The sequence below is a fragment of the Zootoca vivipara genome, chromosome 8 (genome assembly GCF_963506605.1).
Source record: "Zootoca vivipara chromosome 8, rZooViv1.1, whole genome shotgun sequence".
Lineage (NCBI taxonomy): Eukaryota > Metazoa > Chordata > Lepidosauria > Squamata > Lacertidae > Zootoca > Zootoca vivipara.
In genome coordinates this window covers 38,530,940-38,603,028 of record NC_083283.1, presented here as the reverse complement: position 1 = coordinate 38,603,028, position 72,089 = coordinate 38,530,940, and the positions used below count along the sequence as shown (strand labels likewise).

The window sequence follows — 72,089 nt, the reverse complement described above, 5'->3', positions numbered from 1 at the left end:
CTACACAATTGATTCCCTCCCTCATAAAACATACAGTACTAATTCAGGGTAAAGTGTGCATAAAAATGCATGTATTAGTGAAATCATCATACAGAAGTACATAATATGAGAGAAAAATGGTTTGCAAAAATGTATAGAATAGGCAAAATTGCATTAAAATGTGTATATATGGGGGGATGCATTAAGGTGCCAATGAATTTGCAAATTGATGTGAATATGTGGAGAACCAGACTTAAGAGTGGACCCTTGAGAAATTAAGAGAAACCAGAGTTGCCGTCTTCTCCCATCGCTACATGTAGATCAGGTCAGTTTACATCGAAATTTGCAATTGTCATTTCTCTAATTTCCACATCCCACTGTTTCCTAGAATTCCCTACCACCCCCACTGCTGCCTCATTACTACTTTTGCATAGTTCTCAGATGGACCTCTGCCTTTTATTAAGCCCTGTGCTAAATGATCATAAACCTTCAAGCAGTAGTTTCAACCCAGTAGTTCAAGGTTAATTCCCCAACAGCTACTTCAGCTTGCAGTGAATGAGTGTGCAATGCAATTTCATGGCAATTCAGACTTAGCCCATATGTATTCATTTACTTATATGAACATTCAGAGCCATAGCATTGAGGAGGGGGGCTGGAGGGGCCGTTGCCCTGGGTGCAGTTTAGGGGGGGTGCTAGGTGTCGTGAGCTGTTGCTTCCTTCTCTGCTGCCCTCCAGCTGGAGGGTGCCTGAGAAGGACGCGACAGCTCACGGTGCCCTGTGAGTCCAGCACTGTTTTTGCAAGTCTTGCAAAGTGATGCTGGTCTTGCAGGGAATTGTGAGTGCACCCCTCAAAGCTGTCTTGCCAGTGTGCAGGTGTTGCTCTGGTCTGGCAGTGCACCCCACCCCCATGGCAGGCTGAGTGCGCATGTCCCAGGGACTGGCAAGAAATGCTCCGCCACAGTGAGCATCTTCAATCCCACTCTCCTAGTGTCCATGGCACTCAGTGCAGCTCTTGCCAGAAGGGTGCAAATGAGGACAGGGCAGCACTTTTGCACCCTTCTGCCCTTTCCCCATTAAAAGAAAACAAAAACACTTTCCTCTCCTTTTTGAAACAACAGGAAGGAAATAAATGGGACTAATTTAGACCAGATCCTGGGCTGGCAAAAATTCCTCCTCAGGATTGCACAGGCATTGGCTCCTTCAGATCCAAGCCTTCTTGTGGTCCTTCTCTGAGCCCTGCCCCCTTTCATCCTGCCAGTGTCAGAGCTTTCTTTTCTGTAGCGTCGGGGCTGCAGAAATTGTCTCACGGAGGTGAAATCTGATATGAGCTTCCCCTCTCCGTGGTCAGAGCTTTCTTTCCAATCTTGGAGAGGAAGATCTGATGTGTCATGACACCCTCCCATAAAAGCATAGCTGAAAATACAATAAATACCATATATTCCAGCGTATAAGATGACTGGGCATATAAGATGACCCCCAACTTTTCCAGTTAAAATATAGAGTTTGGGATATACTCACCGTATAAGAAATACGACCTGGCGTATAAGACGACCCCCGACTTTTGAGAGGATTTTCCTGGGTTAAAAAGTAGTCTTATATGCATGAAAATACAGTGCAATAATAAATATGCATAAAGTACAAAGGGGGGAATTTTGTTTCCTGAGGGTGTGCCCCGCCAATCTCCAATCACCACTCGTCCTTTATATTGCCCTACCAAAGGTGGCAACCCTAGAGAAGGACGTCTGCTTCTGATCTTAGGAAATGGACAAGATTGTATGGGAGGAGAACTCTTGGGTCTAAGCCATTAAACACAGATTCCTCTCTTGGATCTTCATTCTACCTAGATCTCTTTCTTAGGGGTTTCTCTTGCATAGCTTTAAAACCTTATTTTGTACTGGTTTTAGCTGTTCTTATGGCGTTTCCTTGTGCTGCTCTGGTTCACCAGATGAGGCTTAGTCATGCTGGCCACATGACCTGGAAGCTGTACGCTGGTTCCCTCGGCCAATAATGCGAGATGAGTGCCGCAACCCCAGAGTCATCCGCAACTGGACCTAACGGTCAGGGGTCCCTTTACCTTTACCTTCATTGCATGTTTGTAAATAACCTTGTAAAAGAGAATTCATATATTACATAAAAAGGGAATTAAGGGCTAGAAGTTATTATATACAAAGCGCCTATTATTATATTACAGTGTAATATTATGCAAGCTGGCAGTGTTCAGTGGGCCTTGCACCCTAGTAAGTGTACATAGGAATGCAAACTTAGCCTCAGATTTTGAGTTGTAGGGGTTTCTTTTTATAACCACCTGATATGACAATGCTGCAGCTGAGCATATTTTGTATAAAAAGGCTCACTGGACCATGGGATTTGGGGTCAAATATGTGGCATCTTGATCTATTTATTTTATGAGTTGCAGTGATGTGATCAGCACTTTCATCCCATGCATTCAAGGCAAACAAATACTGTGTGCAAAATGGTTTGCATCATACAGATGGCTTGCTGAGTTATCTAACACTTGCAATTTCGAATTTGGCACTCAGAATAAAACACCAGAAAGCTTTCAGAAGCGTGTCGGGATTATGACATTTCTACCTTTGAAGGACAATTGGGTTCTCGCAGAGGAATCTATGGGGTAGCAGAAGAGTTGTTTCCAAGGAAATAATCTAATTTAGGTTATAACATGCATGTGGATCTTTTACAGCAGTTTGCCTTCTTGCTTCAACCCCAGGGGATTCCTTGGTTAGAAGGTTTCTTTCCCTCATTTCTCACTTTTGTTGTTTGTACAGTACTGGAAAGGAAAGAGGCAGCGGGAAGGGGAAACAACTTCTTTGTTTTGACCTGCACGAAGCGTGAAAAGAGTGCACTGTCCAGTGGGGTTACAGCGGGGGCACTTTGACAGGAGGGGGCTTCCATTGTTACAGCCCCACTTGCTCTGTGAATTAACACCATTCTTGTGGCAAAGTTAAACAGCGGCTTGGTATATACCAGCTGACAGTGCAGCAAATATTCAGAGGTTTCTGTATTGCTGTTTTACTGGTTCTAAGTTGAGGTTTTGGGTTTTTGTTTTTTTAAAAAATAATGCTTCAATAATATACAGTCATACCTTGGTTTTATGCTTTGATTTGAGTGCTTTCAGTTTAAGTACTCTGCAGACCACTTTCCATTACTTTCAATGGGAAAGTTCGCTTCAGGTTAAGTACGCTTCAGGTTAAGTACAGACTTCCAGAACCAATTGTGTACTTAAACCGAGGTACCACTGTAATGTGTTTTAAACTGTACACCACTTGCATAAATGTGCTTTAAAATAAATAAAATAATAAAATAAAATAAAATAAAATAGTAAAAATAAATCATCCATTAGCAGATCACAGATGACAGGGGTCAGGAGAAACCTCTGCCCTAAGACCTTGTGGAGCTGCTATTTGTAGGGGGGAAATTACTGGGTAAGGTGGACCTACTGCCTGCTTCAGTTAAGTAACCTCCTATGTTCACTGATAAAACAGATCCTGGTGAGGTCATACAAATCAAAGAGCTAGTAATAAAACAGAGCTCATACTAGCCACCTGCAACAAATCAAAGTCATCCTTCCAGCTGTCTCAAGATTATCTTTGGCTGTCTTAAACGAAACTTGGAATGATACATATTCACAAAAACAAACTCGTCTGTCATCAGCATCCTATGCAATGGTGACAGAACCTGTCCTTTTCTCTAATTATGCAAAAGCTAGACAAATTCTATGCAAATTCAAAAGTAAATCCACTGGGTTCAATAGGGTTTACTCTCAAGTAAACCTAAGTCTGCAGTCCTGGAGTAAACCACAATGAAGTCAATGGGACTCACTTATGGGTAGTCATTATTCAATTATGCTGTGGATTTTTACAGCTCCCTTTATAAATACAGTTACACATTTTGGATAGAGGTGGTGGTATATTTCTGTTTAGATCTGAGTTGTTGTTTTTTAAGATTCAGCCATACTTAAGGGGCAGGAAGAAGCATTTGTCATTCATACATGAAAGTTTATTCAGGAAGACATCCTTGGCATAAACTATCAATAGAAAAATGAAATACAAGAGATTCCTTTCTCCCCAGTGCATGCCACACATTAATGCCACAACACCTAAGGGCTGATTCCTACATTGTGTGAAATGGAACTCCATATAAAATACTATCTGCAGGAGATGCTCATCTGCAGAGTGCACAGTTAAGTTGGGTATATAAGGCAATGACAGAGCAAGAAGGTGGAAGATGAAAACATGGATACCAGAAACTGGGGAGTAATATTGCCAGGTCCAGACCCTGAAAAGGCTCCAGTAAAATGAAAGTCAGACTGAATTCTCACGTGTGACTTCCCTGGTAATTTCAGCACTTTGGAAAGAAAATTGTACACGGTCACAGTCTCCTTTATAGAATGTATAGAAGTCAAGGTCTTGGCCTAGCAACCAAGCAATGAAGGCACAGAGACATTGAGTAGGCTCCACATCTCATCACTGAAAACTAGTCTACTCCACCTCTGCAATTGGATACTGAACATAATTTTTCTCACCATTCATGTAGAAATATTTTGCAGAAGAGTAACTGATTATCAGGAATTGCATTGCATGTTAAGAACATAGGGAGCTGCATCTTGCCATATCAGACTATTTGTCAATCCAGATCAGCATTATCTTCTGTGACTGGAAACAGCTCTTTGAGGACATGGGGCAAAGGTATTTTACATCATTTTCTACCTGATACTTTTTACCTGGGATCTAACCTGGGATGTTATGAATGCTCCATCTCTGAATCCTCCCTGGTTCATTGTGCAGAAGATATGCAGCTCTGTAATTTAAGTGTCAGGGGTATTTAGCTTCACTTGACAGCCATATTAAGCGACAATCCTATTTAAGCTGTCAAATTAATGAAAACTAAGGCACACAATATCTTCTGTGGTTTTGCAGACTGCTGTTTCCAGATCTAGGTCTGCAGAAACTGGAAATTCCAGTGGCTCAGCTGTACAAGATTTAGATGGAAAACATACACTTGAGTACTAACTGAAAAGGTCAGAACTTTGAAACAATGTTCCCCCAAAGCCTAATTTCGATGCCATTGAATAATTGCAAGAGGAAAGCCCTTGCTACTTAGAAATATAAGCTACTATATGAACACAGGTCTAACCATATCTGATCATAGCACTACCAGTTGTGCTACTTATATCTAGCTTTTTACATTTGATTAATGTCACTACAAATAAATCTCTCCCAAAGAAGTGCCTTGCAAAATGAAATAGGAGTATGTCTTCTATTCAGAAAGAGCTCAGTGACACAGCATCTCTGCATTCTCTCTATTGTCTGTTTCTGTTCAAGTCTTTTCATTGCTCACTACCTCTGGGAAGCAAATAGCAAGTTAGTCTTCTTAATTCATTTTTGAGATGCTGCTGAATAGAGTTAGAGTGAAAAGAAGCCAGTCATTGTTAAGGAACCACTGCTAAAGGAAGGAGAAAGAGAAATGGGCAGTCATAGACTGGCAGCTAGGAAGAATGGGACAATTAAGTGGGGCTTATGCTGGGCTGGCACATGTGCAAATGACATATCTGGAAGCGGCTATATACGACAGAGCCTATTCACGTTGCGTATTCTTCATACAACAAAATGAACCCACTATGCCAGCCTTCCCCAATCTGGATCCTTCCAGAAGCTGCTGGACTACAGCTCCTATCAAATAACTTGGGTCCAAAGTACCTTAAGGAAAATCTGATCCCCTGCTCCATCTCAATCATTGAGATCCTCTGATGGGGAATTAGGGTAGTTCAACACACTCCTGGCCTTTGCAAGTGACCAGGTCTTTAGTACTAGGCAGGGAAACCTGGTTTGGATTCCCAGTGGATAAAGTCCTAGAAATTGCCGAGTGGTTGTTCTTGGTTAGAACACTGACAGCCATTCTAGGTGGGAAAAGCCTACCTCTGAGACTTGGTGTAATGAACTGGCAGGATGATGGGGAGAAGGAAGAGGGTTGGAGCCAGGACTGGGACACACTGGGGAAGCAGAGGATGGGGAACAAAGTACTCACAGGGTGATGGAGGTTGGGGAAGGAATGGAGGTCAGTGCACAGAAACCAGAACAGCAGGACACTTCACCAGAGGGGCCCCTGTCCCCACAAACACAGCAGACTCTGAGGCGTTGGGAGCAGCAGGCGGGGTGCTGAGCCAGGAGGCTCAGGCAGGTAAGGGCCCACAGCCCAGTTCCCTAGCTGGCCAGGTGGGGCTTGCTAGCTCTGGGAGATCATGCGTTCTTCTTCAGCTGGAGTAGGCTTGAAGCAGGTGAGGGTTACAAACCCAAATGCTGCAATCAGGATGGAAGGTATAAAAGCTAATGCAGAGCTGAGGGGCTGTGTCTGCTCAACTATCCATGTCCTGGCCCTTAGGGTACTGCTTTGGGTGTAACTCTGAACTGTACCACGACTGCTTCAGACTTGGTCTACAGTGGTACCTCGGTTTATGAACACAATTGGTTTCGGAAGTCTGTTCATAAACTGAAGCGAACTTTCCCATTGAAAGTAATGGAAAGTTGATTAATCCGTTCCAGACGTGTCCGCGGAGTATTCAGCCTGAAGCGTACTTAACCTGAAGCATGGGTGTAATTGGTTCCGGACGTCTGTTCATAAACTGAAGCGTTCATAAACTGAAGTGAACTTTCCCATTGAAAGTAATGGAAAATGAATTAATCCATTCCAGATGGGTCCGCGGCGTTCGTAAACCGAACATTCGTAAACTGAGGTGTTCATAAACCGAGGTTACACTGTACATGGATTGACCCTGGACTCTGTTTCTGGACTTTTGGACCTTGGATTTTAGACTAGGCATACTGACATGCTGCAAGGTAGGCCAGGGTTTCAGGACACTTGGTTTCAAACGAGTGCTGCTTAAAAGTTGCTCTGAAAAGAGTGTGTGTTTTAAACTAAGTTTTGTTAAAACATCAAAGAGCGCAATTAAATAAATGTACAGTACAGGGGGATGACCATTTTGCACAGACTTCCATTCTGGGTTCCTACACGCATTGGTGGAGCGTGCATAAGCCCGCCTCATTATGCCTGTCCCCGGTTTGCCCTTTTCCTGGTCCAAAAGGATGAGCATCAGTGGCCATGCGCCAATTGGATGCATGCACAATGGTTGCCCCCTGTAGTGCCTCCTCATACTTTGATCCTCTGGGTGGTCACTGGATAGTCTTCACAGAAATATACCTTTGTGACTGTTAAACATAAAAGGTAGCACAAACAATTCCTCATTGACCTCTGCTGTGTGAATATGATGGGGTGTGTGTGTTAATCTATTAATGCACCCATTATATTAGCAATGTCACCCAGCACCCATCTTCAGTGAGGCTGTCTGTAACAACTATATTGTGAAAGGCACTGTCCAGGTTTGATTTACAGTACATTAACCAAAGGGAAGCAATGATAGTTTTCATTCTCTGGTTGTATTTTGCTCCCATTGTAAATGCACACCACCCTGGAATATTCTTTGGTTGGAAATCATTGTTGCTCGGTAATACGTCAGCACATATCAATTTACCAAGACCATGATCAAGTGCAGCCAAACTCGCCCCACCCCCCACTGTGAAGCAATTTATTTAAGGCCTCCTTGAAGGCTCTTTCAGTGGACCTCACACAAAGGCTTTCCAGCACATTTATTCTTGAGAGGTTGAGTCAGTCACAAGGAAGTTTCACAATCCAATTTCTCCTTCCTTAAAGTAACCCATTGAAAAGGGCAAAAGTTCACACAACCCGCTACTGTGACCTAGCACTTGAAACAGGATGTGCAAACAGCCAATGCAATGGTGACAGACTTTCTGCCTATGCTGCCCAGTGTAGCAAAAAGCTTATTCACAGCATTACCTTATTTACCTGTCATTTCAGAAGCAATCGGTGAGACTACGTAGAGGGGAGAAGAGCTTCAGAACACAGTTTTATTTAGTATTGCCTCTCTGTTGGCAATGTTTAAAATTTTGAAAGTTGAATAAACATTTATACTTCCTCTTTAATGCAATATCCTGAAAGGACAAGTTGTCATCAGCTTTGACTTTATAAAACATAATTTTATAAAACATAATTTGTTCATGGTTTTTATATTATTAGGGACAGACCTGCGTGCTCAAGTCTGGACTTTCACAATAAGAGGAAAGTGAGATAATGAATTTAAAAGAATGCATTAGGACTCCATTACATGCCAGAAAGAATATGCTAATACACCCATTTCACCCTTTCCTTTAAATAAACAAAGGGATTCCTTTGTGATGTCATAAAATATTCCCTGTGGGGTTTGCACAATGTTTGAAGTTCCTGTGCTACTGAAATAGAAGCTCATTAACAAGCATTTGATTTATGTCATTCCTTTGGAAATTTAAAAATATTTTTTCCCTTGGAATGGACTTTTGGCATATTTTACGTTATGTTTAGTGTTATTAAACACATCCCACAGGAAAGCATTATTGGTTGTGAAAGCTTGCAATTCATCACAGATACTTTCTGCATGCAAGAGTGCCCTCTAGATATGACACAATATTGCCATATGCAAAAACATGTCTATAGCATGAGACTAAACTAAAAGGTATCAATTTCAAGAGTTACTGAAAACCGAGATACATAATGGGTTTCATCCATTGGCAGTGGATGGCCATTTAATCTGGTGAGTTGGAGGCAGGCCCCATAACACAATCTGTCTCTCTCTGTGTGTCTTTCTATCCTGACACACACTTTTTCTATCCTCCCTAATGCTAGCACACACTCATGCATGCGTACACACACACACACACACACACACACACACACACACACACACACACACACACGAGAAGTGACAGTGAGTTGGCAGTAAACCGCACTGTTCAAGTTGGAATTAACTCTTGATTAGCAAGAACACAATCAAGCAATAGGAGACCGTGCCTGCACAAAGCTGATCTTTTCATGCCTCTTCTGGTTCTGGGAGACAAGGGGAGGGGAACCTGTCACAGTAGGAGGGAGAGATACCCAGCCTTCCTCATCTCTGCCTCTTGGCCTTCCTCATCTCACTCTCCTGCTTCAGCTTCTGCCTCTGATTCTAGACTACTCTCTGCCACAGCCTCTTCCTGCTTACTAAACCCTGCTACCTCTACAGCTTCCAACACCTCCTCCTCCTCCTCCTCCTAGTCTTCCCCCTCTTCTTCCTCTGACAGCTCATCATCAGCCCACAACCAATCCCCTGCTTCCGAGCCTTCTTCCCTTGGTAGTTCCCTAGCTGGTTCCTCCCACCATCCCTCTGCATCCAACCGATCCATGACCCTGAAGCTAGAGTCTGCGAGGAGGAAAAGAATAAAGCTAGGGAAGGAGAGCATTTATATAGTTCCTAGTCACCAAATAGCACAGGAGCAAACCAGAGGAGCTGCTTGGGGAAGAAGAGGACAGCCTCCCCTTCTTCCCTGAGCAAATCACACCCTTTCTTCTGTGGCAACAAATACAACACCTCTCTTGTTTAGACCAGTTTTCAGAAGAAAAGCTTCCCTCAAGGCTTGTTCTCTGCCAGAGTGAGTTGCAGCTGACTTGGTCTCTTTTCACCTCATCAGTGCCATCTTTTATTTCAGTCAGATTCAGTCTTCCATTTCCTTTCCTTCTACCGCTGTCTGCATTTATATCTTTTCCTCCTAAAGTTGTGCTCTGGTTAATAAAAGTGAAGCTTGATTTACAGGAAAGAGTAGATGGATAGATGCTTAGTTGACGTGTTAAGGCCAAATATTGAAGTTCTTCTAGCTTTAAGAAAGACTGGGTGTATAAGAGTATGGCAGAGGGGAAAGTAGCATTGTGACATTAAAGGAACATAGGTGCAGTATAAATTTATGTAAGGCAACTCGCTTACACAAACTGGTAGATAATATAATGAATGAGGGTTAAAGGGTTGGCTGTGTGCTTTTAGCAGAGTCCTCTGAGAGATACAATGTACATGTGGTTTTCATTTGGCATCTGCCAAGAAAGAGCTAGGCTAGCACAGTTGCTAGAAGTGCCTATGTGCTTTGCATTTTCTGTTATGTCAGTTGTCATTAGAGACCTTTTTTTCTTTCTTGTAAAGTACAGTAGGATCAAAAAGGGCAGACATCTTTTAGTGGGCATTGCATTCAAACTCATTGGTCCTTAGTTGCTTTTTAATGACATGTCAGAGGGTAACTTTTGATTGGTTAAAGAAAATAACATAGCAGCAACTAAAGGAAATAATTGGTATTTCAACATAATTAGAGAAGGACTGTTTCCTTTGCTATATATAATTGACCCTATCCATGAGGACTCATGACAAATAATTGAAAGAGCAGAACTCTGGCTGTATTAAATGCCAGGCATGTGTCCATGGAATGCATACAAGGTGCCGCTGATGATGAAAAATTAAATACTCAATAAACCAGGCATGGAGTGGAAATAAAGCTTATTTTATTATAACACTCGGACAGCTGTTACAAACGAAATGCATTTTCCTGACATGTAAGTGGAACCTTGGTACAATCTAGTTGGGACATTCCTTTTAGTTATGTGCTGGCAAAAATCAGAAGTAATTCCTAGAAGCCGTTTTGCAAAAACAGTGTGTGCAGCTAACTAATGGAAACTATATAAATATCCAACAGCAGCTGGCATGGTGGGTCAGAGATACCCAGAGCTCCCTCCTGACACCAGCAATGGATGGAGATGGAGCACCTCTGCCCACTCCAGTCTCATCCAGGTAAGGTGAAGCAGCACCAGTCTTGGGATGGTGGTTCTGCCCCATCCCACTGGCTGCTACTGCAATATTAACAGATGTTGGCAATGGCCCATCTCAGAAACCAAGGGTCACTTTGAGACTGCACTCCTACACATAGAAGTCTCATTGTGCACAATGTGGCTTAACCCCAGGAAAACAAGTGCACACAGGATTGCAACCTATTCCCCCCCTCCAGTAGTACAGTATTCTGAGGAACTATGGGATTCCTCAGTTAAAAGCTCAATAGTGGAAGACAATCTGCCTTAAGGGCTTTCCCTAGGCATCTGATTAGCCACTGTGAACAGGATGCTGGACTAAATGGGCCTTTTGAATTGATCCAGCAGGGCTCTCCTTAGGTTCTGTGCTTCAGAGAAGCTTGTCCACCACAACTGATAGTGGAATGAGCTGTGTTTTCTTGAAGGACAACTTTCCCTCTGTCACTCATCTCTCCTTGCAGTGCACAGCTGCAGAGGATCGTTGGATATGTTCTGGAACATTCAGTTTCCACAACCCAATAGACCAAGCCAGTGAACCAAGAACACATCCTAAACCATCCTCAAGACTTTTCTGTGGTTATGTAGCAGATGTGTAAGAATTTCTCAGCAGATCAAAAATCTGGAAAAGTGGTTTTCTGTAGACAAAAAATGTGAAAACCACTTCTGTGCAGTATTATGTTCTCTTCTAACTATATAATCCCCTGTAGGAAATACATAAATGTTTTAAGTCTTTCTTTCTTTCTTTACACTGGACACAGCCAAGCCACAGTGAGGCCCTCGGAAGTTAACCCTCTCATGCATAAATGAATCTGATTTCGAAGCACTTTGCATTAGCTGAATTATGTCCATGGTTTATTGTATTTTACAGTCTTGTTTTGATGCTATTGGTAGGGAACTCTGTACATAATACCGTAGTCACTATTACTGCTACTCATTCAGATATATACAAAAGTTCATACCCATTACAAGTATATTTTTATAATACCCTGAAATAAATCTGCTACTTAATCAAAAAAAGAACAAAGGCATAAATAAGAAAAGAAAAAGAAGAGAATGTGACAAAAAAAATTAAAGAAAGATAAAGACAAAGACTTCCGGTTCTTTGTCCTGCAGCTAAATATACTATCCACTAATTAAGAGCCAACCATTATATCCTCTGTAAACCAGTATTTTTTCAATCTTCAAATCACTTTACTACAAGTTCATTTTCTCTTTCACTCAAGAAGTCCGTAAGAAGTTTCAAGTCCTGAATAAATGTCAACAATTATTTGCCATCTTAGCCAAGTTTAATAATTTTATCAGCCAGGGCTGTATTTTTTCATCTTTGTGCATATAATAATCTTGCCACTGTAATCATAGGTTGGAGTAATCTTCTATAATTATTTCCCAGTTCTGTATCTATTAACCCCAAAAGAAAGAGTTCCAGCTTCAATTGACTATTAACCTTTAAAATCTGCTGTATGTACTTGTAGCCAATATATTTTAGCCTTTATACATGTCCACCTTGGAAGTACTATTCCTTGATGGCAAACACATTTCTTGCCACTGGTTAGTGTCTGAAATTAAACTTGATTGGGCAGCACTGACTCTTGATGCACAACATTGATTTAGCTTGACTGCTTTCTTAGCGTTGACCTATAGGTTCCCTGATGAATTCAAAGTACCATTAGAAACAACTTTTCAGAGCATCAAATAAAAAGGGAGTTTCATTTACAGAAAGCAGCTGTTGCCATGCAGGTTTAGGTTAGGACCATGGTGCAGGAGCGAAATCCAATCATTTGCTCCCATACTAGTTCCAGAAGTAGGCCCGTAAGTCTTCTCTTCCATATGTTCCCCAAAATGATTCAGGGTCCAGTTTGGCATTTTTGGAGTGGCCTGGGGCGATCTAGGCTCCAAACTGGTTTGTGGGCCTTTTTTAGCCATGCAATCAGGGGACATGGGAGAGATATGCCTCCCCTCCCTCCTCTCTGGACCATGTATTTAATCAGGTTTTATAACTTTGTGGTCAAGGGTGGGATGGGGAAGGAGACACATACAGGCTGTCTGGATGTTTCCTTCTGACCCACACTGTTTCTTGCTGCCAGACCATCTCCCCCCTAGATCACTCTGGATGGATCTGGGACTGCTATAATCCGGGACTGCTGAGAGTTCTTGTCCCATGTTATTTAAGCCAAACATGCTGAGGATTAGTACATAAATAAGGATGTCCCTGCTTGAAAGGAGGAAAATAGCAGCATAGAGCAAAGCACCAGCAAGAAGAATGAAATCAACAATAATATAACTAATAAATAAATCAGAATTGATGTATTGTTTGTGAAACCAGTGGAATGTGTGTCACACATAATAGGTGTGGGCTCCAGCAACAATCCCCCCCATATTTGTGCATAAGTTATAGTAAACCATTCTTTTTGGGGGGGGGGATTTTGTAGGATTGCAATGACCAAGCTACCATGGGACAAGAGAGCTCACTAGCTTTGTTTTCTTTATAGGCTCTGAGTTCTCACATGTTCTTAGCTTTCTATCCTTTGTGACTATTTCTGGCAGGGTGAATTAAATGTTAAGGTGGTTGGAGTGTCAAAAGTGTCCCACAATGGACTGAGATCATGAGCACACCAGATGTTTCACTAACATTATTTGCAGTGGTGTGCTAGAGTTTTATCCATTCTATAACATGTCTCTTGTAGGCTTTGAGTGCCTCATTTTAGTAAGGAAGACAGGTCATGCTATACTTCCCTGCTACAGAATGTAAAGGTGACTACTCTTCAGCTGAAGTTAAGTTCTGTATATAAAAATATTACAAAGGAGAAGGATCGCAACACCTAATAGAAGATATGAGGATGGATTCTGAAGAGCTCTTATGACTAAACCTAATGTAATTTACAAGAAGGATTGCCTTCAGGGAATGGATTGTAGATGCTAGGGTATTAGAAGGGGGAGAGTAGCAACCGATATTTGGATTACTTGAACCTTCGTTTTACAAAATGTCAGGAGGAGTTTTAGAGAGCTCTCATGCTATGCCTCTTACTTAGTGCCCCAAGACAGATTGTACTCATGGAATGAAATAAATGAGAATTCCATGTGGACATAAGTGACATCCTGCACTAGGTTCAATACAAAAGAAACAAGATCCTCTTTGAAATGGTTAGGTGACCATCCAGAAATGACAGCTGAGTAATTTGCCTTGTGATTACCTACTCATGTGAGTCATAGAGCATGATGCACACAAAACATTACTCATGTTTGAAAATCAATGGGTACAAAAATAAAGAGATGAATTCTAAAGCCAGATAAGACCCAGCTTTTTTCAAGGCAAATCATACCACGTCCTCCATTCTCCAATCTGCAAAGACTAGTAGTATTATAAAGATGAACATGAAGTTGATAGAGTACTGTAAGTGTAATATTAAAGCGGTTGCTACTATTACTAATTATTTTTAATTAAGTAATAATTTTACACGGCAGTTCCACATTAACAAACCCTGGCTCACATTATCTCAAGTAAGCCTTTTAATGCATCTCAACCATTTGTGGGTTTGCAAATTACAACAGCAATTTGGACACAGGACAGAATCTTCAGCACTTCCTCCCATGCCCTCTTGGCCGGAGGAAACGGCCCTTCTGCCCTCAGTATCTGAAGATGAGCAGCATCTCCACCATTCCCATCTTATAAAAGGTTGTGATTACAGAACAAGCGATCCTGCCTCTTGTCCAGACAGTTCCCACAGAAGGGCAAGTCTTTCCAGATTTCACAAGGCTTCAAGCAGAATCTCTGCTATGGCAACATCCCTTTATTACCCACAATGAAGAGTGGAAGGGCAGCAGAACTCACTGGGAGCTATCCATGGTCCTGATAGGGCCTGCCTGAATCTGGACATACCCTGCCATGTCAAGCTATAAGTTTCATTTACACACAGCTTTGTAAATATGTCTTGTATGTTAAAAACTTTTGGTGGGGGTTTTTTAGTCAGTGTTTCAGTTCAAAGAAACACTGTGCCAAAAAAGTGCACACTTGTGCACTTAGAAATTGCATGCCTATTTGTTTGCAAAGGAAGGCCTCCACAAGTCAGCCCACCTTTTCTACGAGAGCCACCAAAACCGTTACCCAGTCTGCACCAAGTCCTATGCCTTCAAACCACTTCCCCAAAAGGATGGCATTGAAGACAGACTTCTGTTTGAGCTGCTCTCTTGACTTCTATCTGTGATAATAAGGGGAATACTAACTCACTTGTTAAAACTTGGCTATTTGTTACAAGCAGACGTCAGTAAGCACAAACTGGTTGTTCCTACACATGAGTGTGGAATAATGAGGTTAAACTAATGGCAACTTGAACCGGAGCATCTCTCTTAAGTTCCCACCCTTTTCAGGAAGCTGCTGTCTCCTGGATGAATTTAGAGCAGATTTCGTTGTGCATTGATTAGCATCTGAATAATAGCACAATCACATTCTCCCTCCCCTCCCCCATTGCTCCAGTTCTTGTGCTCTTGGTATGAGAGGCAGCAGACTCTTTCCTTGGAGTTTTATAAGCAGAGACTGGACGGCCATCTGTCATGTATGATCTGGTTGAGATTCTTGCATTGCTGGGGGTTAGTCTAGAGCAGGCACCCCCAAACTGCAGCCCTCCAGATGTTTTGGCCTACAACTCCCATGATCCCTAGCTAACAGGACCAGTGGTCAGGGATGATGGGAATTGTAGTCCAAAACATCTGGAGGGCCACAGTTTGGGGATACCTGGTCTAGACAGTAATTGGGATCCCCTCCAACTCTGCAATGGTATTACTGGCAAGTTATAGCCCTTCATATGTTACGAAAGAAATGGCACACATGCAGGCCAGCACTTCTGCTATCCCAAACATTTAAAATAGTTTGTAGTTTACTGTGAGGCTATTAGTGTGACATGAAAACAGCTATTGCACCCTCATGGGTATGAATTTTTATTTCAGAGCCGAGGCTTTAAAGGTAGCGTATGCAAGGGAATATATTCCTTGTGACACTTAACAATGCTATTTGCATTCTGTTGGTGAGAAAATTCTACTGTTTCAACAACATAAGTTAATGATTTTCATTTGCTTTTATGCAATACTTGGGCTGGATTTTCTTCATTGGTACTGCTAGTGTATTTTCTCCTGGAGCTGGAGACACCACATAGAACAGATTGTCTCCTTTTCAAAATGGCCTTGATTTTCTGTGGTGAGCCGTTACATGCCAAGTTTACCACGGAGACAAATGCTACGTAATGTGAAGCAGCCTTTGTCTTGCAGCTGTGATGTGCGCAGCAATCTTAACTTCAGTCATTTTGGCTCCTCACTTGACTTCATCAGCTCCTTTTCTTTGCCTTGACACTATAATGATATGACTCATGCCTTGGCTACTAGGCTTGCTCATGGAACTGCCAAAACATACTATATGGACTGGGAAGGAACAACACAATTTCTCACTACAGATGGCTTTCACATGTTACACTCTAAATATGTCTTATACAGACATTGGCCCAACTAGCTCGGTATTGTTCACAATGACAGCCAGTAGTTCTCCAAAATTTTAGACGGGATATTCCTAGCTCATCCTGGAGATGCCAGAGACTGAAGCAGAGACCTTTTGCTCTACCACTGAGCCAAGACCCTAAGTATACAAAATAATTTTCTACTACTGCTGTTCTGCAATAAAAAAGCATTAATGAAGGACAGCCGGTTAACTCCATTTTTTTCTATGACCAAGAGTGCATACTAGCACTTTCTCATCAGGGACTGATACAAGAAGCTAATGGAAATGAAAAATGTACAGTATATAAATGGCACATGAGAAATGGAAAGGAACCACTGAGTAATTTAGTACCACCTCCTCACTGTGCGTGTGCTGTTTATTCAAATTACAAAGATATAGATGACGTTTGTTGTTGTGGAGTTAGATGAAGCAAGGTGGCAGTGCATAGCACTCATACTTCCATAAGCTAGTCAGGCTGTGATATCCAACAAGTATGTAAACTGCATATTTTTCAGCTGACTGTTCAGAATCATTACTAAATATGTTAGGGTTTTGTTTGACAGAATTTCCATTTTAGACACACATAAAGATTATAAAATGAAACAGATGACAAATATTCCTGAATAGCCAAGGCCATCACTGGATGTTTATATTTTAGATCTATGACTTAATATTCTTATAGCTCTTCTGAGAGCCTGGTGTAAGCAAGGAACAACTTCTTCCCAGGATGAGCATTTACAGGAATGCACGTTCCATTCTGAGTAATTTAAAGAGGAGTGGCTTCAAATGTTATGAGAAGTGCTGATAGGTGGATGCACAAAGTGGCACCCACTTCTGCCTTCTCACTTTCAGTGTCCTGAATTAACAGGGTTTTGTGCAAGGAGGAAGTGCGACCTTAGCTACAGATTCCCTCTCCACACAAAATACCACCCCACCCCCCACTTTGAGACCTTACACAGAATATGCAAAAGAAAATATCTCCACAAACCAAGGTATGAAGATAGGATCTGACGCTGGCTTCATATCATAGCTTGGCAAGAGCTCTCAGGTCACAGTTACTTAGTTTGGATGTCACAGGAAACAGGGCTTAAGAAACAACAAAAATCTTCACTGAAACCAGGGATGCAAGGACCCACGGTTCATCAGGCTGGGATGGTAACATTTGAAATGGGCCACTGCCATATTTGCTTATTTTACTTCTGTGTGGTGAAAAGAAAAAGTACAGTAATGTGTATCTTTGCTATCAAGTGTCTATTTATAGTACCCCTATATTCTTGTAGATTCTACTATTACTCTTCTATACTATAGAATTACAAAGAAGCATTAGGAAGATAATGTGCATGAAGAAAAATTGTTAGAACAAACACTATTTTGCCTTGTCCCAAGCAATTTATTTGAACCATTTTACTTAGATGTTTTGCTGTGCAAACATGAACTCTCATTAGAATTATGAGCTTTGCCATACACTGAAAGTTTCAGAATGCTGTTTCTTTTGAAATAATACAGGCATTATATAATCATACAAATTATCTTATACATTTAAATTTACAAGAACAGTCTTGGATAGAACTGCCGTACCACAAGGGCATTTAAAAAGCATGCAGACCATTTAGACATTTACAGGTTCAAATCTTTATTGTTTTAAAATTCTACGTGTCTTTTACAATACAATAATTTGTTACTTCAATGACCTTTTCATAGTTAATGTACAATGGATTCTTTTTTCCTGAACCTCAGCCATGAAATATAATTTTATCAATATGATTTTTCTAAATAGATTAATACAAGACTTCTCTGTGGATTGGGAAGGTTCAGGTACTTCATTTAAATACAAGAGCACATCTGCTTCCCTTCAAAATTCTGTGATCAATCCTTCGAAAAAGCTTTTGAAGACTCCAGCTTTACCTATTGCTGTTTCGTATCAGTCTAACATTTTTCTTCTTTCTCTTTTCTATTAAAGGGCTTTGTAACGCAAGTTGCAGTAGTTACCTTTTCATCTACTGAGGCAAACTCATGTTGAAGAAACTTATGATTATCTGCATGCAATGAACACTCCTCTTTAAATAACTGATGAATTTATACATATTATAAAGAATCTGTTAAAGAGTGCAAGTATTTTGATAATGATTTCACAAAAGGTCATATGCTGGTAATAATGGTAGCTAACATTTAACACCTAATAGGAACTAATGTATATTTAACAGGCAATTAGCATGGCTAGTAAATAAGCCATGATATGTAAGATTTGCCCTTTCAGAAAATGAACTCATTTGGTCCACACTTCTAAAGTTATCCAGGTAAAAAATTGGAACAGTTAGGCAAGACATTGTGATGAAATCCTTGTTTCTAAAATGTAACACATTAAAAAGGAAGGGTGGGGGGGAAACAGTATTACATTGTGGAACATTGTCATGGGACCTCAGTATAAAAAGATGATGGCCTGCTACTTGGGAGTGGTGAATGACAACTGAAGGCCAGGCCAGAAAAAAATGGTGATGAGGAGTTTCCATCATGTGTTATACTTTCTTGTTCCATGGCACCGCTTTTACTCTGTAGAATTTTGTACCCAAAGGAACTTTAAATCTGTTTTGTGCCTAAGCAAAAACAAAAACACACATATGCAAATAATTATTTGAAATATACCAGAGCTAGTCAGAAGACAATACTTTTTCATCTCATTTCTTTGCAGACATGGCTGAGCTGGCAGCTGTATAGCATTTTTCTCCCCAGTTCATAATCACAGCTTGTTTTATTCACAATGAGGGTTCACTAATTCATGCAAGCACAATAACACTAGCTAAATATAAATCAGGCGTCCTTTGACAAGCTCAGTATCTTTAAGGTGCAAATGGTCAAATACACAGAAATTCTCTGTGAATGGGCAATGCAACTAATTTACCCAAATAAAGAGAATAAGATATTTAATGTACATTAAGTAAAACTGAATCTCCTTTTGAGGTCAGTTACTATTTCACCATCTAGTGCAGGCACCCCCAAACTTCGGCCCTCCAGATGTTTTGGACTACAATTCCCATCATCCCTGACCACTGGTCCTGTTAGCTAGGGATCATGGGAGTTGTAGGCCAAAACATCTGGAGGGCCACAGTTTGGGGATGCCTGATCTAGTGGGCTATGGGTAAAAAAATGTAATTTTGTGACACCTCAAAGCACTTGCTTCTTGATTAGCTATTGGCAGCAGCTCAACAAATTACTGAAGTACTTGCTCCAAGATAATTAAAAGTATTTCATGGTTAGCCAAGCTTTTAGACTTAAGACGTTGATCCAGAGCACTTTCATAAAAATAGTAGTGTTGATGGCTAACTATGATATGTGAAGGATGAATTAAAAAGTTAACGATTACAGTCATACCTCGGGTTACGGCCACTTCAGGTTGCGCATTTTCGAGTTGTGCACCGTGCTGAACCCGGAAGTCCCGGAACAGGCTACTTCCGGGTTTCGGCGCTTGCACATGCGCAGAAACACCAAGTCATGACCTGCACATGTGCAGATGCGCACTGCAGGTTGCGAACATTGCGGGTTGCAAAATGCCTCCCGCACAGATCACGTTCGCAACCCGAGCATCCACTGTACTATATTTCTACATGTATAAGACTAAGTTTTTTTTCCTAGAAAATAATGTCAAAAATTAGGGGGCGTCTTATACATGGGGGTGTCTTATAGACGGAAAAATATGGCACTTTAAATATTAATCCTACAACTTAGTTTAAAATAGAGTTATGAGTAAGAATGAGGGTAAAGTTCCCTCTTAACTAAAAGGAACTTTTGCAACTTTTTTCAATGAGCCATGCTGAAACTGAATATCTATCCTTACCTTTTTTGCCTGACAATATTCCTTTTCCATCACTTTTCCCAACACCCAGGGTCTTCTAGATGCTCCTGAAGCTGGAAGGAGAATATTTATTACTTGTGGCATGATAATATCCAAACTACTTTAGGCACAAAATTGTTCATGGCCATTTATCTAGCAGGCACATTATAATCTTAATTTTAACTATCTGACGGAATAAAAAACTTCCATATACAAAATGTTACCTCAATTTGGTACAATATTCTAAATTCATAATCTTGCATTTGAATTTGAAAAAGTGTATACAGTAGTGGCAAAAATGTGTATGGTGGCATATTCTCATCTTTTTGCGACATACTGATAAAAGAAATTGGTTTATTGCATGGTGTGTAAGAGGGATCTAATCTCACCAAGGAAAAATAGAAGATAAAAGCAAGCAGACAGCTCACCTTCATCTCTGCTGCACTTGCCCAACCCAGCACCATAGGAAACTTCCTTAGGCAACTTTAAAGCTACATGGACATTAATTAGTGGGGCATACTTTGATTCTTCATCTTTTTCATGCCACCTTCCTCAAATCCACCCACCCACAGATATTGCTTCCCTACTACTCATTAGAGAAGCAAAGCATTAAACCTCCCTCCTCAATGCTGCACAAAACACTTAAGTAGCAGAAGAAAAAGACTGCGGCTACACTCTCATTTCCTCACTGCTCAGTTCATCGGCAGGCGGGACACCACAAGCTGCATAAAATTAAGACAGTGAGCTGCAAGTAGTATGCGGGCAAGGGATTGCCCACCTCTGTACTACAGATAGAAACAATGGGTATGTTTCTTGGTACATATGCATAATGGCTGGCGAATATGCACATTGTCCAGAAAATGTAAAAAATGCAGTTAGGTTATGTACAATGCCCCACTCAAATACCTTATGCATGGAAAATATATGTACAAAATACTATCAACTTGTAAGCATTCAATAAGTCCTGCTGTAAAGTATCTATATTGACTGGAAAATGTGCACAATTCCCTCTTTATGTTCACATTTTTCATAAGATGTGGTAATCATGCACTAGCCAGCTGTTATATATACTGGCCCCAACATGCAAATGTAATACATGCATTCACATGTTCAAACATAAATTTTAAGCAATTATTGTAAGACTGAATGTTTAAATGCACCAGAAGAACATTCTCTCCAGAGTTACGACACTTACCACACTCACCTGGTTTGAGATCCAGTGCAGCAAGAGATTCCGAGTGTAAGAAATACAAAGTTGGGCTAACAGTAAATAATACATAGTTGTCGTGACGTTCATCTAAAATAATGAGAACCAAATCGCCAACCTGAAAACTGGATAAAAAATACAAGGCTCAGAAGAAAAGCAGCACAATCGTATTTTTGTTTACTCAGAGGAAAACCCTACTAAGTTCAGTGGGCTTCCTCCCAGGAAAGGGACCACAAGATCTGAGTCATTATGCCCTTTACAGACTTTGGTGCCGCGATATGCTTTTGAAGCATTATGTAGTTTTTGCTTTCACCAGCTAGGTATGGGCATGTTGCCAGAATAGGGGACTTTTGTGTTGAACCAAAGGTGAAATGTTCTGGAAGGCCTGCAGACACCGTCTTGGTAGTCAAGATAACCCCAAGCTAATTGGCAGTTGTTGCACGAATGAGCTCATAGATGTTTATATTCACTTGCTTTGATATATGCTAACTAGCCTGCTTTGATGCTGTGCTTATCTGTGGGCTTTGGGGTACTGGGCTCTAGGCCCAGAGAAGGGAGCAGCATTGGACAGTTGCCACCTATGGCCTCACTGGCCAGGTGTGATGGGAGGTTCTGGGTAAACTCACATATGTTGCTTTGTGCATAAAGGATGTATACATCGCCGAAGAATTGATGCCTTTGAATTATGGTGCTGGAGGAGACTCTTGAGAGTCCCATGGACTGCAAGAAGATAAAACCTATCCATTCTTAAGGAAATCAGCCCTGAGTGCTCCCTGGAAGGACAGATCGTGAAGCTGAGGCTCCAATACTTTGGCCACCTCATGAGAAGAGAAGAATCCTTGGAAAAGACCCTGATGTTGGGAAAGATTGAGGGCACTAGGAGAAGGGGACGACAGAGGACAAGATGGTTGGACAGTGTTCTCGAAGCTACGAACATGAGTTTGACCAAACTGCGGGAGGCAGTGCAAGACAGGAGTGCCTGGCGTGCTATGGTCCATGGGGTCACGAAGAGTCGGACACGACTAAACGACTAACAACATGTTTGCTTGGGTGTGGACAAGCCATCTCCTTACTGCGATGTCCATCCCACTTCTGTAAAGGCTGGGAGACCTGGTAGGCTGCAAGTCCATACCACCTTTTAATAAAGCACTAGAACTGGTCACTCTGGTGTTTTTGACATCCTTCTTTGGTATCGCTGTATCCGACCAGCCCCACAAGCCCTCCTTTGGGCCAGTGGATCAGGACAACTTTATAAAACAAACTGTAACCCATTATGCATTTCTATATGACTTTGTGAAACAAAAGTACATATGTAGTGGGCTGTTCTAAAAAAATACAGCCAGTGCTGTGCAGTAGGTAGTATCGGACTAGAAGTGGGAAGACAGGTTCAAATCCTCACTTTCAGCTACACAGTTGTTGTGTGTGGGGAACCTCTACTGGAGAGTACTCCCTTAAGGATGCAGCCCAGTATCTCTTGAATGACATCAACCAGGTTTTTTGTGTTTGGCAGTTTTTTGTGTTTGTCCCCTCTACACACCCACCTATTATGTCTCATAAGCAAGCTGTTTTCAAAGAAACATTCGAAGGCAAGTTTAATTCTAGTAGATTATCTATCCCAACAAAAACAATGCTTAAAAAAAAGACACACAGGGTGAGGTGGGGAAATTAGATGCTTGTCTAAAACAGTAGGAACAATTAAATAAACTCACTCAATAGCTTTTCAGATATACTGTTTTCAGCCTGCACGCAATTAGAACTTTAAAAAGCATCTACCAGAGGAGGATTTTTTTTTAAAAAAAGAATTCAATAAAACAGGAAAAAAAATCATTGACCATTATCAACACCCATACTTACTCTCTGATTGCAATTTTCTCAGAATGTCTTAGAGACACCGAAGACATGCTTTGAGACATCTGCAAAAATGAGACAGCATTATTATTATCCTTTTCTGAAGGGTTTGTGCAACATATTCTGGCTATAGGGTTAATATTGTAACATATTTCTATTACCACTTATTAGACTGCCTAAGGACACACCAGACACCAGTGGAGGATTTCCTTCCAGTATGAATGAAAGCTTTAAAGGAGTGCTCTTTATCAGGACCATAGCAGGAGAGCTCTTTAACCAGTAGCCTGGAGCAAAACTGGTTCTCTCCACAGGCTACATTTGACAGATGAGTGGGGCCACAGAGATTCCTACCAAAAGCACATCTTGCTAGATTTTTTGCAGGGATTTTTTGCAGGGATCAAGTACACTCAGGAGTTCCAACTGGGAGTCTGCATATGGTGATGATCATTCACCTGTATTGAATTAAACTTTGAATGGCATTAACTGAATAGCTGGTGCTGTACTGACCTGCCACCGTGAAACTCAATTTTAAAAAGGAAGGCAATGAGGACAGAGGCTCAGTAATGAAACAAAAATGTGTGAATACACTGGGATGGTGGTGGCTGCGGCCACTATTACTTGTATGAGAAAGTGTGTGATGGGAAGGTTGTGACAAGATTTCTGTGTGAGGATGTGTGTGGCAGCAGGGCATATATGTGCATGCACACACAAGCATGCATGTAAACACACAGTCCTCAACTTACTGCCAATCCTGCCTACAGCCCCTTGGGGTCAAAAAGGTTGCTCACCCCTATTGTTTGGGCTTGGAGTTGAGTACTTCACTCTGAGTCAAATGGGCAAGAATATAACAAGAGTCCTGCTATATCAAACCAAAGGTCCAACTAGCTCAGTATGCTGTTCTCACCAGATACCTATGGAAAGACTCCAAATAGGACTATTCCCCACCCACCAAAAGGGAAAGAAAACCTTAAGAAGCTGACCAAATTATGCTCTGTATTCACATTGCTACCAAAAGAGCATGCACACTTATGTCAAACACTGAAACCCATATTCAACGACGCATCAAAATAATTTCCACACAATATAAAACTTATCTTAAAAGTATAATTTTTCCAAGGACCATTCTGTGCACAACCATTTCAAAGAAACGAACATAAAGTAATTGGTGGGGGGGGGGATCACCTCTCTTATATTGTAAAAATCTTTCATGGCATTTTCAGGTCCAACCACCACCATCAATAAGTTTATTAGCATGCTTTCTTATTTCAACATAATTTTAACAAGGCTTTTAAAAACTGTGACCCTCATCACCAGATATGGTCATAAGTCACAGTATATAAAAAAATCATCTGTTTTCTCTGTTAGGTTTTTCTCTCCAACATACTGGGCCTGGATCCAAAGATCTACATGCTTGACAGGACCACTAAGAGGCAACCAATTTGTGTTCTGCTATGTTGACAGTGTAACTTTTTGTCTATATGGAACATAAAAGCTGAATATATATATGATTTTGTCCGATCACCCCACACCTTTTTAGAATCTTTCCTTTATTCTATGACATTTAAACTCAGGATTTTTCATAGTTTCAGTCACAAAAATGACATGTTCCAGTGACTCTGAATGAAAGAGGTCTGTTTCCTTACTGCATCTAACAGATACTAAGAGGGTCCTAAAATAACACTCAATCAATGGAAAACTGAACTTAAATCCTTGCTCTCACAGTACATCCGAGCTGAGAGGAGAATGTACTTCACATCTCTTCTTTATGATGACGTAAATGAAAGGAAGTATTTGCTGATAAAATCTTGGGAGTATCAAGAAAAAAGTATGCAGTCAAGCTCTTGGCTGCTTCATTAGTTGCTTCAAAACCAAGTAACAGCTATAATTACCATTAGACTGGCAAAAACTGGCTTTAGATTATTCGTGCTTACTTGTGAAATAATTAAGTTACTGTTTTCCCCTTGTGAAACTTCCCTTACTGACAAAAACCGGTCTTTAAATCATACATCCAACTGCCAAATGCTCTCTTGTAGCTTTGTTAGTGTTCCGTTGAACACAATTCACATTAGACTTCCCGTGGGGGGGGGGGGGGGGAAGTAAATTTGCCATTGAATGACAGTTTGGCTACAAATATGGATAGGATTACATAGGATGGTAGTCAACTAAATAACTGCACTCACACAAGGATTAGCATTAACACAATGGGACACTCTTCCCCCCATGGCCTGCACCATCCCCAAATCTGCTCCAGAGGGTTATGAGAGCCTCAGATCAAATTTAGAGGGTATACAAGAGGAAGAGAAGGGGAGAACATTCTGTTGTGCTGTTGGAATGTTCACCGTAGTACTATGCTGGGATCAACATCATTATTATGCAAAACTATTACTGTATCACTGATTCTTAGTTTCATAGTAATTAGAAAACTTCGATAATACTTCTATTCCTATGAAGTGGTTACAAAATCTCATTAAAGGAACCAGGCAAGATTCCAGCTTGCCTGCTGAATATTCTCTGTGTTTTGCAGAGCTTTCTGGGATGCCACAATAGCAGGGGTAGCCAATGTGGTTTCCTCCTGATGTTGCTGGACTATCACTCCCATCAGTTCTAGGCAACATGGCTGACTGACTACAACATCCATCATCCCTGACCGACTACATCTGGAGGGTGCTATGCTGGTTACCCCTGTTCTAAGGCCTGTTCTTTATTCACATAGATGGCATTGATGCCTATTAGCAGGTATCTGCTAGGATACTCCCAGCACTCCTTGATGGCTGTACACTGTGGGGAAGTTCGGCAATGAGGGACAAGCCTTCTTGAAACACTATTTAATCAATAATGATTTAATCAATTGATCAATCAAGTCTATTGCCAACCATCCCTAAATGAATTTGAGACACCACTGCATACCTAGTCAAAGTCCTTTACACAAATCACAATCACAAACAGAAACATAAATAAATCTAATAAACACTTGTAGTGCTGCAATACCAGCAGCTTTCATGAGTGGTATGTGTTCCAGATCCCCATGTAGCCACATCTCCCCTGTTATGACATCATGCTTCTAGACTAATGCATCACAATTCTAGATTATACACCTTAGACTAGATCAGCTCCTAGCAACTTCCATGGAACTGCTTCTGGCAAGGTTGTTCCTCGATATATATTACTAGCATTATTTTCAAGCAATATCTATACACATACACACACACAAAAATATAAATATGAATAATTTCTCGTTTCTTTGAAAAACTGCTTCCATCCTCAAATTCTGAAATATCTTAGTTTTTTTTTAAAGAAGAGAAATCAAATAAACAAAAAGAAATTTTTAAAGAAGCAGTATTTGCTCTCCCCATCACTTTGAAAGTATTGGTTTAATTATTATTATTTGCTCCTCAACAGTTTTCTTGGGCCTCTCATTTACAAGGACCATCACATCCAAATGTAGCCTGGCTTAATGCTGTATACCCTCTTGAGTTAAGTCTCATTGCCACAAGCCAATAATTCTAAGAGTGGCAAAAAAATTGATTTTAACCTACCTGTTTAACCACATTTGTTTTCTAAACATATAATTTTGTTATATGCTTACCAATCTTTGATTAAGCCTCTTATTTTCCTCCTCTTTCAACTGCAACGTCTATAAAACAGCATAACACAAATCTTTCAATATTTTGTTTAAATATGTAGTTTTACATATATTAGTTTTATAACTTCGTATGCATGTTTTCAATATTTTAAGACTGCAATTCTATACTTATGTGGGAGAGGATGGCTCATTTATCTCAGTGTGACTTAAAGTCTGAGTAAACAGATTTAGGATTGTGTTGTCAGAGGCTGTTTTGTAAAAAAAACCTCTATAGATGAAAGTGTGTTTGTGTGTGTGCAGTTAAGTGTATAACCCACACTGATTTATTGTGCCACATACTTTAGTGGGTTTGAATATCAGTTTCAGATCAGCTCTGGCCTACTGGAGCAGAAGTTCATACCAGCTGTGCCATCTATTAAGTATGAACTCAAAGAATGGTGTTCATAGCTGAATCATTTTTCTTTCGAATAGTTCATAACTCAGCTTTGATTTTATAAAAATTAAATTTTCTCTCATTGGCTAGCAAAGAAGTTGCATGATAGAAGACATTCTCAAAGCTTTGATGCTGTTAAATTAATTTGGCCCATGGTGTCAGAGCTTCCAAGACACCCCCCAACCGCAATTTATAAGCTGCAGTCTGAGGGTTGGGGAGGAATCTGAAAACAGTCATCTCTATAGATGAGCTCTCCCACCAGCACACCACCAGCTTTGACTGGAGGTGGGTGAGATCCAAGTATTCATCTTCCCTTTTTTACTGGCATATGGCTGGGTAGGCGAGATCTGTATTAAAAGTTTAAAAACCAGTCAACACATCTACAACCAGCAATTGTTTGACATCTTTTAAACTGGTGTTAGGGATTAAACCTGGGGCTTTCTGGATACAAAGTATGTGTTACATCCCTGAGTTTTCTCAGTAACCTATTAAATGTCTATTAATTGGAAAGCCAAAGCAACCACAATAATTTCTATGTTTCTAGTTTTAACAGGAATCAGTTTAAATGTCTAAATATAAACGGGTAGTATTGACTCTGATCCAATAGTTCTAAGCACCTAAAATGAGGAAATGCTTTCAGTCATCCAGTTGCAGAACAGCAGCAGTAACAGTTGTGTTACTACTCAGTAATACTTAAAAAGATTAAGAACGGGAAAATTAATTTCCATTAGTTAAGAATTAATAGGACAATTAACTTACAGATCTCACAGATTACACATAACGCAGTAACAGGTTTGCTCCATAAACAGCAAGCTAGGCTTGTGCAAAAAAAAAAAAAACCAGGCTCCTGTGAGCAAAGGTCATGCTGCTGTGAGCACATCAATGGCTGACCAGGATCCACATGTGCAAACAAGTGCTGCACATGCAGTTCCTGGGCTGGATCTCTGCATCTTGCACTTTGAACTGCACAAACAGTTTTTGTCAGTGCTTTGGGAACTGTTTGTGCTATGTCAAATAGCAACTCAGGCTCACCATGCATCCAAAATAGAATTCAGCGTCATTAAAGCTGCTGTTTATGACTCTGGATAGGACCAACTGCTTATGAACATGGATGAATTTGCCTTTCTTCCAAATAAGCATCTTCAAGTACAGTATCTTGAAATCAGAGGGCTCAAGGGTGGCATCCAATGCACTCATTCCATTAACACAAGGATATAAACTTGCGCAATGGAACTCCCTCTTCCGCCTGAGCACAACCCACACCCTTCCCAAATCTGCTCCAGGGTTTGGGGATAAACTCCCAGAACAGATTTATGGTGGAGGGGAGTAGAGTTCCACTGTGCTAGTCTAAACACTTGCACTAAAGGAACAAGTCACTTAGCACTACATTAGACATGGATAGTCCTTACAAACATGCTTACAACAACCTGAAATCACATGCAAACGTTCCCTAAATGACCAGTAGCAGTATGCATAAGAAAAAAGGCAATCACAGCGGACAGGCAGAAGTTAGGACTTTTGCTTTTGTTAGCTCCCATGTGGTTCCAGCCCACCTTATTTCAGCATATGTATGACAATACATTAATGCATGACTCTCTCTTGAAGGCAATAAATAGGTAACCAGAGCAAAAACTACTCACTTTTTCTAACATCATTATCCTCTGTTTTTCCTCTGACAAAATCTGCACATTTTCACTAAAAATAAAATAAGAAACGGTTAACAAGATGCACAACTTCATTAATGATAAAATATGTCAAACAGAGGGTTTTAGTAGATTAATATGTCACAAGAAAATGAAGATAAGCCATATTATATTCATCTTGACATGCTACATTGTGTCTCCAGTGTCTCTGACATGCTGTATATTCCCTGCTCCTAAATAGAGATGACAAAAATAATGAGGAATCCAAGCACATTAATTAACCACAATGTCTTGGAAAACACGCATGGCATTTCTACTGTGCTCTTTTGGATTTTCAAAGGCAGTTCAGCAACCATTTTTGAGGTAGAAAAGTCTTTATACCAGGTGAGTTCTCTTTTTAGTTTTCACATGATAACACAGTTCAGTGAAAACAATTCCATGTGCTAATATAGTAGGGCTGTGTCCAGAAGAAATATTCTGCACCTTCCTGGTTGGTTTGAAGACGGGTTTGCTTTGGGTCAGTGGCTTGTACTGACATGATGTTTCACTCTGGATCCAAGACATAGGGTAAGGTAAAGGTAAAGGGACCCCTGACGGTTAACAGATAGCTTCCGGGTCATCTGGTCAGCATGACTAAGCCGCTTCTGGCGAACCAGAGCAGTGCATGGAAATGCCGTTTACCTTCCCGCTGTAGCAGTACCTATTTATCTACTTGCACTTTGACGTGCTTTTGAACTGCTAGGTTGGCAGGAGCAGGGACCGAGCAACGGGAGCTCACCCCGCTGCAGGGATTTGAACCGCCGACCTGATCGGCAAGCCCTAGGGTCTGTGGTTTAGACCACAGCGCCACCCACGTCCCTAGCAAGACAGAGTAAAAACCAACAATTCCTATAACATCTACTGTATAGTCTAAATCTTCAATTTTATTTAGACAGAATTATATATTTATAGGCACAGTAGTCACTTCTGAGGGAATGAAGCTCTCAGATTTTGGACCCTTTAAAGTCTGAGATTTTTGTTTTTGTTTTCTAAAAAAAAAGGTTCAATGATTTCCTATGTACTTTTGCAAGCAATTTCCATGAACATGAAAAAAATGGAAAGGTGCCACTATATAAGGCCCTTGCAAAAATTAGAGAAGGATGGTGCACGGGTTAGAGTTATGAATAAAGAAAATCATTTGAGGCATTTAAAAAAGAATATTGTTTTCTGTTCAAATTTGCACCAAAGTCACATGCTGCCAAAGCCAAATAGGATGTAGATGGATGTGTTTTATCCCTCACAGCAAAATAAACACTGTAACTGGAAGTAAAAGGAGAATGCCGATAACCTAAGAAACCTACGAAATAAAGATGTCATTCACAAAACTATATACTCCTCTCTCTGTCTGTCTCTCTGCCTAGTGTTTACCCATTCATGAAGAGCTTGGAGGAGATGTAAAAATGTATCAAATCAGATCAAAATATAAATACAAATTCCCCCAAGAATTCCAGGTTGTCCGAAAGCCTTGCACCCATAGCCTATTTCGCCTCAGATTTGAGTTGCTTCACATGACAGCGGAGTGGGGGGCATTTTCAAACATTTCAAATAAGAATAAAAAATTCCAAACAATGCCTACTGACATTCAGATACATATCTATTTCAAGACTTGTGTACTAACTTTACAGCCATCATGCTTGTTTCCAGTGTGGAATCCATTTTTCCTTCTTCTGTGGTATCTGAAGTTAATCGCTCAGTTTCTGCTGTAAAATCAGCTGCACAAGCTCCAGGAGGTTCTGAAGGAGGAGGTAAACAGGCTGGTGGAACAAAATTGCTACTTCTCAGCTTATTAACCTCTTCTTCAAGTTTCTTCTTCTCTTCGAGTAAACAGGCTCGGTCTTCAGAAAGACTTTCAATCAGATCTGAGCAAAAGGCATTCAACAAGTAATATTCAACATTCTGATATTCTGCAGAGCAATTAATTGGATTCAAACTACAAAACATTTTGTAGCACATGCTTACCCTTATCCCTTTCTTGCTGCTGCATTATTGCTTTTAATTTGTCACTAAGATCATTTATTATGTTTTCCTTTTTCATTTTTTCTCTTGTTAGAACAGTGTTAAACGTTGTCTGAAAATACAGAATCAGCATTATTTTAAGCAATACAATGTACATATACATGACATGAAAAAAATAGGTGCTGTAACTTTTCAATCTCTGAAGAGGCTACAACATACCAGCTTTGGCCCCCTCCCTCAGCTGCCATCTATCAGCAGCCATTCTATCAGGTACAGGAGAGGGAGAGAGGTAAGACAGAAACACTGGGAACTTTTGGCTCTCCTTTTTTCATATTTTTCAATTCCAGCTTGCTTTCCCCACCTCCTTCCCTGTTCCTTTTCTTTTTGTGCTATACCTCATTAAAATTGTGAGCCTGCATGGATTGTCCTATCATCATCAAAATTTGTAAGCTGCTTTGTGAGCCTTCTTTGACTAAGCAGGGAAAAAATGTTTTTTTTAAAAAATAATAATAGTGATTTATTTATTTATTTTACTTTTTAGAAGCATAAGCCCAGAATGCACCCAATTTTGATGTTCTCCAAGCTGCTCATTTGTCTCCTTGTGCCAGCATCTTTCAGATGTAGTGGCACAATTGTCAATCATGCAATGGAAGTTGTTTGGGACACCAGTGAAAACTCCACCCAAATGAACAGGGATTGTATAAGAACAAGTAGTGGCTGCATGTGACATGTCAGAAAACCAGTACTAGCCTGAAATGCTAGGCAATAATCCCTTTGCAAGCTAAAGACATAAGGAAACCATCAAAAGATCCTCGAATTTGAGAATTGTATCTAATCTGAAATCTTGAAAGAGCCTCGTCTACCTGCTGTTCTGCAGTGAGTGATGTTCGAATGTTTTGCATTTCCTCGTTTTTTCTTTTCTCATGTTCTTCAAGCTGCTCCAAAAACTTCACTTTTTCTTCCCGAAGTTTTTCTTGAAGTTCTGCAACTAAGCTCGATGCAGATGAGTCAACCGAACTAGGAAAGGGGAAACATTGAAAATTTAAATGACCAGCCCACTATGGTACGAACAAACTACAAAGGGAAACCTTAAACCTCAATACTTTATCTGGTGTTTCCCTAGTTAAGAAATTCAAAATTCTGACTAGTCAAGGGGAAACATGCCTGATAAAGGTATGAAAAAGCCTTTCTTATATTTTTTTAAACAAACAAAGCAACGGGATTCTTAGCACACAGTAAGTGTGTTCGCCTTCTTTTGCTTGACTTTGCAGGAGAAAGTTCAGATGTTGTACAATTAATCATGGGTTCATGGAAAGATAGGAGAGTAAAAAAATAACACCTAAAAATGAAACTAAATTTTGAAGTTATAGGAAGAACAACAATAAATTTAGTTTCCATCTAAACTTGCATTAATCCCTATATTACAGTATAATGGGATTGCAAAGATGGAATTTACTATCAAGCAATTTGTTGCTCTGAAGTCAGAGAAATTCAAGAGTTAATAGCTGTCTAAATATATCCTACTACAATAGCAGGTAGGGGAGCCTTTGTGAATCAGGTACACCACCAGCATTATTCAAATGCAAAATAATCCAGCTACAGACACGTCACACAGTGGTCTTGACATGCCACATAGGGAGCACAATGTATATTCTTGTTTTAATAAAGAGATGGGGAAAACTCTGTAAGAAATTGATGTGCTTCCAATACAGTATTTCTTGAATATTCTCCAAGATTCATTTCTCATATGTTAAGACAGCTAAATTATTCTACTTGTAAAGTAACAAATTAAGCAAGTCATTTCAATTACACAGTAAAAACTCCTAGTTCACTGAGATGGTAGTGTGGAAACCCTTCAGTCTGGTATTACACAACTCCCATGCAATTCAACAAACTCAACTCACAAAAATTACATTTAAAATTTTAAATATGATGAAACAACTTGGCACAAAGCACACTATGTCTTGATGTGGCCGTGCCTCACAAACTGGCTTGATCCCCAACAACTGAAAACATGCTATTTTTGCTTTTAAAAACTTTGGTACCAAGGAATCCCTTCCACAATCCCCTGAGATTACATATAGTTCAATCAACAGACATATTAAAAACAAAACAATATAATAAAGCTCGATTAAAAAAACACACACCAAGTTCTATAATCTACAAAATAAGGCTGCAGCTCTGTGTTTATTTCCAGATAAGAAACAAAATCCATGTGCTTCCCCTTTCTCCTAATTCCAGGACTTCTGCAAATGTTACTTTCAAAGAATCTCAGCCTAGCATTATGTTCAAATGAGGAATCCTGTTTAAATATAAACCCTGCCCTTCCTCCAGCATGGATAGTTCCTTTCCGTCCTCCTAACAACTCTGTGAGGTATGTCAGACAGACTCAAGATCTGCCACTGATCTTGGTGCCTCACTAGGGACTGGAACCGCTCCTTTCAGTCCTAATCTGACCCTCTAACCACACAATGGCTCACCACTGTTTGCAGAGAAACTGGAAGCTGTATTTTCCCACCACGTTCTCACCTGTCCCCCCTCCTCCAGGCATTCCTGCACCCAACTATATATACGTATGCCCAGATAGGTTAGTCTTTACCTGAACAGTTGCCTGGGCCTGGTTTATTCTCTTCTTGCTCTATTTGTCCCCAACAACAACCTTGGACTATCTCTACAGAGCACAATGCTTTAACCTTCTAAGCAAAGTATTCCAGAGGTTTCCTGGTGATGTTAGTCCCTGATCTTGTTGGTGCACATCCTTGTGGATAGGGACAAATAATCTTTTCCTCTGACCAAGAGGAGTGGTGAGTAGACAGATACCCAAGGCTATTTGCCATGGGGGCACTGGCTCCACTCAACCATGCCTCAAAAGCTTTGGATTGCCTTTATCCCTAGCAAACACCCCAGATTACTCCTGCATCAAATGGTGTAAAACTGTGTATACTTGGATGGAGCAAAATAACAGAGTTCTCTTTCCCTCAAGTAAAAGAGAGAGTATAATTATGCAGATAAAGATATACAGATTTATATAAACTAAAATCTCCCTTGCATCTACCCTATCCCCCTATACTCTGAACTCTTTCTTTGCTGATTAAAAGGCATGGGGTTGGCCATGTGCAGGGAGAATAAGACATTTTCATATTACACACACACACACACACACACCACCACCACCACCACCACTACTTTGTGTCTATACAGGGGATGACTGCATAAAATTTCACCCTAGATTGAGAAAGCGGGCTCAGCTACTAATACGATCATTGAAGAAAGTTCCTGTGGCAGTCCATGGCCCAGACTTCACTATGTGAAAAGTTCCACATAAGAGAAAAATGCAGGCTGCCTAAAGAAAACCATTATGTCTGACTTGACCTGCACGTAACAGTCAAACTTATCACATAAGGTTTCTTCAGTTTTGAGTAGAGAATGTCTTGCATTGTTTGTTTGTTTGCTTGTTTGTTTGTTGCTGCAGCTTTAAAAAACCTTTACATCATTAACCCATAATACTTTAATTTACATGGTCAAAACATGTCAATACAATTGTATTGTGTACAATAGTGTATACAATTGTATTGACAATTTGTCAATACAAAAAACTTAAATCCATACTAAAACCAACATAAAGTACATATAAAGTATTAGCTAAAGAACCTTGAAAACAAGTAAGTAGTTGATCATTAATAAAGCTATCTTAGACTTACTTTTCATCATTCATGTTGAACAAACTATTGACTAATGGAAGAAAATACTTTGAGAGAAGATGGAGGAAGTCAAAGTCTAGCTAGCTGAGTAGGTCAGAGTTGTTGGGCTAATAATGTCAAGGTTGTGAGTACAAGGTCCATACGAGTTGGGTGGGGTGGGATGGAAGCCTGTGAGATTTTCTTTGGAGTAGAATACATTGTCCACCTGTTCTGGACTGGGTTATACTTTTCCTTATGGCACATTTTGGAGCTTTGGAGTGCTGTAAGAGCTGCCACTTACTTAACAGCCTGTGACATCTGTGGTACAAAGTACCTGAGGCTGCTGCAGAGTTTTGTGGGTTGTCCAGATACCACTGAATTGTAAGATTTTCTATGAAAATTAGGGTAATCTGCATTTAAAAAAAACAAAGTATGCCCTAGGCATATGATCTAATTTTGCATTGGTGGATGTGGGTTTTTTTGGTATTTCATAAACAGCTAAAAACTGAAACTGCTAAGCTCGTCTTCGGGCGTGAGCACTGCATGTTTTCAATGGATGAGCATAAATGTCTAATTTAGGTATATAAATTGACTATCATAAATGGCGTAACAGCCATAAAATAAATATAGGGAATCATTAGACTGCATAATTTGTAACAACGTATCTTCGCTACTGATAATTAGTAATTATAACAAGCATAAATAATAATGGTCCTTTATGTACAAAGAACCTGTTTAGAACATAATTTTACTTCAGTATAATTGTAGAAGTGAATACATTTGCCAGATTTTCAGCATCTTACGTTTTTCAAATATCTGGGTATTGTTTTGGTTGTGACGTTGTGGTGTCCAGTGATCTTCATAAAGTCACTTTAGGCCTCCCAGAAATAAAATATCAGCTGCTCCACTGATCACTTTTATTGTAGAAAAGCTGAAACAGTTACTACTATTATCTTGCTACTGTATGCTTCAAAAGGTAGGAAATGAAGCCTAAGTATTTTTGGTAGGTATCTAATTCTGGAAAAGTCTGTTATTGGGTTCCTTGAATGCAAATTATGCACACTACGAACATTCTTAGAATCTTATGTTCCAATTTTAACACTGGTCAGTACTTAGAATTGTGCTTAGGTAAACAAACATATTTTTGTGCCACTTTAAAGACTATTATTCTTGCTGTTGCATTCGTTTTCATGAACCAGAGTCTGCCATCTAACTAACATGGCAACCCTTCAGGAACAGTTCACTGTAATGCTCAGTTAGAAGTAACGAGAAACCACAGTTTGTTGCTGAAAAATTGACTGTATTAAGGCTTGGGCTTCTACACTCTCCTCTCCCTAGTTTTCCATTTTAAAATAACAGTGGTTCCCTGTGACATCAAAACTCAAATAAAGGTAGTTTACTTAAATGACGGCTTGAGAAGCCAGTTTAACCTTGCTTATTTTCATTAACCAAAGTTTAAAACAAATTACAGTTCTTAAGAGTTCAGAAGATACTGTTTAAATTTAAACCAGAAGTTTTTGATCTCCTTTTATGGGTAACGAGGGGTGAAGAAGGAGAACCAGGCCTATGTGGATTGTTCAAATTCCATTCATCAATCAAAAGTTCAAATTCACTCTTGGATAGGGCAGCTTCAAAATCTAAAAAAACCCAAATTAATTCCTAAAAGGTATCTGGGGAATAAATGTGTCCTGTGAATAGGAACAAAAGCAAGTGCCACGGTTTTTAAGCAGCCCTATAGTTATATTTTAAGAGCACATTTTGTGTAGTATTTTCTCCCTGATAAACTGCCAGACTGATTTTTTAAAACTCCCCCATGCTGCTTTCCCATTAAAATCGAATTTTAAAAAGCCAGAATCTCAATTGATAAAACTCACTGAATCTTAAAGCTCTTTGTGCGCAGCCAGAAACATTGTTATAAATATTACTTTATGCTGCCAATGACTGATCTTAAAAAACAGAAATATTCTTCCATCGTTTAAAAATGTTTTAAATTTTTCACTTAAGGCATTCAGTCTGCTCACCTTGGACGGATGTATCACTTCCATCTGGCATTCAGTGCAAACTCTCCTTCATGATCAATAAACATTATTAGCTGGATCCAAAGGTTCCCTTTCACTATGGGAAGAATTCCTTTACTAGAAAAATGAGGAATTCTGCCCTATCAATCAAAAAGAATTTTGAATTTAGATGTGACAGTTTTAAAATAAAGCACATTGTGCTTGATTAATGTTGCAAGATTGTGTGAAGGTGCTTCTCTTATCCAATAACTTTTCACCCTGGGGGAAAGGTAATTTTTAAGTTATTTCTTCCACACAGCTTGTGTTTAACACAGGGACACCATTTTCATATGGCGATTGATTGACTGATGTCCACCTATCCATTGGAAGATAAAAAAGAAAAAATCTACACCCAACAGGAAGATGTGAAAAGCTGTATTAAGGAGGTTTGAATTAAGTCCTCAACTCAGGAGCTTGAACTATCTAAAAAGAAGCAGAAACGCTCAGCATTTTTGCAATCACAATGCATACTTACTAGCTTGAATACAGAAATTCAATAGAAAAAGAAATACCTGCCCCTGAGCATGTCATGTAATGATGGAAATAGTGATTGGTTTGAGCAAAGGGAAAGGATAAAGATATATGAGGAGGCAAGATACGTCTGAGCAAGAGCAGGAATCAGAAATCCAAGAATAGAGGAAACCTTCTATAGTTTGAGACTGCACTTACTCAACTGACTGCATGCACTTACTCAACTGACTACAAATATTAAGCATTGTTGGTTTATTTTATTTCAAACATTAGAGGGCAACTTAATTCATACAGTACCTCTGATTAACTTGCATCTCTAGTTGCTGGATTTTCCCCAAAAGTTCTTTTTCAACAGCTTCCCTTTGCAGTTCAAATTCTTTAAGGGCATTTCGGACTGCATCTTCTTTTTCACAGCTGAGCTTTTGAACAAGCAGTTTCCTGTCCTGTTCATGGTTAGTTAATAGTAGCTCTTTTTCTTCTGCAAACTTATTGATAGTGGCTTCATATTTCTTCTGCTGTTCACACAATACCAAATTTTCTTCTTTTTGCTTTTCTAGGGCACTTACTTCTAATTCTAGCTTACCTTGCAACTCTGTTATTTGTTCTTCCAATCTTTTTTCTGCTTCAAGAGCTTGTTGGTGCAAAGAAGTTACTTTACTTAATTCAGTTCTAAGCAAATTTGTTTCTTCTTCATGCCTATCAATTAATTCTGAAATGCACTGATCTTTCTCAATTGTCATTAACGTTCTTAGCTCTGCTAGACCCACCTGATATTCATCATTATTAATTTGTATTACATGGTTCAAATTATCAATCTGTTTTCTTAACATTTCAGTTTCCTTGTCAATAAGACTTTTTAGATTATCTTGCTGTTGAGTTTTGTTTTCTTCTAAAAGTATTTTCATTTCATCTGTTTCTGCTTCTTTCAGTGCAAGTTCCACCTCTAATTTGCATCTTAAGTCAGACAGTTCAGAAACCTTGACCTTTAATTCCTCAATCTGTTGTTCTTTCTCATGGACATTTGCAGCATGAGTTTCTTGCATTTGTTCAAGTCGGAGTTTATTCTCCTTTTTCAACTCCTCTAAGCAGTCATTGTGTTTAGCCATTAGTTCATCAAATTCTTGTGTATGTCTTTCCTGTAGATTGGATTCCAGTTCCTTTAAGTGATCTTGCTCCAAAGTCTGAAGTTCTGCTCTCAGAAGCTGCATTTTTTCATCACTTTCAGTATGAAGTTTTTTCAAACTCTCCAAAACCCTTTCACGTGACTCTCTTAGTTCTTTAATTTCACAACTCTGATTCTTCATTTGACTTTCCAATTCAAGCATTTTTTGCTCCTTTTCATTTTGTAAAAACACAACTGCTTCCTTTTCATTCTTTACTATTGCAAATTCATTATCTTTATCATGCAAAACATCTTCAAGACCTTTTAAGTCACCTTTTAATTTTGTGATCTTTTTTTTGTTCTCTTCACCATCTTCAACTAAAGTATTCATTTTGCTTTCATATTCAGTTTTTACCAATTGCAGCTCTTTCTGGTGTTTATCTTTTAGCGTTTTTTCAAGAGAAAACTTTACTTTTTCTATAATGTTCTTTATTTCTATTGAAGTACATTTTAAAGAACTGGAAAAGTCACACTGTTCTTTTTCTACAAATGTTCTAAAATGACAAAGGTCTTCTTTTATGTTTATTAAATTTAACCGAGATTCCTCGGCAACATCTCTACATTTTTCCATATAAACATTTATAGCAGAATTTTCTAAAGCTTCCGCTTTTGCACATATATTTGTGTCTTGCATCCGCCTGCTGTCAATTGCATTGATAACTGAGGAATAGAGAGACTCCACCATCATTTCTGGACTTTGAGGATCACTTATCACATTCGGTGATGTTAGGTTTTCTTCTATTATGAACTCATTAACCGCTGACATAAAATCAGATTCTGGACTTTCTGCCAGTGAGTCCAAGTCTAATGACCCTTGCTTAAGGGCTTGTTCAATGTTTGGATGGGCAATCGTTTCAAAATCAAATGTATGAGCATCAATACTGTCTGGGGACAATTCTTCTAAAGGACCTGGAGGGCACACAGGAGGGCACAAAGGACCATGAAGACTGAGTGGTGGAGGAGTTCTAGGAGAGGTAGCAATTGTTGTACTTTCCATCCTTGGTGTAGTGACAGACTGTGGTGAGGCTTGACTGTTGGAAGCCTAAAAGTATAAAACACAGGCCAGAGTTAAAATACTATCGTTCCATAAACACAAACAATTCCTAAGATAGGCCTCAAGCCAAATACAGCGGGCTCCATAATGTGGCAGGATTTCACCTTAGAGAAGCAGGAATTCATAAAACCTTATGACATCTTACTGGCAGCTATAGGTAGCAGAAAGTAAAACCATGGTTAATCCAGGGCACACCAGCAAATCAGTACCCCAAGCTGCCTCATTCTTGCATCCCATCAGAGTTCCTTTCATTCTGTTTCATCCTTATTGTTCCTAGCTTAATTCCCCCCCCACACTCTTATATAGTTTCAGAATATTTGAAACGGACAGTATTTTATCTGATAAAAAATAAAGGAATTTTTAAACATTTTTTTTCCTGCTTGCATCCCCCCTTCCAAGCTGTCCCAAAATAAATTGGTATGCTTATGCTCTATTTCTGTATGTGTGTGCATAGTATGCTGAAATAAAATGGGAATTATTTTTACTTCCTTTCTAAAAAGGGCCTGGAAACTATATGCTTGTTGTACTAAAAACAAATGTTTATATATGTACTGCAAAGTAACATCAAAACCAGTGGGGGTTACTTCTGAGTAGACTTGTAGAAGACTGGGAATTCTAATCTGAGGTAGCCATAATGCTATTTGTGGCAGGGCGGCCTTTATTCTGAATCAGTTAACCGAGAACATTTTTGTCTCTGGCTTCATCGACCACCAGCATGCAACCCACAACATTAAAAAAGGTTGCCCACGCCTGTGCTAGAACGTTATGTAGTAAACTGGTCATAATTAGTGTATGATAGAGGTCCTGAAATACTTGTCAGATGGTAAATTACATTAGTCTGAATTACTGGGATTTGCCCGTTTACATGCATTAATAGAAGTACAATTTTATTTAATAACTGAATCACATAACACAAAGGTATGAATGGAATCTAGCCATGATCACTCTCTGTAATTTCTACCTTAGTTTCTTTAAAGCTGTATCTCCTTAAATCGTTTATTCAAGTTTTATGCTGTGTTGACAAAACAAGGTGCAAAGACTGAGTTCAGAAAAAGCACACTATAACTAGGAAGTGGATTCTGCTTCATTATCATATTTCCTTTCCATTTAATTAGTATTTTAAAGAAAAATATCCCCAATATTAGCCATGCAAGCCTAATTTAGGCTTGAAACAAAATGGTTCCCAATCAATATCAATAGTAAATTCCCAAGAAAATAATCTCCTGGAAAGCAGAAATACGAACAGAAGCAGCCTTTATAACAATGCACTGGAAAAAAAAACACCAAGACAAATATTTTACAAATTTTCTCCTTGATTTAAGTCTCTCCATATGTTACCTTTCTAAGAAGGGTGCTGTAATAAATAATCAAAGGACGGACCCCTGATGAGGTGACAAGCTCATGGATTTGCAACAGATGCTTTCAGAAATACATACCTGACACTTAACTATGTTTAAACCTGAAACGTTTTGTGATTAAGTATGTTACTTCAAATAAATGTTGTGAATAAGAGGTCCTAAGTACTTCAGAAACCCAACATATAAGCACCACAAAATATCTTTGGAGGTTAGGGAAGGCAACTTTTAGCTGACTGTTCCAGTATGTCCAATAAGTTGTGTTAACTTTACAATAAATATGAAAGCATTTAAAAAGAGGTCTGTTGTTTGGCAAAATGCCAAGTTTCAAAGGATTGAACCCTTCTAGTTTCTCAATCAAAAATTTTAGGGCAGTTGATTGCAATATTATATAAAGTATGGGCAATAAGCTGCCAACTGCAGGCAGTTTGCCTTATTGCAGAGAGAAGAGACACTCTGCAAGAAACATCTACTGAAAGTTGGGTATTTTCAGGAAAGGTCGGGGAACTGAGAAGCAACTTTTTTTTTGTTCTTGTTCACAAAATACATTTCTCAGAAATATTCCTCACCGATTCACTTCACAAATAAGTTTATTTCTAAGTAATTGTGTTTAGGATTGGCATTCAACAATTTACCCATATATAAAGTCACACACATAATACAATGGTACCTTTTGTTCATTCAGCAGATCTGTAATGGTCTGTGACATTTCATCCAAACTTTGTGCTGCTTTGACCAGATGATGTAGAGCAAGTACATGCTGGTGGAGAGGTTCGAAATCACAAAGTATAGGAACCCTTAAAAATACAGAGTAATTAACACAGATTACATTAAGCAGATATTAACAGATTACAAATATAAATTGTGTTTAAGTATATCTATTTATATAAAAAATTATACCACTTAGCATATTCAAAATCTTTAAGTAGTTTAGTGGTTGTGGGTTTGAGTCCCACATTGGGCAAACATTGCAAGGGGATTGGAATAGATGACCCTCGTGATCCCTTCCAATTCTACAGTTCTATGATTCTATGATTTACATAAAACAACACAATATTCAACAAAATTTCCAAACTCTACGATAAAAATGACAAAACACAACTGTATGATCACAAATAAAACCAAACCATGCACAAGACAAAAATAAACATAAAAATCAAGAGCCAAGAGTCCCAAAAGCCTGGGCAAACATTTTAAAGATATGCAAAAGTTCACAACTGTCTCTATCTTACCAGTTATTCAAAGGAGGGCAATCCTGTGCTATCATGAAAAGTCCTGCTGCCACAAAAGTGTTCAGTTTGAACCCTAATTGCTAAAGATCAGGGATTCTAATACATAGCCTCTAAAACTAGGTCACCAAACCACACAAATACCTGGCCAAAGGAAATAAATGAATACTAGAAAGCAAGGCTATGGCAGATATACTGTATTTTTTCTTCTTCTTTGAGCCACCTTACTGCAATTTTACTAGTTAGCGTTATGGGAACCACTGCCAATCTACTACAAATTGCCCAGAGATCTAGCAATAGATCCCAATCGATTTTCTGCTTGCCCACATGCTTAGGAACTCATTTTACCTGAGTAATGGTTGGACTTCTGAAGGACAAAAGGACTGCAAAAATTGCAGATCAGATAATGAGATATCAGGAAGTTCACCATCAAACCTGCGAGGTTTTCGGGTCTGTATGTAAAACAAATCAATGTGAACATGATAAACAGCAAAATAAAGACCACTGAGATATATTTAAATTTCCATGTATCAGTTAAGACTGTGCAGGGCGCTTGAACGTCTCCTGATCACTAAAACAGGTGCAGCTAAAAGTACGAACATCTGAGGCTTGTAAACAAATCTACAAAAGTAGCTTGCCCACAAATAAATTTGTTCAAACAAACGACCAGATATTTCTAAGAAAATAGTATTCAAGGTTTGAGAAGCTTCCCAACCTGGTTACTTCTTCTTTGCCTCAGACAGCCAGGGTAGAGACTATTTATAAGCCTGAAATATTTGTCTACACTTTTAACTGAAACACAGAACAGTGTAATACATAAATGGTTAAACTGGATGAAAGAACACTAATCTATGCTACCAGCGCAATTAAATCAAGAGGCAGAGCAATATTAAATCAAGAATGCCAATATTAAATCAAGAGGCAGAGCAATCATTCTATACCACCAAGAACCTAAAAAAAAACCCTTCTTTACAAGCTAGTTAATACAAAAAGTAGCTACACACTTCCTTCTAAATTCAAATTATACTAATTCCTCAAAGTGTTTGGGAAAAGCCCAAGTCTTCATTAAAAATAAAAAGCATGGTATACTCACACAAAAGGATGGGGGCCAGGCATCAAGTCCCCTGAACAAACGATTTCTTAGAAAAGATTTCCCTGTTCAGAGAAATAAATATTACTTCATTTATTCACATACGTCTATGTATATGTCTGTTTGTTTGTATGTGTATACGCACAACAGCAACGACAACAAAAAAATGGGGAGGGTGATGATGGACAGTAGGGGGAAAATTGAGCCCAAAGCATTTCCTAACAGTTCATTCTCAGAACACTATTAAGAGGAACAATATAGATCTACATTGCAAGTTACCGTATATTCCAGCATATAAGACGACTGGGTGTATAAGATGACCCCCAACGTTTCCAGTTAAAATACAGAGTTTGGGATATACTCGCCGTATAAGAAATACGACCCGGAGTATAAGACCCCTGACTTTTGAGAAGATTTTCCTGGGTTAAAAAGTAGTCTTATACGCAGGAATATACATTTATGCAAATTTGGAGACTCCCCAAAATTGGGGTAAGGGGAGACTGGACTTTGTTTGAGAGACCCCTGAAATTACAAGTAAATTGATTGTGCTTTCATGCTGCAATCTGCTCCGAAAGAGAGGCCCCCCGAGACTCAGCCAGTCAAAAAAGAGAGAAGAAGAAACAGCACCACCTCGAGCACAACAATCCATGCCAGGCTTGTAACATGAGAAGACAAAGGATGCAGCAGGACAAAACACAGAGCCTACAACTAGATAAGACTGGGATATAGCAGCTGTTGGAGCTGGCCCAAGAAATATTATGCGACCTGCGCAAAGATAAAAAAATGCAGCTTAGAGGAAGAGCATTTTCCACCACCAAAAGAAAGTTTGAAGCCACAAGCAAAAGACATGGAAATTAAGAACTTTACTACAATAGAACAAGAAATCCAGGAGGAGCGGAAGAATAGGAACCTGAGGCAACCGGTGAGAGAGGGAGCACAGGACTTAGATTTTAACCAACAAGCTCTGGAAGAGGAGGACATTTGGCAACAGGTTTTCCTAGTGAGAGAGGGAGAACCTGTCCCAAACAGACACTATGATGCTTGGGCAAATGAGTTAGAAGGGGCATGGAGATGTGCTCCTCTAGTGGGAGAAGGGGAGCGCCATCCATGCAATGGACAAGTTGTGGGAATGGAAGGTGCAAAAAAGTGAGAGGCGCAGGAGATGTGTTAAAGAATTTGTACAACAGAATGGGAGGGTGGGAGAGCAGCATGGGTTGGAGTGGACAAGAGTTGGTGTGGGATGAAAGATCTATTGGTTTTTAATTGATGGATGGATTAAAAAGGTCTGAAATTGGATTGTATTAAGGGACTGGTCGGGACACCCAGGGAAATGTTTTCCGGGGAAGGGAGGGGCTCCGGGATCGGAGTGAGGTAGCAGTGGAAGAAGATTGGAAGAAATTTAAAATTTATTTAAAGAATAAACATATAATAGATTAGAATTAGTCGAAGTGAGGGAGATAAAATAGAGGTTGTAGATAATACAATGGTGTGAAATAAGTATTGACAGAAGTTAAGGACAATTAAATTAAGAAGTAAGATCTAGATAGAATATAAAAGGATAAGATATTAAAGAATTAAGGTATAGTTAAAGTAATAATTAGAATTTATATAAAGATTTAGAGTTTACTATGGAGGACATGTAAAGAACCGCAGAAGGAGGTGGAATGAGGAAGTCAATAGATTGGAAATAAGAGTTATAGTTAGAATTTTTGTTTTTGCATTTTTGTATTCTTTCTTTTTTGTATTCTTTTTGTATTCTTGTTATTTATGTTTTGTAATTTTCTTTGTGTGTTTTGTATTTTTGTATGTTTTGTTGTTTGAGAAAATCTTTAATAAATACATTATAAAAAATACATTTATGCAAATTTAACAGGGGCAATTTCATTTCATTTTTTCCATGTATACCTATGGATCTCCTTTTTCCAATTTTTACATAAAAGGCTATTTCGTGGTTTAATTCAGGTAAGGGGTGGGAGAGAAGGTCCCAGGGCAGTTGTGAAGAATCTTTGGCCCTCCAGATGTTGCTGAACTACAATTTCCGTCTGCCCCAGCAAGCATGGCCAATGGTCAAGAGTGATGCAAGTTGTAGTTCAGCCACAGATGGGGGTCCACAGGTTCCTCACATCTGGCCTAGGGCAATAAAGGAAAGAGAAGGGGTGGTGGTAGTTTTCAAAAGCGCCCCCCCCCCAATGATCTAGTTTTTATCTGCACACAACTAGTTCAACATAAGGAAACAGACACAAAATGCTGCAATTTAAAATAGCCTTTACATGGTAGCCACCTAATTATTATTCAGAGATAAAAAGTGGTGTATGCACCAATATTACAGGTTTAAGAATGAGAGAGAGAGAGAGAGAGAGAGAGAGAGAGAGAGAGAGAGAGAGAGAGAGGAACAATACTTACTAAATAACTTTCCAAAAGATTCCCTTTTGGCCTTTTCTGCATCATAAAGATGTTTCCCATCTTTTATTAAAGCACCAGCCCACTATAAGAAAAAAAAATTTATATTAAACATACACAGTCATGTTCCCTCCTCTAGTCTTCAATCTGAGATCCAGGTTCTTTTACTCAAGTTGCTTACCTCCCTGTAGTGTTTTACAAACATCTTTCTCCTCACAACTTCAACAACAGCCAAACAGTACATCTGAGGGACATTACTAAGCTTCTCTACAATCTTCACTCTTTCTAGCAGCTCTGTTACGAGACGAAGCAAGGCTTGAAGTTTTTCTCCATCCTGGTCAGCATGAAGCATTACAAAGCAGCACCACCTATGGAATACAAAGTGTCACTGTAGCATACTGAATTGTTAACAGCAAAAAAAAAAAAAAAAACCTCCACTGAATGTTTCTACCAGAACTTCTGCTTCCAGCATTGCATCAATTTGCTCATTTGTGAACAAAAGAGAAATCCTCTGTTCATTTTCTGCCAAAAACCAGAATATAATACAGAATGCCAAAAACCAGCTCTAGAAATATACCCATATTTGCTTATACGGCATATTTGTCAAGCTATGGTTAAAAATACAAAAACAAAACACTTGAGATTCTCATACAGTTGATTTATGCATCGCATACCAAGTTCAAGATCCCAGAACTGTCCCTATTAGTCACATTAACAAAATTAAATCTAAATACGGGTTTGACTGTTGGATATGAAGTAAATTTCTTGCACAAGACTAAAAGCAAGCCCCCACCCCACCCAAAAAGAGATGAGTGAACTTTACAGATATCTCCAATCTTAGCACCTAGTACCTAGATTGGTGATAATAGATCTTTGTGCTTGACATAGCAAGCCGTTTAGTTACTGACAATTACAAAGTGGAGGTTTCCCATCCCTGCATAAAAACATAATTTTTGTAGCGTTGCATGCATGACAAGCTGGTGACAACAAAACAAAACAAAACAAAAACAAAAACAAAACATGGTTGAGGAGCACATAGCACTGCAGCAGCATCACTTACTTCAGCCGGACTTGTAGATTATTTGCAAGTTCTTGTTTGGCAGTAGTACATTTCTGTTTAATATCTAAAAGTTTCCGGTGGTTAGTTAACATAATCATCAATTGATTTGCATGACTCAAGCACAAATCAGGTAATACAGAAGGATCTTTCAAGTTCTCTGCTCTCTTCTGATTAGCCAAAAATCCCTGTAAGAAAACAGGTTTAAAATTCATTGTTGTGACAAGATATGACAACAAAAGCAGGACAAAAACACTGCTTGGTCTTCACAGCGCATAATCACTTGATTATAATACATCTAAATGCTCCCAGATAGCCCAGATCCATGCATATCCCCAAACCAAGCTAAACAGTGTTAGTTATTTGAGCTGTCACATTTAAAACAAGACATTGTGCAGTTTTATAAAGAAACACAATTCAATAGACAGGGTAGGAATTGAACCAATGGCTTCAAGTTACAAGAAAGGAGATTCTGACTAAACTTTCTGCGGGTAAAAGTTGTTTGACAGTGGAACGGATCCCCTTGGAAGGTGGTAGACTCTCTTTCCTTGCAGGCTTTTAAGCAGAGGTTGGATGGTCATCAGTCATGGATGCTTTAGTTGAGATTCCTGCATTGTAGGGGGTTGAACTAGATGACCCTTGGGATCCCTTCCAACGCTACAATTCTCTATTTCAGGCACCCCCAAACTTCAGCCCTCCAGATGTTTTGGACCACAATTCCCATCTTTCCCGACCACTGGTCCTATTAGCTAGGGATCATGGGAGTTGTAGGCCAAAACATCTGGAGGGCCGCAGTTTGGGGATGCCTGCTCTATTTCTATGTTTCTTTTGTAACCCACTCTGTGACATTGAAATGTTGAAGGGTGGTAAAAAAATGGGAATTAATACATATTTATTTCTTATCTTGTCAAATGTTCTGCACCAGATTCATATATGTAAACCAAGGACAAGAACACTATTCAGATCATTTAGTACTCCATGCAAAATGGGCACATCTTCTGCAAACCATAACTTAATCACTGGTCTAGAGTAAAAACCTCATTTGTTAAAACCTACTTATATAACTGCATGACATTAAAATAGAACATCTGTCAACAAGACTAACAAACCATACTGTTCTGTCACGCAAACTGCTAATTTTAAAACATATTTTTCCTACTGTTTCATGGACCTTGCTCCATTTTAGTGAATTATTACTAGAAGAGTTTCAATTATGTTTTTACTTCTGCTACAGGGCAATCTTATGCCTACTCAGAAATAAGCCCCATTGAGTTCAATGGTAGTCCCAGTTAATCATGTACAGGATTGTAGACACAGCTATATAACAAAATTGCAAACGACAAAAATTCTGCATCTTATTTACATGAAGTAGCTTTTTTAAAAATAATAATAATCCATGGTTAGCTTACAAGGTAGCCAACAATAAAAAATTTAAACCACAGAACAATAAAATCAACAAGAATAAGACTGTCCATTAAAAGGAAAATATGATTGTCTTCTTTTAGTGCCAAAAGTTAGTGAAGCGGGCAGTAATGAAATGTTTAAGGAAAACATTGCACCATCAATTGGGAGTCGCCACTGAAAAAATACACTAGCTAGTAAACATGTGGAACTACATATGAAATCATTTTATACTTATGAGGTGAAGCTGAACATTTGTCTTCAAGAATTATGTCCCACATAGTGATTTCAATTAACACAAATAGTGGCTGTTGAAAGCTACACACAGAGTGTGTCAATTGTGGACACAGCTGTCAATGGCAGGATTGCTAGCACATAACCAGCTGATCGGTTGAATCCTTCATAACTTCAGATGTCTCTACATAAATATGGCAGAAGGCATTGTATTCTACATATAGAAATGGCTGGAATTTTGAATAAAATATAGCTTTTTATATTCATAAGACAAAGATTTTAAAGAAAAGTAAACAATCAACACTGTATTCTTTCTAGCGACAGGCTTCAACCTTTTTATTTGCCCAGGGATTTTAAATTGCTGTACTTTTAACTGGCTGAATAGTTTATTCCTCTCAATTTTCCTTTATTTTTGTTTCACGACTTTTCAGTTTATTTCAACATTGCATTTAATTTTTTATGTATGCCACCTGAAAGGCATTTTTGGATAAAAGATGTGGTATATGCATTATTGAAATAAACACAACCAAATGAAAGTAACAAAATGAAAGTAAGTAGCACAAACATCTCTACAGCATTACATTTGATTTAGGAGTTGAGCAGAAGTAGCCTTATTATGCATTGCCACCTACTGACCATATTGATGAAAATCTAATGGATGAATTTCTTTATAAAATCTAGAACTTATTTTTTATTTTCACTCTATGTCATGCACAATTCACACAGCTATGCGGAAAATTAAAATAATATTGTCGGCATTTATTAATGGATCGCGGTTCCACAAACAGGATCCAATCCAGTTCACAGCCAATCGTTCTCACTGCTTTGAGGCAGCAGCTTCAATACACCCTCCTCTCACAATAAACTTATGTGGCTCAGGCTCATTGTGGCAGAGAAATGTTTACCAAAGAATAAAATCAGGTGGCTTAAAGCAAGCAATTAATTACACTTGCTGCAGGAGCAACAAAGGTGGGAGTTATGGGAGTGAGAAACTCGAATCCCAACTGTGCTGTAATATTGTTAACCTGCCCTGGGACCTTAGGAGGCAATAAAGAAATAAATAATGGCAACAGTGCTGGAGCCTACTTCACTTCCAAGAAAGAGAAATGCAGAGAACTGGTGCCACAGCATGCTTTACTGCAGGGGCACATGGCACCGTTTTGCTAATTGAGGTGAAACAAGAAGTACTGTACCACCTTTACCTGCCTAGCTTCTCTGCCAGCCCTGAGACTGACACATATTTGGGGGGCAGATCTCACTGAATCACGCGGGATCTTGCACACTCACAAGATCTCATGTTATTTTAGCCAATACAGTGGTACCTCCGGTTGCAGATGGGATCCGTTCTGGAGCTCCGGTTGGATCCTAAGGTTTCCGCAACCGGAGGGACCGCTTCTCCACATGCATGCACGGCAAAACCCGGAAAAATACTTCCGGGATTGCCACATTCGCATCCTGAAGAATACGCAACCGGAGGTGTGCGTATCTAGAGGTACCACTGTATCAGCACAGATGTGGCAGTGCAACTATGGGGCTCTGCCTTGGGGGCTTCTGCCACCTGAGGCAGCCACCTCAGTTTTCCTAAAAGCACAGCCAGCTCTGCTCCACCCTCTTCATCACCTTTCCAAAGACAGCTGTGTTTTTCATCAGAAGGCTAGCTTCCAAATGCATGTTCTGATAAAATACAGCACATTTCCTAACCTGGGTTGCACTAATCTAGAGCTTAATACTAAATTTAAAAATAGTGATACTTTAAAAATAGTGACATTATTGGGGGGGGGGATACAGTAGCCTTGGGAAACAGGCCACTCACATAAAAATTGAAAGAGTCATTACCTGAGCAAGTTCTTTTTGTTCATTCACCAGTCTGCTACAGCTAGCTATCATCTGGTCCAATGCATAAAGCCTGTCCTCGAGTCCCTTAATGGCTTTCATGTTCTGATTATCTAATTTGGCAATTGTTTGTCGACAGTCTGCCAAAAAGGGCTGAATAATCCTTGGATCGAGCTGAAAAACAAAAAGGCAGTTGGCATGAATAATCACTTTTAGTGCAAAAAAAAAATACTATGAATGGATCATGGAAAGATAATTTTACATATGTAACTCTAGAAACCAAAAGCTTGGAAGATTTTAAACTGCAGATGAAAATGTCATCTCTAATTAGTTTCTTAAACCTTCTGATTTAACCCAAATGCATGTTTACTTGGAAGCAAGTCTCAGTATGCTCAGTGGAGCTTACTCCCAAGAAAGTGTGCACAAGATTGCAGCTTCAGTTTCATTTGAACAAAAAAAAGTCTCCAAAATATGCTTCTTTTGGTCTTTCTTCTTAAATCAGTCCTCTAAAGCTTTCAAGCCCATGTACCATGTATCCATCAGGTATGTGCATTGTTCAGATGAATCTGTTGGGCAGATTATGAGAGATTTGGGACTTGACCAAGGTGAAGTGGGCTTCCTCTGAAACAATTCCATTTCAATCTGGTTTCAGGAAGAAGACTACTCTGGTCACCTTGGTGGATGATCTTTGCTGGGAACTGAATAGAGAGAGTGCCATCCCTTGTTGGTTCTAGCAGACCTCTTAGAAGTTTCAGACACCATCACCTACAACATGCTTATGGACTGCTAGATGGAGTGGGACCATTTTGCAGCGGCTCCAATCCTTCCCAAATGGAAGGTGTCAGGGAAGGTTCTAGCAGTGAACATTCCCTGACTACCGAACTGGAGAGGCACCAAGGCTCAGACAGCATCCTAGAGCCATTACTGCAATCTGAGACAGACACTCAGGGGGAGGGGGAGGGAGAAGTGTTCAACGGGGAGATGGCCCGCCCTTTCAAGCTCGTGCCTGAATTGAGACATTCCAGGGCACGTAAACGTAAAGGGAGGAGATACGGAGTCCCACGGTTATTATGCTGGGGGAGGAGCAGGCAAGGGGCATTGGGGGACTCTGCGTCAGACTGAGCAGACATGTGTTCTTGAAACTGGAATTGCCCTGTATATATCAGGCACAAAATAAAAGTCTTAAAGACAGAATGGCTGTGGAACTCGTCTCTCAGCAGTAGCCAGAAACGATCCCTGACAGAAGGTTTCAGAAGGTAGTCCTGGGGACACTTGCTTAATGCCTAAGGTACCCCAAAAGTTTCTATTCTGACCCCATGCTTCTTGTTGTTGTTGTTTAGTCGTGTCAGACTCTTCGTGACCCCATGGACCATAGCACGCCAGGCACTCCTGTCTTCCACTGCCTCCCGCAGTTTGGTCAAACTCATGTTCGTAGCTTCGAGAACACTGTCCAACCATCTCGTCCTCTGTTGTCCCCTTCTCCTTGTGCCCTCAATCTTTCCCAACATCAGGGTCTTTTCCAGGGAGTCTTCTCTTCTCATGAGGTGGCCAAAGCATGGGAGCATCAGCTTCACGATCTGTCCTTCCACTGAGCACTCAGGGCTGATTTCCTTCAGGATGGATAGGTTTGATCTTCTTGCAGTCCATGGGACTCTCAAGAGTCTCCTCCAGCACCATAATTCAAAAGCATCAATTCTTCGGCGATCAGCCTTCTTTATGGTCCAGCTCTCACTTCCATACATCACTACTGGGAAAACCATAGCTTTAACTATACGGACCTTCGTCGGCAAGGTGATGTCTCTGCTTTTTAAGATGCTGTCTAGGTTTGTCATTGCTTTTCTCCCAAGAAGCAGGCGTCTTTTAATTTCGTGACTGCTGTCACCATCTGCAGTGATCATGGAGCCCAGGAAAGTAAAATCTCTCACTGCCTCCATTTCTTCCCCTTCTATTTGCCAGGAGGTGATGGGACCAGTGGCCATGATCTTGGTTTTTTTTATGTTGAGCTTCAGACCATATTTTGCACTCTCCTCTTTCACCCTTATTAAAAGGTTCTTTAATTCCTCCTCACTTTCTGCCATCAAGGTTGTGTCATCTAAATATCTGAGGTTGTTGATATTTCTTCCGGAAATCTTAATTCCGGCTTGGGATTCATCTAGTCCTGCCTTTCGCATGATGAATTCTGCATATAGGTTAAATAAGCAGGGAGACAATATACAACCCCATGCTATTTTTTAAAAAAAAGAAATGCTCACAATGGGAAAGCCTATTTTCCCATAAAAAGTGTCCTAAAATATATTTCAGAGTTAACATCATGGGCTTATTGTGACAACTTAGTCAATTCTCAAGTGGATCCAAGGCTCATTTCCATTTTCTAACAATGACAAGAGCAGCAAGTGGCCACACCTAGCCTCTCAGAAGATGATTGGCTGCTGATACAAGAAAGGAAAGGGATATTTGTTCATTACAATTCCCACAGGGAGTGACCATGTTAGAGTGAAAACAGTATCTGTTCATGAACAGTGGCAACCTTGCTCAAACCACAACCACAAACCACAACAAGATCATCATGCAATGTAGGAGTAAGAAAGAGGAAAGAGGATTGTACAACTATCATTAAAATCTGATTCAGAACTCCTGGTAAGAACATCTCACTGTATTCCTATGAAGAATACTTAAACTTGTAGCAAGCTGGAAAGCCATAACACAAAAATATTAGAAGAGAACACAATGGCATTATTTGAGGCATTAACTTACCCTGCTCATGGAATCAAAACATTTTCTGACCAAGGATTCAACATCATTAGGTCTATCTTGAACATTTATCCAGTCTAAAAGGGAGACATTGAAAGAAGGCAGATCAGTCTCCTTAAGTTCCACTGAAGCATTACTGTCCTGAGCAGAAGGATTTTGACTGGCTTGGCTGCTTTCATCCACTTTTTCGGAGGATGTGCCATCTGGGATTGCGTGCTCTACCGATTTGCAAAATGATGCTAATAATGATTGTTTGTTCATTTTAAGCATGTCAGGAGAAAGTGCCACTTCAGCTGACTTCTCATTCTCAGTGTCTTCACTTTCTGTCCCACCACGTTCAGCAGAAGAATCTAGTCGTTCTAAACATTCCCGGTAACTGTGTCTGGTTAAGCTTTCCAAGAGTGGGATCTTGGCCATTATCGAAACAGCAGCCCCTAAGCTTGAGAAAAGAACACCAAAAAAATCTATTAGGTACAAAGAAACTGAGGTACAGTGGCAAACATAATTTAAAAATATGCTCTCAAGGGTGTCCTCAATACAATTTAATACTCAAGTCTTCAACTTTTGCTTCCTTATAAAAATAAATATAGAAACTTATTTTGAATTGGACTGTGACTTGAGCCTTACTCAGATGTTCATTAATTGTATCCATGGAGGGGTTGCAGTGACCCTGCTCTCTCCACTCAACCATCCAACATTATGAAGGAAGGTCTGATGGGGAACTGTAACTGCCTCCAGCTGAATTTGGGTACAGTCTTCCATGTGACTGAGAACCCTCTGTAACTGGGGACACCTGAATGTGCTTACAAGCCCCTTTCAGAAAGAGCAGCAGGGAAGGGGCAGGGTTGGCACACACAACCCTGTGGGGACTCCATGGATTCAATTCCTAAATTCCTGAATAGGATTATTTTTGACTAGTGCTAAAACTTTTACATATGCATGTGCAACACTATTTAGCAAATGGTTTCAGATGAGCCAGTGTAATGTGATGGCTCGAGTGTTGGACTACTCCTTAATTGTGAAGCTCCCTGGGTGTACTTGAGCCAATCACAGTCTTACATTGGAGTGTTGAAGAAAAAAAGGTTAGGAAAACTAAAAAATTTTTTACAGTGCAATCCCAGTACATATCTACTCAAAAGTAAGAATTCAGTGAGATTTAAGAATGGGTTTATAGCCTTAACTCCAAAATTAAATCTCTATAAATAATACCATTAGCACTATTTATTATTTCAATTAGTGCAAAGACACTGGAACTGGATTAAATTTAATTTACTGTAAAAGTAAAAAACAATAAAACCTTAGTTTTCAGTACAGCGACTATGTAGAGGTAGCTCCTTATTGAGGAGTCTAATGGCAAACCTACTGTGTAAGTTTCAGCTTAATATCATCTATGGACTGCAGGTAACTTGAATATGCATTTTCAAACTTGAAAAGCAGCTTTTGGTAAGAATATGTGCAATCTTCCAAATTTGCCATTATGGCAGCCCAGCCTTGGTGCTGAAGATGTTCGTCATGGACAAGGCCTTCACAGAAGGAACAAAGTTTCTTGGCAATCTCATACATTTCCTGCACAAAAACAATAGAAACATTAATGTCTTAGCACTCCAGACATACATATCAACCTGTTGCAAAACATGATGCAAAAAACTCTGACATTTTCAAGTTAAGATATATGGAACACTAAAAGCATATATTAGATATTCCCTCGGAGGAAAATGATTCATTGATGCAAAGACAAGATGTGAAGTAGAAGTCTCTGCAAAAGGAATCTGAGTGAGGGTAGTTGTTCTGCAAGGCTCAGAACAACACAGGCTCAAATGCCTCACCCCCTGTAGATCACCTGTCTGCCTTTTTTAACTAACACGGTGATATGCTGTGCAGTTTCCAAAGCCAGCCAACACACAGGCACTGCATGTTTTGTTAATATGAAGAAAAAAAACATCTAGCAAGAGAAAGAGAAAAATCTCCTCCAGCTTATGCCTTTTTCAGATATTCCCAAGGCCTGGCTAGGTGCCAAAAAGCATTTCCCACCTACTTCCATACGGTGTAAAACTCCAAAATCCTCTGTGATTGGTCCTCATCAGTACATCAATAACACCGTTGTATTTTTCCATAGCATGTAAATCAGGTGTTGCAGTGCAGGAATTGCACTGATGCCTGGGTGCTACAGTGAGCTGGATGAGGGTCAATAAACTAGGTTTGACTCCTGCTATGATGTTAGCTCTGGGTAAGCACCTGTCCCTTGGAATGCACTTTCAGCGAACATCAGATAGGCACCTATTACATTCACTTCTGTCTGAGGGGTGATCCACCGATGTTGATGTATTAATCAGTTGATGTATTAGTCAGATATACTGACCTGTAATATATTTTGTATTTGTTTTACGAATGAAATTTTATTCACTTCATGCTTTTGATTGCTATATTTTTTCTTAAAATATTTGACTTCATTAAATATGATAAATTATCCTCTTTTCAAAGAGCTCAGGGTCACTGAATGAAGGTGACCAGCAGCAGGCTCAGGACAAACTAACAAGAAGTACATTTTCCTATAGTAAATGAAGTTTATGAAATTCATTGTCACAGAATATCATGAATGCTAGGGTTAAATAAATGCAGGCAGGACAAATTGCTTTGTTCAGAGGTAGCATACCTTTGATTACTAGCTGTTACGGAGAAACAGGATATGGCTATGAAGGAGCATAGGAAGCTCCACCAGACTATTTGTCCATCTAACCCAGTAGTTACTTTGACTGGGAGAGGCTGCCCAGGATTTCAGAAAGAGTTTTCCCAACCTCCTGCTAGCTGATCTTTTAACTGAAGATGCCACACATTTAACCTGGAATCTTCTGCAGAAACTGAGCTATCAAATCACTCTTGTCCATTACATGCTACTTGTTAAGCTTCTTTGAAACATCTGGCTGACCAGTTTTGATGCAATTTTGGAATGTACTGGATCCCACAGTATCAAAGAATTTATCCACTCAATCAAGGCAAAATGAAACCTGTTCTTACAGAAAGTTATGAAAACCCATGTAGTTTTCATGCAACGCACATATCTATTTACACTTCCATAAATAGAATAAAGTGCATTTGCATCAGAAATACCATTTTTATTGCAAACATGTTGGTGGTCTTCCATTCAAAGAAAATGTAATTTTGAAAAATACTCAAGAGAAAATGGTACTATTAAAGGTAGGTGCAAATGCAATGTTTTCTGGGCATTTACCAAGATTAAAAGTTCTAAAACAGTCTATGGGATCACACATTTATGTTTCATGCAACAATCCCTTCCTTATTCCACACCAGTTTACCCTGTCATACCATACCAGCCCTCTTTATCATTACTTCTAACCTCCTACAGAGGACATTTCAAAACTTGTTTACAGACTCCTGGGTTAATCCAGTATGTCAAAATCCAAAAGATACTATTCCATCCCCACAAAATGAAACAGAAGAGTACCAAAAGTAAAACTTTTCACCATGAAAGCAGCAACATGTCCAGCTAGCTTCAATTTGTGAGTTTACTGAGTGCTCAATGCTTTAAAACAGCCCAATTGTTAAAGGGTCTGAAACTGCTTACCACAGCAAGCTGTGTCCGTGAAGCTACCGTGTGAAAAACTGCAGGCATCATAAGAGATTCTTCCACTTTTAATTCCATCTCATTTTCTGCTGAAAATGTTGTTTTTGGAATAGCTGGAGGACGTTCACACAAGATCATTTCTTTGTTGAAGAGAAAAATTGGGTTTGTATCCTGTGTTAAGATAAGAAGTATTACTTTCTTCTCCTTTCAGACTTTTAAAAAATATATGAAATAATGGAAAGAGAAGTGAATATTTACCGTTCCAGCACTATAACTACAGACTTTCCTGTCAGCTGCCATACACTCTCCTCCATTGACAACCAATACTTGATGTTGAATAGCGATCTTGTACTTAGTTTGGATAGCTTGTTTAAGGTCTGCCACACTGATTAAAATGACAAAAAAAAGTTTCAGTATCTTCCACAGATCCTTAAGAATTATACATTTACAGAGTACTCTAAATGTTAAAGACTCAATATAGATAATTCCAAAGTTCAGTTATTAAACTGTTACTTCCTACACTAGGACAATGATAGAGGCTAGGAGTAACTGCCCTTTGTCAACCCATCACCAATGGCATTTTATATGAGAAACAATCCCAACTGTTTAAGGACAGAAAAGGCAACCTAAGCTGGCTCTGCTGCAGTGACCATGCCATATATCCAGCACAAGCGCTCTTACTTTAGAGTGACTGGCAAAGGAAGAGGGAGCTCAAACAAGGGTGAAGGGGATGAGCTCCAGCAAGGTTCATGCAATGGCACAAAAACCACATTAATAAGAGAGTATTTATTAAATTCTCTAAATGTCTCAGAAAAGCTGGAACACTACAGGTTCATTCTAATAGCAGTTTTGCTTTAACTCTCACTCCCAAACAAAACATATACTGTGAATTAAGAGATAATTTTGCTAAGAACAGTCCAGCAACAGACTCCTCACAGAAGACCAGAAGGATTTACTTACTTCTGTACGGCAAGTTCTGTGTCAAAGGTAAGGGTGGTTCCAGTGTTGACCAGAAATACATATAACTTCATGGTGACTTCTTTAGGTTCCAAAAGTTTATAGCTTTGACTCTGTGATTATTATTTAAAAGCTGAAAAGAAACCCAAGTATCAGCTTAATAATAACACATAAAAATTATTTTAAATTTAAAGGTTTTCAGTGTCAACACTTGAGGCACATCCATAGTAGGAAATCCTAACAAGGACATAGGAGAATCATTCCATGACAGTATATGTATGCGTGGTAGCCTTTGGCAGGGGATGATTTGCTTTGAGACATTTTGAGAGAGGTCAGAAGCAACCGTGGCAGTGACCACCCCATGGCTATTAGTAATAAAGGTATGGTAACATGATACAGGGTATCATTGTATTACTAGTCTATTCTGCCTTTTTCAACCATCTCTTGCATGCATGCCCTCCCCCCCAAAAAAACCCTGAACACAAGAACTAACTCAGATCCCGATAATTGTATGTCCTCCTGGGACATGCAGATGACATTATTTCAGAATAGACCCACTGAAATTAACATATCCGAGCTGGTCTCATCCACCCATTTACTAACACTGGATACAACCCCATGTGTGTGTACCCTAGGGGACTGACACTCTGTATCATCCTAAGAATTTCAAATTTTTCATGAATTTTTGCAAAGGAACTAGGAAACAGGCTGCTTTACTAGCCTACTGTACAAAGGTAATCTGTACATTTACAGCGGGAAGGTAAACGGCGTTTCCGTGTGCTGCTCTGGTTTGCCAGAAGCGGCTTTGTCATGCTGGCCACATGACCTGGAAGCTGTACGCTGGCTCCCTCGGCCAATAATACGAGATGAGCGCCGCTACCCCAGAGTCGGTCACGACTGGACCTAATGGTCAGGGGTCCCTTTACATTTACAGTATTGCTTCACTCTCGCCTCTAGCCCCTACCATCACTGGCAACAAAGGTTCTGTACCCAGATTGGCTATATTTTTAAGACTTTAGAGGAATTGTTTACATAACTGCTAGAATTACTCCAATGTCTGGATGGTCAGGAGGAATCATTATAATATATTAATTAAAAGAGCAAAACCTGGCAACTTTAATTTGTTTACGATGACACAAATCACTTAGAACCAAATTCTCAAAAAAACTGTAGCAAATAATTTGTTATGAGTTTAAACTTGAAATATTTGCTCTCTGGGATGAAACAGTTACCTTCAGGCACTGCATGGAGGTTCCACTGTCTTTAACAGCTGGGTTGCAAAATCACCTATTTTCCTCATTTGACTTTGGCAAGAGAATGAAGTTTCTATTAAACACAGAGCATCAAAGACCTAAAAAGTAATGGGGGGTGAGAGAGAATGAAGTGTGAATATTTGTGCAACAGGAAGCAAGTTAACAAAGACTATTCAAATGTTCATGACAATACTGCACTTCAAAAACTACTATTAAAGCACTTTTTTCATGCCAATTGTATACTTTGTACTAAACAGAACAGAAATCAAAATTGCCATAGAAAGTTTACAATAAACATTAGGTGGGGAAAACTAGGTGATTGAAGAGAAAAGAAATGTGAGACTGATTAATACTGAAAAACCTCATTTAAATTATTTCTGTACTGCATGAACACAACAATTTCATCTAAGCTGAAATAGAAAACTCAGACTCATGAATACCACCAGCTCACACATATCTATGCTAGTAATTTGGTGTACAGTATAGTGGGATAGCTCAGTCGGTAGAGCATGCCACTCTTAATCTCAGCTCCATGGGTTCGAGCTCCACATTGGACAAAGGATTTCTGCCTTGCAGGGCTTGGGCTAGATGACCCTTGGGGTCCAACTCTACAGTTCTATGATTCTAAGAAAGAGAAGGAGAAAGAGCAACTCTTCTGCAATTTACACTTCCCTGTCTAGTTGCCTGACCATGCTTTCTTATGTACAACTGAACAAAGCATAGTCCTTAGTTGTCATGCTATCCAGAACCACTGTGGGAAGAAAAACAAGTGCAATATAGCACTGGGGATATACTTTGAGAGGCTTTGTTTGAAATGCAGTATACAAATACTATATATTCTTGCCCTAACCTGGTCCAGATCAAAGTTCTGATGAGGATACTGAGATGAAAAAAAATATCAGGGCACATCCAAACATAATCAGATCACAGGCTTATTATGAACGTTGCTTGGAGACTTTGAGTTGCATCCAATTAAACAAGTTTCTCTCTCCTTCAACCACATTTCACATTTCCAGAGGTTCCCAGAGTTCCCTGGGAAGAAGCACCCATTGTTAAACCACTTTGGTTAGCGAATGGTGTTAAACCACTTTGGTTAGTGAATGGGGTCTCCTAGCAACTCTCAGCATCCTTAACACACTACGTTCCCAGGATTCTTTGGGAGATTCTGTGACTGTTTAAAGTAGTATGTTTTAAATGTATAGTGTAGATGGGGCCTGAATCCTGAGCAGTGCCCTGAATCAGATCAAGGATGTGTTGCCAAACCTCTTCTGAAGAGCAATTACAACTCTATCAGATTCAACACGCACATGAGCAGAAAACTGCCTAGCAAGTCCAATTCAGTTATACTTCATTTCAGAAGAGGCAGCCCTCCAAATGGGAGATGATTTGTTTAAAGTAACTTGGTTTGGAGATATAACGAAGGCCCAAATCTTCCCAGAAAGCTTGGAGGTTATTCAAACCACTTTAATAAAAATTCAATAAAATAAGTACATAAAATAGAAAGGATAGGAAAGGAACAAATCCAAGAGACTATGTGGTTAACCGTCAAGAACACCGTAAACTGCAACAAGTCTTCTTTTTTTTAGAAAAGTGGAAGCACTGTTCAAAAGAGGTAAATTAACCAGACTGCTTACTGTGGCAAATACAAGTTGAAGCAAGCAAAGATGAACAAGGGTTTTTTAAACAACAACAACAACAACAACAACCCACAAGCAGTTAAGATAAGATATTAAGTCCAGGAAACCAGTAAAGAGGCAGTAAGAACCTTGGATAGCAAATGGGTGAAAGAACTACAGTAAGAAGACTGGAGACTGCAGTGAAACAAAATATGTTGTTTCCACTAGTTTTCATTGTAAAAAATGCTGATGAGAGCTCCACAGTCAACCTACTCCTTTCGGAGAAGAAAGAGCCATGCCCAATAAAGGTGCTAAACAATCTCATTATAAAGCTAAATGTCACATTAGAAGCTTAACAGATCACTGGAGCAAGATAGCATTCATCCAAGACAGGCATAGGCAAACTCGGCCCTCCAGATGTTTTGGGACTACAACTCCCCTACAACTCCCATCATCCCTAGCTAACAGGACCAGAGGTCAGGAATGATGGGAGTTGTAGTCCCAAAACATCTGGAGGACTGAGATTGTCTATGCCAGATCCAAGACTTCTCAAATGTGAAAAGTACCCAAATTTCACAAAGAATGCAACTTATTAAAACCAGAATCAGAGGGTTAGAAGGCTATCGGTGTAATTAATGCCATTATTTAAAGGGAATGTAGCAAATTACAGACCAGTAGGCCTAAGTGACGTTCTAAGTAATTAGAAGAAAGCATAATTAAAGCTAGGACATTAAAACACCTAAAAGCATAAGCCTACTTGTAGGCAAGTCAGCATGGCTTCTTTAAAGAGCTTCTAACTTGCAACTTTTATTTCAGAGTGTCACAAGTATGTAGATTGGGGTAATCAGCTAAATTTTATGTACCTGGAACGTTCACAGAGCTTTTTATACACCACAGCGGTACCTCAGGTTAAGAACTTAATTTGTTCTGGGGGTCCATTCTTAACCTGAAACTGCTCTTAATCTGAGGTACCACTTTAACTAATGGGGCCTCCCACTGCTGCCATGCTGCCGCCGCACAATTTCTGTTCTCATCCTGAAGCAAAGTTCTTAACCCGAGGTACTATTTCTGGGTTAGCGGAATCGGTAACCTGAAGCATCTGTAACCTGAGATACCACTGTATTCAAGTGCTTCTGAGCAAACTTAGCAGCCAAGAAGCAAGACCAAGGGGTACTCTTACAGGCTGAAAACAGGTAAGAGGACAAAATGGCTGGAAGAGACTTTTTTTTTTTACAAGGAAGGAAAATAAGCAGTAAGGTCCTCCAAGGCTCTGTATATAGACCAGTGCCATTTCATATTCACAAATGATCTGGAGATTTAACAGTGAGGTGCTTAAGTTTGTGGGTGATCCTCAATCGTTAAGGATGCTGCAACACGCGTAGACTGAACTGCTCCAAAAAGAGAGCTATCCTAGCTGGATGGCCAACAAAATAGCAAATTAGTTTCAAAGCAGTATTATATTATAAATCACTGCAGGATTCCTTATCACTTATGGGAGTGATTCGCAAGTGAAATAAAAACAAAAAACAAAATATTGGTTACAGCTTGTGGTTAGCAAGGAGAGAGTGTAACTCACAAATCCTGGTTTGATGACAAACTATGGCTTACCTCAACATAGGGCAGCAGCAAAAAAAGGTCAGGAGAAGAAAAGCAGCTGCATACTCCTCTCTCGGAGCCCACATTTGGGCAGTTTCAGTAAGTAAGCTATCATTTGGCTTAATATGTTGTGTGGTCCAGGCCAGTGTCTGTACCATTCTTACCAAGGGCATGTCTAAATAGAAGCAAGAAAAACTCAAAGAAAACTGGAAAAATCCTAGGCGCCGAAGTATTTTTAAGAGCCGGAGCCCAGGAATTTAATTACCCCCAACAGTAAAATATGAAATGTGCTATGAATATTGCTTTGCTGTGTGGAACACAAAAAACTGCATAGATTCCAAAAAATAGTGTTCTGTTAGACAGGGCGGTCGTGGGTCAATGCATAAGACTGGAGCTGGGAAACTAAATTCAAAATTGTGGCTAGCCTATGAATTTATTCATTGACCTCAAGCAAGTCACAACAGTCACATCTGTGATCTTTGCCTGCATTTTGCAGACAACAGCCTATATGCAAAACTGTTGCAAGGAGAGTTTGGAATGCTAATTCACTATACAAAGTACCATAAGTAAAGTAAGTATCTAGCCCTCTTACAAAGAAACTTATGAGGCAAAATGTCCAGTATGGTGTGGCCACCTTGTAAATTTTTCTTGGTACTTAGGAATGCTCCCATTTCTATTAGAAAACAACACTATCAGTGTGTGTGTAAAAATGATATTGTACAATCTCAACAATCAAGACTAGCAGGACATAGCTGACTCCCCAGGGTAAACATAAGGTTGTTGGGGGCTACTGTTTCTCTAATTTAGAGTTATGTCATGCAACCATTTTGCATTACTAGCAGCTATTTGGTGATTAGTGTCCCCAGAACTCTTAAAATTCAAACGCACCTGGTGGTCAAAAAAAGTTGGCAACCCCACAATTACAAATAATGTACTGTATTCTGTCAAGTAACAATTCACATTTGCATGGATTCTTAAGATTTATGGGTACAATTTATTCCCTCCCCCATGCCAACAGAGTTTAAATTCTTTAACAGTTCATTTACATGTACGGTAATCCCAAACTCTCCTATTGCAACCAGTAAACCTATTTTAACTTTAAAATGTAAGCATCATGAAATTTCTTTGATACTAATCATTATTTTAAAAATCACCAAAGCAGTTATGGATCAAGACAGATACATGTTGGATGAAAACATCTCTCCATCCATACTGAAATTAAACCAGTAGAGGAATCCTATACATCTACTGTACTTAGAAGTCAGTGTTGTGCTGGGATTTACTTTCAGGGAAGTAAATATATACGTAGGATTGTTCAATAAGACCCCTGTAAAGAAGACCCACATAGAGTGTCCATGAAGATTCCTAATGAGAATCAAACCAGTAGAGAATACGTAAGACAGAACACCTTACATGGAGCATTAGCTTCTCATAATGATATACTGCAGCTGTTCAAAAACAAGTACTGTACATCACAAATTAAGGTGAAATACTTCACAACTATAATACCTATACCTCTCTATCAGTACAGTTAATGTAAATTATGAGGCCAATGGAGTCTATAGCATGGCAAAACTGTGAAACCATAATTTCATGCAGGCTATATCATTGTCTGATGTGTTCCTGTATCATGGGAATACTTTAATACCAACATACTGTATTAAATACTTTCTACTTCAGCTCTAGACTAAAATGTCTGATCAATAAACTATAAGCACACAGGTACAATCAAGTTCCTTCCCCTAAAAAAAAATAATCCAATAAATACTTGAATGCAGCCCTTGCCCTATTAATACACCTAAGATTCACTAACTGCTAGTACTACAGCAGTAGTTGGTTATGTAACTGCTAGGTACTGTTCTATGTTACATTAGGACAATACTGTGACAGAGAACTTTTCTTATGACAGTTCACATTAAATTCTTGATTTCCCAAATATATTTGCCTTTACATAGTTCCATCCTTATTTCAGACATCATGATATATCGCTATATTGCTATGTTTAGCAGGTGGGTGTATCATGGTGGTCAAAACCAGGTATTGCCCATCCCTATTTAAGGTTTAATCTTAAATAAATGTCTAATACTATATACATGAGGAAAGATGATTACTCTCTAAATAAAAACAATTAAGTCCACACTGCCAATGACTTAAATATTTTGTCTACTAAACACAGTTTTACAAAAAGAAACACTAATCATTGGAACTGCTTCACAGCAGTTCATTATGCTTCACAGGTTCATAAAACTAAATTTAAAGAGTGCAATCCAAACTCCCATCTCCTGCCAATGGAAGCCCTGCCACTCTCAGTGGACACAGTGGAAAGTGGGGACACAACAACTGGGCCTGAAACCACTGAGCAACAGCAGTCAGCTAGCTTGCCACCTGCTCCGCAGAAGGTCTAAGAGGTGGGCAGAGGAACACCTCCACCCAGCATAAAGGGGAGGGGTGTTGGATTGCTCTGATTGCTGTTATGACTGATTGGGAAGGATATTATTCTTCACATTCTACATTTGGCAAAGACCTACAATGCACCTCAAAGCTTCAAAACTTAAGGACACAAATAGCAGCAAATTTTGCAAAGCCAGTGTCTGAAGTTAGAAGCCAGTGTCCGAAGTTAAAAATAAAAGCCGTTGCAATGCTACTCACACTAACAGATGTTCCAATAGCTTTCACTTCACAGTAGAAAAATTACTTTTTGTAGTATTCATGGTAAAAAAAAAGGATTACAGTGATTTACTACACACCAACTTTTCAAAACATGTTCAGCATAACCTACATATCACTTAAACCAATCTACTTTCACTTAACCCACTGTCAATGAAATACATTATGGTGTCAATGAAATACAATGTTCTATTATGCTTATCTACCAAACAGCCATTTAATTGTCCCAAACAATTTCATCTTGTAACAGCATGCTTATGTGTATTTTGTCAACATGCTCAAACCTACAACATAAACGAAGCCTACAAAGAGGCAATCGCCTGGTTTGTGTCAATATCACCCAGTCAGTGACACTCACTCACACACACACACACAACACGTCAATTTGGGCCAAGCCCACCTAACTTAGAAGACCATTCAGACCCAATGTGACTTGGCATCCACACAGGGCCTTCAGCGCAAAAGGAAGAGGGGGAGGGAAAGTTGGGGGTGGAGGAGGTGGAGCAAACAAAAAGCAAACTATAAATCTTTCGCTAGCATCCGTGCGAATGAAGGCTTTAGGTAATAAGCCTGCCCTGGGTGAGGAAAGAAGAAAACAAAACCACCCGGGCCACCCCCTCGGAGCACGCTGCCTCCTTTTTCGCAACAAGGTGCTGTGGGCGGGGCTGCAAGAAGCGCAGATGGGCTGAGTCATCCCCCCTCGGAGTTAACTTCAGGACGAGCTGGTCTCCCTTCCAAGCTACGCGGGCCAGAGGTGGGGAGGGAGAGGAGGAGAGCCCCAGCTCTGAGCCCCCAAACCTCCAGGTTCTTTAGCCCACGGGCGGAGATAACCCTCCACCCCACCCAAACTTGAAGAGGTGGCGGCGGCTCCGCCTTCGCAAGCGGGTGCGCCCACCCTCCCGTCACGAAAAGAGGGTCCTCGCCCCTCCCCTGCCGAAGGCGGGCCTTGGTCGCCCCGGCGACAGCAGCAACTGCCGCGGCCGTCTCGCTCCCCCACCGCGCCCTTTTCCCGACGTACCCGAAGGAGAGCGAAACAGCAGCGGCGGCGCCAGCGGCAGCAACAGCTGGGCGGCCCCGCGCACCATCCCGCGCCGGTGACCGGCGGCCGCGGAAGCTCCTCCTCCTCCTCCCCTTCGCTGCGGCTCCACAGGGCAACCTCAGGCGCCGCCGCCCGGAGGACAAGAGCAGGAGGGGCAGCGGCGGCGGCGGGGCTCCCTGATAGGAACAGGGAGAGAGAGAGACGCGGAGGTGGCGTGAGGGGAAGGGAAGCCACACAGCCGGGGATTCCGGGCGCTTCTTCGCAGGGCCCCCCGCTCGCTTTACGCGCAGCCCTCGCCGCCGCTGTTTGTTATTGTCGTCACTCTCTTCCGCCGCAGTGCACGCTGGGTAAGGCACAAGCCGGAGGACCTGAAGCGGGGTGGGTGGGAAGGAGGAACCATAGAGAGAGACGGTGACTCGGGGGATAGAGTGGCACGGAAACTTCCTCCTCCTCGGCTAAGAAGGGGAGGTCCATATAGTTTCCCCTTCCAAATGCTGGAGGGGTCGGTTTTTGAAGAGGGAAATTGTCCCTCCTCACCTCCCCCCCCCCCCAATCCTCCAAAAAAGAAAAAAGAAAAAAGAAAAGGAGGGATTTACCAGAAGCAGAAGTGTAGTTTGGCAGTGACTCGACGTAATATGTCATGTGTTGTTGTCCATCTAAGGTTGTATTTATGTAATTTTGAGTCCTGTCCTGCTAAAGAACATGAGATTGTTTTTATGTCTTCATAAAACCACAGAATTCAAAGAAGATGCCCTTTCTTTTCCCCATGACTGTAAGTGCCAATGTAAAAACCAAGGATATAAGAAAGATGGGGAAATTTTGTGGACAGGAAAAAATATGTTTACACTCCCCATTGCTACCATTCAGCATGTGAATACCTTCCTGTAAGACAAGACCAGGACTGCAGTTCTAACACCACTTAGCTGGGAGTAGGCTCCATTGAATTCAATAGTAAAGGTAAAGGGACCCCTGACCATTAGGTCCAGTTGTGACCGACTCTGGGGTTGCAGTGCTCATCTCGCGTTATTGGCCGAGGGAGCCAGCGTATAGCTTCCAGGTCATGTGGCCAGCATGACAAAGCCGCTTCTGCCGAACCAGAGCAGCGCACAGAAACGCCGTTTACCTTCCCGCTGTAGCAGTACCTTTTTATCTACTTGCACTTTGACGTGCTTTCGAACTGCTAGGTGGGCAGGAGCAGGGACCGAGCAACGGGAGCTCACCCTGTCACGGGGATTCGAACCACCGATCTTCTGATCGGCAAGCCCTAGGCTCAGTGGTTTTAACCCACAGCGCCACCTGCGTCCCAAGTTCAATGGTACTTGCTTCTAAATATATATGGTCAGGCTTGCAGCCTCAAGCAACAAAGGGGCTGCAATCTACGGCTACCAGTTTATCTGAATAAATTAGTGCTGTGCTGAGGCATGAGGTTACCTAATTAGAAATTAGGCCACTGTGAATAGTGGGTGTTGGTTTGTAGAGCTGAAGGTGCTATTATGTAACATTTGATCTGTATTTTATTTTCCCTCAGCTTTCATTTAAAGAGAATGTAAAATGATACCATCACTTCTGGTTCAAAATGAAAACATTTGGGCCCCAAGATTCACAATTCTGGTCTGTTTCTGAGCCACTCTTATGTTCTTTTTCCAATCTGAATTCAGCTCATGAGCTATTCTGTATAAAACAAAGCTCTGATTCCTCATGTACTATAACAGGGAATCTAAACACAATAACTTCCCTGGATGAAATTTGCTGGCACAAGAATCCCTATAGTTTGGATTAAGTCTCCCAAATAGTAGACAAATAGGTCCAGGGGTGGTGGGAAAGTAAAAAGGATTCACTTTCCTAAATAATAATCCCTTATGGGGAGAGTGGGGTTTTCCCTCTTTCTAACTTTAAAGAAATTCAGAGGTGGCCAAGTGATGTGTATTCTTGCCTCTACATTAAAAAAAAAATTACCTTGAGGGCATCACACTAGCCTTTCTTTCTGGTCATTGCTCAAGTCCTCCACTAAACTATACAGTATAGGTCTTCAGTGGGGCTTACAATGTGAGGCTGTATAGAATGCTATGTACAGAGTTCCGAAGAGCTCTGGGATTTGTTTTGTCAAAGCAGAACAAAATAGGATTCTTTAAAAACTTAAATTTATTTATTTTTTTTTAAAAAAAATCCTTCATTTTAACAGTTCAGAACTCTTCAGTGCTCCATAGACAACATTTTAGACTAGGAGTGGGAATCTTTATGACTTCACAGGCCAGATCCTTCTCAGATTTAGCCTTGCAGGCCACATTTGAGGTGCAGGCCACCCACCAGTCAGTAAACCTGACATCACAGGTGATTTAGCACTTTGAAGTCCTGAAGTTGGAACTTCAGAGAACCATGTATTGTAGGGCTTGCAAAGAGCCTGTGGCTTTACCACGCCCAGGGAAAGGTGCCAGCTACCTAGCCATCAGAAGCATAGGTGTGCATGTTGAGTGCACCTCAGGAGCTACTGTAAATTCCTGCTTGTCAGTAAAGAATTAAACTGCCTGCCATTTGTCCTCTTGGACTGAGTGTGCTCAGGGGAGATAGCCAAGGCGTGATATGTCATCCTGCCCAAGCAAGGGAGGACTGTATGCCCACATCAAGGAGGAAAGTTGTGTGTGGCTGAGGCATGCTATGCCGTGTTGAAAAATGGGAGGATTCTGCTGTGCATTTATGAAAACACAGGTGTGTGTCAGTGTCTGTGTGCAGGAAGGGACCAATCAAGATATTTGTCCTTCCTCTGTCCTGCCTTATTTCCCCACTACACACATCTCACATTTGCTACTTCCAGAAATTGTTTGTGTATGTATGTGTGTGTTCATGTGCATATCCAGATTCCCAACTCTGTCACAGTTGTCTTGTAGCATTTCCCCATGTGCGTGATTCTCCTATACAGACTGCCATCTACCGAGCTGTCATATTGCTGCATATGCAGAAAACCACCCTTGTGGGATCTATTCCGTCCCACTAATGTCTCGGTGTGTTTTTGCAAGGCAGCCTTTGTGTTACTCTTGTGCCTGCTAAAAATGTTGCTTAAGGTGTAGTTTATGATCAGATTGTGGAAACTGGCAACACTGAGTTAAATAACATGGGATTTGAGGGCAATGCAAGACAGCAAATAATAGATAGGTTTAAGCAAGTGCCTGCTTGGTGCCTGAAGACAGGAGTGCCTGGCGTACTCTGGTCCATGGGGTCATGAAGAGTCGGACATGACTAAATGACTAAACAACAAGAAAGCAAGTATATGAGCTGCTTAAGAATTCTTTTGGATATGAAGCAACCAGACAACCCGAGCTGTTTGGAATCATATTCTGAAACACCTGGAGTGCATCTGATTGGGGAAAGCTGATTAAAAAACAGTCCTTCTATCCCATTGCCCAACTTTGGCGAGTTCTGTCACTATATATATATATATATATATATATATATATATATATATATATGAAATTTTAAGGGACCCAGGTGGCGCTGTGGTTAAACCACTGAGCCTAGGACTTGCTGATCAGAAGGTCAGCGGTTTGAATCCCTGTGACGGGGTGAGCTCCCGTTGCTTGGTCCCAGCTCCTGCCAACCTAGCAGTTCGAAAGCACGTCAAAATGCAAGTAGATAAATAGGAACCGCTACAGCGGGAAGGTAAACGGCGTTTCCATGTGCTGCTCTGGTTTGCCAGAAGCGGCTTTGTCATGCTGGCCACATGACCTGGAAGCTATACGCCGGCTCCCTCGGCCAATAATGCGAGATGAGCGCGCAACCCCAGAGTCGGTCACGACTGGACCTAATGGTCAGGGGTCCCTTTACCTTTACCTATGAAATTTTAAAGCAATGGCGTGTGCTGTAAATTCCATGTCTTGGTTTAGAGATAATCATTTGGCAACTTGGTGCCCTCCAGATGTTTTGAACTACAATTCCCATCATCCCCAGTCAGTGTAGTCGAGCTTGACTGGGGCTGATGGGAGTTGTAGTCTAAAACCTCTGAAAGGACCGTGGTTGCTGAAGACTGATAATTGTTCATTATAGGTATATAATTATATGTAATTGTTCATAACTGGTTCTATTTGTATTTGCTGCACAATTTAAAAAATGCTGTTTAACTTCTGCCACAATAGGAATATTAGGATACCACCTGTGCCCAGACAGTCCCAGTTCCTGTCTTCAAATTGATCCATTCTATATTTAATTATAACAAGAGAAACTAATACGTTTGCAGACTTTAATTACACAAGCAAAAGCAGTAAAGTATACATGTAACTACAGAGCACCCAGTAGAGCTTGTTGATGTAAGCAAGCAGGGGTGTCAGTAGTCTATTCTAGACTATATATCCAAGTGAAAAAGAGGTCCTTATGTAAGCTTCAGTGTCAGCTGCACATACATTTTACACAAGCTTCCCATAAGCATTTGTTTTCTGCATGGCTATTGAGCAGTTGTCAAATACTCCTCCAGCCGATAAACAAACAAAGGCCCAGGAAGAATACCAAGGAGTTCTTGCTCGGGTATGCTTGTTTATTTGTTTTGCAGCTGCCAAATGAAGCCTGTTGACCTGAGACAGAGAAGCAATCATGGCTGGGATAATCATGGCCTTGCATGTTTTTATTTTTAAGCTGCTGCTTGCCAATTGTGTCTCAGTGCTGTCTGTCTCTATTCATTTTCTTTTCGTTCTGTGTGAACAGAAAATATTGAGGGAAGAAAAACCACTCTCTTCCTTGATGGTAGCTGGCTTGCAAATAACTCATTTTCAGAAACGCCCTTCTTTAACTAAAGTTCTTGGGACACAGTGTTGCATTCTAACTTTAGCCTTTCTGGGCAAGGTAAGGTCTGTTTATTTAGAATCATAGAATCATAGAGTTGGAAGAGACCACAAGGACCATCCAGTCCAACCCCCTGCCAAGCAGGAAACACCATCAAAGCATTCTTGACATATGCCTGTCAAGCCTCTGCTTAAAGACCTCCAAAGAAGGAGACTCTACCACACTCCTTGGTAGCAAATTCCTCCCTTTACTTAGGCTACTTGTTGGTCCATGCTCCATACACCTTTGAGAGTGACACAAGTGTTTGTTTGTTTATTTCTTGCATTTATATCCCACCTTTTCCTGAAGGAGCTCAACTCAAGGTGGTATGCCTGGTTCTTCCCCTCTTCATTTAATCCTGTGAGGTTAGGCTGAGAGGCAGTGACTGACCCCAGATCACCCAATGAGCTTTCATGGCTGCATGGGAATTTGGTGTTCCGGGTTGTAGGCCAGCACTAACCACTACACCACGCTGGCTTCACTGGGGATTACTAGCAGGTTGCCCATGGGCACACATATGCTCAGAGGCCTTTCCAGAGTCTTATTTCCCTCCACCACATTGAAATTAGACTTGAAAGAAGAATTATTTCATGACCAATAGAAAAGGTTGTTGTATGCGCATGGTTGCAGACTGTGTGCAACGACTGCAATTTCTCTTGTTTGTAGATGTGACCATAAACTCAAAAAGGTTAACAAGCCCTACTCTGAACCATGATGTAGGTGAGGAATGGGGAAACTCTTTTCTGTCAAAGGTCATATATTCTTGGGCAGGCTTCCTCAACCTCAGTCTTCCAGATGTTTTGAGACTACAATTCCCATCATCCTTGACCACTGGTCCTGCTAGCTAGGGATCATGGCAGTTGTAGGCCAAAAACATCTGGAGGGCCGAGGTTGAGGAAGCCTGTTCTTGGGCTTTACGTGTACGGGAAAACAGATTGGTGTTAGGGGTATTGTTCGGTCTGCAAAACAAAAGAATAGCCTACTGGATCAAGCCAGGAGCCCATCTAGTCCAGCATCCTGTTCTCTCAGTGGCAAACCAGTGAGACACCAGTGAGCAGAACATGAGCACAAGAGCACTGTAGTTTCCAGCAACTTCTGTTTGGAAGCATGCACTGCCTCCAGCTGTGACAGCAGAGCATAACCATCATGGCTAGTAGCCATCAGTCGCCCTCTCCTCCATGAATTTCACCAATCCTATTTTAAAGCCATCGCTACCTCCTTGGGAGTGAATTCTGTAGTTTAAATATGTGCTGTGTACTCCCAGGCACACCTAACAATGCCCCTAGACTTGTACATTGCAAGTCAGTCTTCTGAAGAGCACAGATTTCATTGGAGGCTGTCTTCCATCTCGAGAGTGATTAGCTGAGAGCAGGAATCCTGAACCTGAGAAAGTACAACCTAGTGCTCAAATTACAGGGAGAGGAGAAGAATCCTGGTGCATTCCATTTATGATGCCCGCCCACCCACCCTTAGGTACCGCTTTTAAGAGCTGACCTTTGATTTGTCTAAAACTGACAGTGGGTAGGACTTGTGAGTTTCATGACCTTTAGCCTCCTTCCACCCCCCCCCCCAATAGTGTGAGTATGAGCAATCCAACATGATTTTTGTGTTGCTTTGGGTGGGATTCACCTAACATGCCCTGTCAGTGGAAGCCCTGTGCAAAGACTTCCACCTGTGCAATGGGATTCTGCCCCCCCCCTGCCTCCATGTGCCCACGGAAGTTGGCTGGGCATTCAGAACAGTGTACCGTGGAGGTCGCTCCATCTGGCAAACTGCAATCCTTGCACAGACAGGACACTAATACTAGCACAGTGTTGGATTCTACCCTTTGATTTCAACTCTCTGCTGGTGGAGATGGAAGTATCTGTTTCTTTGCCTTGGAACGATCACACACAGCCTGCTATATATGACTTGTGTCATATATCATATGTCATTACAAAGCATCTGCCATCACTGGGGTGTGTTTGTTTGATTGACTTACTCTGTGAAAACCTTGCTTTCTTCTCTCTGTTCAATGACATTCATTTATGGTGGTGGGTCTATATCGGTCCTTGCAATGTTGCCTATAGCTTGC

The 72,089-nt window shown here is 40.2% G+C and overlaps 1 protein-coding gene across 2 annotated transcripts; it reads right to left on the bottom strand.

Moving 5' to 3' along the window:
• Nucleotides 1–17,794: 17,794 nt before the first annotated feature.
• On the bottom strand, nucleotides 17,795–65,535 carry RB1CC1 (RB1 inducible coiled-coil 1). Of its 2 annotated transcripts, none has more exons than XM_035125015.2 (24): nucleotides 65,189–65,535; nucleotides 58,271–58,389; nucleotides 57,042–57,171; nucleotides 56,340–56,466; nucleotides 56,082–56,252; nucleotides 53,862–54,064; nucleotides 52,502–52,937; nucleotides 49,751–49,921; nucleotides 46,283–46,467; nucleotides 45,404–45,590; nucleotides 45,226–45,307; nucleotides 42,826–42,887; nucleotides 42,081–42,184; nucleotides 41,174–41,300; nucleotides 37,230–39,136; nucleotides 31,588–31,741; nucleotides 30,728–30,836; nucleotides 30,387–30,627; nucleotides 28,727–28,781; nucleotides 26,657–26,704; nucleotides 23,077–23,135; nucleotides 21,211–21,347; nucleotides 20,019–20,089; nucleotides 17,795–18,780 (listed from the first exon to the last, which is right to left on the bottom strand). In XM_035125015.2, the coding sequence occupies exons 3-24, from the start codon at nucleotides 57,110–57,112 to the stop codon at nucleotides 18,703–18,705; spliced, it is 4,785 nt and encodes a 1,594-aa protein (XP_034980906.1). In that variant the 5' UTR covers nucleotides 57,113–57,171; nucleotides 58,271–58,389; nucleotides 65,189–65,535; the 3' UTR covers nucleotides 17,795–18,702. The 2 variants fall into 2 exon arrangements, with proteins under 2 accessions (XP_034980906.1, XP_034980908.1); XM_035125017.2 differs by having other exon boundaries at nucleotides 21,220–21,347.
• Nucleotides 65,536–72,089: the final 6,554 nt, after the last annotated feature.

Bases quoted from the DNA above. Each gene is read 5' to 3' on its own strand.
- RB1CC1 (XM_035125015.2), bottom strand. From the start codon at position 57,112: ATGAAGTTATATGTATTTCTGGTCAACACTGGAACCACCCTTACCTTT. The intron at 30,837-31,587 runs GTAGACGAGGCT...CTGTATTTTCAG, and splicing joins CACTCACTGCAGAACAGCAG to ACAACGTTTAACACTGTTCT. The intron at 18,781-20,018 runs GTAAGGATAGAT...GTTTTTGCTTAG, and splicing joins AATATTGTCAGGCAAAAAAG to GCACAAAACAGATTTAAAGT.